The 72,089-nt window shown below is 41.2% G+C and overlaps 2 protein-coding genes across 2 annotated transcripts; one reads left to right on the top strand and one right to left on the bottom strand.

The window, feature by feature from the left end:
• Positions 1-40,107: 40,107 nt before the first annotated feature.
• LOC147850046 (peptidyl-prolyl cis-trans isomerase B-like) lies at positions 40,108-53,430 on the top strand. Its single transcript, XM_087337026.1, has 7 exons — positions 40,108-40,244; positions 41,164-41,388; positions 42,455-42,596; positions 42,857-42,945; positions 52,835-52,889; positions 52,961-53,046; positions 53,179-53,430. The coding sequence occupies exons 1-7, from the start codon at positions 40,221-40,223 to the stop codon at positions 53,323-53,325; spliced, it is 768 nt and encodes a 255-aa protein (XP_087193152.1). The 5' UTR covers positions 40,108-40,220; the 3' UTR covers positions 53,326-53,430.
• Positions 53,431-54,633: 1,203 nt separating this feature from the next.
• LOC147850047 (phytohormone-binding protein-like) lies at positions 54,634-55,542 on the bottom strand. The gene is made up of 2 exons (XM_087336874.1): positions 55,277-55,542; positions 54,634-55,197 (listed from the first exon to the last, which is right to left on the bottom strand). Exons 1-2 carry the CDS (start codon positions 55,458-55,460, stop codon positions 54,872-54,874), a joined length of 510 nt encoding a protein of 169 aa, XP_087193000.1. The 5' UTR covers positions 55,461-55,542; the 3' UTR covers positions 54,634-54,871.
• Positions 55,543-72,089: the final 16,547 nt, after the last annotated feature.

Genomic DNA, 72,089 nt, shown 5'->3' on the forward strand with positions numbered 1-72,089 from the left:
AGGCCCCGACGGTCTCGTTCGAGCAACACACGCACGCGAAACTTTGCGACCACGGTGAAGAGGCCAAAATCGAAGCTACGAGGGCACTCGAACAAGCCTTTATTCCACGAAAGGAGGTCGAGTTAGAAATCTTTACCATTGAATTTTTCCTTGCTATTAGGCAATAAAAAAGAGGCTATAATGTTTTGGATTGGTTTTTAAGTGTGATTGTGTTTCCACTCAAGTGGAAACCACAAATAAAAGGCATATAAGCAAAAGATAGGGGCTGCTAGTGTAATTTCAACGCTACTTTTTTGTTTACTTATTCTTTATATGTGAAGGGAAAGGGTGTTGGCGTCTTACTAATTACTTAAGCAAAACATAAAGAATTATATACCAAAGAAAGGAAACAAGGGTGCCAAACCACTCAAGCATCCCCTAGCCAACGGTGTGAGACGGACTTGTACCTCCTCGATACCCATACCATTGAGGGTTGATGCGAGTCGTACCTTGGGTTCTACAAGGAATACATGTGCTTACCTAAGAAGAGCCATAGTGACACTATCGTAGTCTCAACATAAGCGAGGTATCCCTTCATAAGAAGGTCGCGAGCCTCCTGATGTATGTAGAAACCCTAGGCCTTAGTGTGTTCACGCTTGACTACTTTTTTTGAAGTGGACAAGTGATAACACACTTATAGTTATCCCACGTTGTAGAATTAACTATTACAATTAATACCCTCGTTCCTTTAAGAATTAACCCACACGTACTCATCATAAGATTAGGGAAAACTATTGAAACCTATCTCATGATGAGTTATGGTTATGCATGTAACGGAGGGATAGCCTAAAAGACCGAAAAAGAAACAAAACCAAAAGTTGAAAATTAGAAAACAGAGAATGAAAATTTGAATGAAAAAATAGAGATTAGAAAAGAGAGAATGAGTGAGAGAGATCCAACATGAGAGAAAAAGAGAGATACGAAGTGAAGGAGGAAGCTTGAGGCAACATTGATCTCGACTTTCACGGAAGCCCTACTTCTATCATTTATGGAAGAGTTCTCTTCTTCAATTCTTTTTCAATGACATAAAATACAATAGCCCCTTGGTATACAAAAGATTATGGTTTCACGAGGTCTCATGATCATAGTCCTCCCTCTACCACCAATTTCAATTTCCAAGGCACGATTAGCTCTTTCTAAACTTTACAATCCACAATCTTGTAATGACAATGGGCTAACCAATAGATACTAAATGAATAATAGCACCTACGCTAAACATATTAGCTATTATTTATTTATTTAGATATTAGAGTTACAATTACGTAGTTACATTACCTAATAGTTAATTGGTTATTCATTTGTTAGTTAGCTATTCACATATCGATTATCTATTTCCAAACTCATTGCAAAGTTCCTCGAACCATTTGTGGTCAAACGCCTCAAGGACCGATTTTTACATGTTATAGTAATAATTACCACGTACAAATGAGTTTTCTTAAGGATTCAGTTAACCTACTCCCGTATCATCAGATCTCCTCACTCCAAGATGTGACATGCATTAAATGTGAATGTCCAAATTTATAGTCAAACGATTCATATATAAATGCAATGTACAAGAGCATGTTTAGAAATCCATGAACAGTTTTTTAGATATAATCTTGTGTCCTCAAGGATTCGAGGCTAACTTGCACCCACCACTACAAGTGTGTCATGGTTAAATGTAGCAATTAGCAACAGTTTGGTTCGGTTTGAGAGTGTCAAAATTGAATCGTTTAAAAATTTTGAAACTTGAACCGAACCGAACTACGAAACCGTTAAACCAAACTCCTAAAAAAATTCAAACCGTTAAAATCGCAGTTTCGCGGTTTGGTTTCAATTTTCAACTTAGGTCAAAATTCAAATTTTAAATTTTTAAAAATTTAAAGATTTTCCTAAAATGTGAGAATAAGGCCTGAAAATGAAATGATTGTTTAACAATTTGTATTCTTTTTTAAAAATTTAAAAATAATAAAAATAAAAACCTTTTAACCGTTTAAACCGTTGTCGTGAAGTACGAAAGCTTCACATTAAAAGTCTACAATAAGATAAATACGTAACTAAAATAACATTTGATCATGTTTTATATATAAAGATAATATTAACAACACATATGATAATATTATATATATGTAAAGAAAAATAATATATATATATAGATAAATATATTATATTACACGAATAAAAGAGAACTTGAACCAATAACCCCACCCTATGACTCTCAAATCTTACCATTTACTCTATACTAGTAATATACATAAAATAAAGCATACTTTATATATACTTTATATTACATAAAGGATTTGCTTCATGATATAAAAATAAAGTTGTATGTTGAGACTTGAACCGACAACCTCATACAACAAAGTCAACACACCTACCATTAGGCTAGGCCCTTTCTCTTCAAGATTATGTTTTCATGTTTATTGTTATTGCATATATTGTTTCATACATAAAAGCTCAAAATGAGCGAGATGTTTATCATGCATCACATGCATGACTTGTACCCTCCAATGCATCATATGCATGGGGGTACCTATTTAAATGGTGAAAGAGAAGATCAAAAGGGGGGATGGATGAGATATCAATCAAATATATATTACATAAGAGATACCATAAAATAGAGAAAGAAAGGAAGAAGTTCAAGATAAAGGTGGAGCTCTAGCCTGGCGGTCGTGGTGTTCAACTCTCAACAAGAGGGAGGCGGTTCGAGCCTTATTTTCATCAAAATATTGAAGTGAAGATTGTAGTGGTCTACGATCAAGAAAGAGAAGAGCGATTACCTTGCAAGACAAAGTTCAGAGGTTCAACGACGTGTACAACCACTTTTGTAACTCTTTCATCAAATAATTATAAATCTCTTTTATTGCTTCAAATATCATTCTATATCCTATCTTGTCATATCTTGTTGATCACTATTTATCTATCTCTACTCTTTCGTCTCTTCCGTCCATAATCCCAGTGATTCCTTCCTCACTTTCACGATATCTTTTGTCTACGCAACGCTACGCTTCTAGGCAAGCCACGTCACGACACCGTGGTGTCTAACTATCCAAATCTGAACCACGAAACCATTAAATTGAATTGCTAAAAAAATTTCAAACCGTTAAAATCGCGGTTTTGTGCAAATTTCAAAATTAAAAAATTCAAAAATTTAAAGATTTTCTTAAAATGTGAGAAAAAGGCCTGAAAATGAAATGATTGTTTAAAAACAATTTGTAATTTTTTTAATTAAAATTATTTATCTATTTATTTATAGAAACCGTTTAACCGTCTAAATTGCAGTTTCTAACTGTCTAAACCGAACCGAACCGTTTAAAAAAACCTGAACCTGAACTAAACTAAACCGCTTAAACCGTTTTGAATGTTGGGACCTATTCTTGCTTTTCCCTTTTTCACTTTTTTTTTTTTGCTTGGTCTCTCTCTCTCTCACTCCTAGAGAGGCAAACCAAGCATACTTTCAAGAGCCACAGACTAAAGGGTGGCTCTTTGACTCATTAGTGACCCCCTCCCTCATGTATGCATCAACAGTTTGGGCTCCAGGATTACCATCTTTCATGTGGACACAATTAGAGAGACCATTGGTGATGATGTTATCACACCAACTCCGAAGCAAATCGACGGTACCACATGGCATTATTAAGGCTGAGTTCACATTACCCCCAATGTTAGTACATGCACTTTTCCAACTTGTAGTCTTTCTTTATAGGATACATAGCCAACCACATGATGGAATATCTCATCAAGCCTTTAAGGTCTCTCGATCATTGTATGAGTCCGGCTATACTAACTCATGGTATGGCATGATGGTGAGTTGGCTTCTTGCGAATGGTCTAGACATTAATAACCTACCTCCTCTTAGGTACAACCACACGATTGATAACACTTTAATCTCTCATGAGGACCGCAATAAAGTAATACGCCAAGACATATGGCAAATTTACACTCGGTATAAATGGATCACCCCACGAGAGCCACTCCCATCTAAAATGTTGTATTATAAGGAATACTTCATGCACTTCTCTGAGTTAGGTTTTATCACGCAACCAAAATATCTAGATGTATTCTTACCACATGCACTAAGGGGTGCCATTGGACAACTTAGAATATCATCTCACCAACTTGAGATTGAGAATGGCCGTACTAATGGAGTCCCTAGGGAGGAAAGGATATGTAGGTTATGTCACATAGAGATAGAGGATGAGTATCACTTTACATGCAAGTGCCCAACCTACGCTGAGATAAGGGCAAAATACCAAGACATACTTGGTTCCTCTTCCACCCTCCCCAAACTATTAGATACTCTAGATATAAAGAAATTAGGCAAATACATTCTAGAGCTAAAACAACACAGAGAGAATAAGTTACAAAATGTTGACAATAATGTTGCTAATGTTCACCAACATGTAACAAATGAAGTTTTTCAGGAACAGGGGGAGACAACAAATGTCGACACACTTGCATCACTCAACCTTTCCCTTGATGAGGCAAAAAACCAAAGAAGGACCATATGTCCTCAAGTGTCGGGTTTCAAAGCAACTTGACGTGGTGTGGAAGCAATAATGAAAATAAGGGAACCTGAGATACACCGCCTAGAAGCCATGGCTAGGGCACTCTCTACATTGGAACCACGGGTGACACCCACATCAAAACCCTTTGACCCCCCACTTCTTTTCGAGGGGCTTGGGTGGAAATAAAATTAGGATTAGTGTAAAGTCACTTCCTTTATCGAGTATACCACGTTATTGTACGCTACTATAACTCTTTTAGCTTAAGTTCTATGTTTACTTTATTTTATTTTAGTTATGATGACCGGATAAATACTCATTTTGTTGTAAACCAATTGTCTCATGGGCCAAATTTGACCTTAGAAGATGTTAATATATCTTTCTTTCTTTCTTTCTCTCTAAAGACAAAACAAAACAAAGCCACTGTCTTAAACCCTAACAAAACAAAAAAACAGAAAGAAAGAAATTAAAACGCTCCTTTTACACGACGCTTGGCCACAACCGAGCTTAGAATCATACACAGAAAACGGGAAATAATGAACGACACGAAGAAGAGACGAGTACGCAGGATGTTTACGTGCAAACCCCAAACTAAGGGGAAAAACCACGGCAGCCCACAGGCTGCATACTATCACTATGTTAAAATGTACAACAGTGAGTTCACGGAGGCGACGACCTCGTGCTCACGATCCTCGCCACAGGCGGCGGTTACAACAGAGGCAACGACCTCTTTCTCTCTGTTACTCTGTACACAATTACACGCTCTCTCTCTCCTTGCACCAACAAGAATGACAACCACTCTATCTAAAAGTTTTCCCTAAGTCATATTTATACTAATATGATTTTTTGGCTATTTACAAATATAGCCACGATGGACTCTCAGAAACATATTTACAAATATGTCTCTTCATCCGGTTCTCACTGGGTCTGCACCATCCGGCTCTCCGTAGCCGGGTACTCCTCATCCGGTTCTCACCGGGTCTGCACCATCCGGTTCTCCGTAGCCGGGTACTCCTCATCCGGTTCTCACCGGGTCTGCATCATCCAACTCTCCGTAGCCGGGTACTCCTCATCCGATTCTCACCGGGTCTGCACCATCTGGCTCTCCGTAGTCGGGTACTCCTCATCCGGTTTCGGCCTCGGCTTATCGGCCTAGGCCGAGTTTGTTCATCAGCATTGTCCTTCTCCCTTCCCATCCGGAGGGACTTGTCTCCCAACAAACTCCCCCTTCACTCCGGCATCGGGTGTCTTACTAGTCCGATCCTCTTCCGGCATGCATCCAGCTTGTCGAGTATCAGCACTTTGGTTAGCATATCTGACCCGTTCTCGGCCGTGTGGATCTTCGTGAGTGCGAACTCCTGGTCATCTACTCTTTCCCGGATCCAATGATATCTTCACTGGATATGCTTCGTCTGGGAATGGTAGGCCGCATTCTTAGCAAAATGGATGGCACTTTGACTGTCACAATAGAGTCGGTATTCATCTTGTCAGATACCGAGCTCTCCGATGAAGTCCTTCATCCATAATATTTCCTTGCCGGCTTCCACAGCCGCCATGTACTCCGCCTCTGTGGTTGACAAAGCAACCGTCTTCTACAGCCTCGACTGCCACGAGACAGCTCCTCCCCCTACATTTGTCATTACATATCCGGATGTAGACCGGTTGGTATCCACATCAGCCGACATGTCCGAATCGGTGAAACCGTCAAGTTGAGGTTTTCCAGAGCCAAATCGGAGACACATATTCGAAGTGCCCTTCAAATACCGGAGTATCCATTTGACCGGCTCATAAACCGGCTCACCACTCCGACTGCGTATCCTATATCCGGTCGGGTACACACCATTGCGTACATCAAGCTCCGAACAGCAGAGGCATATGGAATCTTCATCATATCTGCCTTCTCTGCTTTCGTCTTAGGGCTTTGCTTACCGGATAGCCTGCAGTTTGCCGGAAGTGTCGATCCAACCGGTTTCGCATCTGACATGTTGAACCGTTGAAGCACCTTTGTCGCGTACTTCTCCTGTGACAGCCATAATTGCTTCATTGACCGGTTCCAAATAATATGCATCCCCATCATCTGTCTTGCCGGACCCAAGTCTTTCATTGAGAAGGTCCGGTTGAGAGCCTTCTTCAGCATCCGTATTTTGGCTTGGTCCCCTCCGACGATCAACGTGTCGTCCACGTACAGAAGGAATATCAGGAAGTCGCCTCCTTCAAACTTCTTCACAAACACGCAGTGATCGGCCTGCGTCTTGTGGTACCCTTGATCGGCCATGAAGGAATCAAACTTACGGTACCATTGTCGGGGAGCCTGCTTTAGTCCGTATAGGCTCTTCTTCAACCGGCATACCAGGTGCTCCTTCCCTTTCTCCACAAATCCCTATGGTTGTTGCATGCAGATCTCCTCTTCGAGGTCGCCGTGAAGGAATGTTGTCTTCACGTCCAGCTGTTCTACCTCGAGGTCCATGCTCGCCGCCATACTCAGCACCATCCGGATGGAGGTCATCTTTACTACCGGGGCAAATATCTCGTTGAAGTCCACGCCCTTCTTCTGCTAGAACCCCTTCACCACGATCCTGGCTTTGTATCTCGGGGGGTTGCCGGCATCTCCCGGTTTCAACTTGTACACCCACTTGTTTCGGAGTGCCCGCTTTCCTTTCGGCAACTCCACCAATTCATACGTATGGTTCTCATGCAGGGAATCCATCTCATCCTGCATGGCACTTAACCATTTGCGTCTGTGGGTGTCTTCCTTCGCTTCTTCGAAGCTTTCCGGCTCCCCCTCACCGGTCAGCAGGACATGCTCTGCATTTGGAAATCTCGGGGGGGGGGCATCTCTCTCTAAGAGGATAACACCTTCAGATGCCAGTAGGATACTTCCTTACCGGTCCATACTCTCTGTGGCGTGTCTCCGTCCAAGGGTACTGAGGGTGATCTATTTATCACGTAGGTCGCCGTCGACAGTGCCTCAGCCCAAAACTTCTTGGGTATTTTTGCATGCGCTAGCATACTCCGGACCCTCTCCATTATGGTCTGGTTCATCCTCTCGGCCAGTCCGTTTAGTTCCGGCGTCTTCGGCACGATAAATTCGAGCCGGATTCCCTTCGAGCGGCAGTACTCCTCGAACTACCCCCGGTATTCTCCTCCGTTATCTGCTCGAACCGCTTTCAGCTTCCGGCCGGTTTCTCTTTCCACTCTCGCATGGAGCTCTTTGAAGACGGATAGCACCTGATCCTTCGTCTTCAACGGTGTGGCCCACAGCTTCCGGCTGTGGTCATCTATGAATGTCACGAAGTACTACGCTCTGGCATGTAAGTTCGTGTCTACTTGACACACATCCGTATGCATCAACTCCAGTGGTGCATTACGTCTCATCGGTGGCCTTGGTCGGAAGGAGGTCCAGTTTTGCTTACCGGCTAGACAATCAGTGCACTTCTCCAAGTGCATGTTCTTCACTGGAATGAGTTTGTCGTCTGCAAGCCTCTTCATCCCCTTCTCGCTCATATGACACAGCCTCTGGTGCCACAGCTCACCGGCAATGTCGGATGCCACGTTCACTTCTTCCGGACATAACCGGGCATTCATCAGGTATAGTGTGTTGACCTTCCGGGCCCGAGCCACAATCAGGCTCCCTTTGCTGAACTTCATGACACCGTTCCGGATGCTACCCGTGTAGCCTTCATCATCTAGCCGACCGGCTGATATCAAGTTCAGACGAACCTCCGGAACGTGTCGAACATCCTTCAGCAACAACTTGCATCCGGTTGGTGTTGTCAGCCACACGTCTCCTATGCCGACAATTCGGCATGTACCTTCATTCCCCATCCAGACACAGTCGTGATCATCGATTGAGTAGGATGAGAAGCATTTCCGGTCCGGGGTAAGGTGGAAGGACGCTCCGGAGTCTACCACCCAAGTCATCTCGTCGCCGGCAAGGTTTATCTCACTCTCCTCGGTGATGAGCATCAACTCTTCTTCACTTGCCACGATTGCCGTCGTTCCCTTCCAATCCGGCCCCCTCCGGTCTTTACCGTTCCAGTCCGGGGTCCGCTTCGAATCTGTACCGTCGGTTTCCTTGTCTTTTCGGAAATGCCGACAGTTCTTTTGGAAGTGTCCCGGCTTGCCGCAATAGAAGCAAGTAGGCCTCCCCCTTGACTTTGATCGTGTCCCCGACTTCTCCCGGTTCTAGGGACTACGGTTTCTATGTCTTCCGCGTTGTGATTCAGTAAGGAGCGCTTTGGAGTCGGAGCTAGTATCTTTGTCTTTCCGACGCGCCTCCTCATCTAGCAAGCTCGACTTTACTCTTGCTAGGGATAACCGCTTTCCTTCCGGCCCGACGTTGCCCAAAGTGACAACCAAAGTCTCCCAGCTATCCGGGAGGGAATCAAGCAGGAGTAGCGCAAGTACCTGATCGGCGAGAGGTACTTCCAATGAAGTTGCCTGGTGGATCAACCCCTGGAAGGCATTCATGTGCTCCGCCATGCTGGAGCCATCTTGGTACCGGAGTCTTACTAGCTTCCGGAACACCGAAACCTGATTAACAGCATTTTTGTTTTGAAACATAATGCCGATCTTCTCCCAGAGGTCATGAGCCTTGCTCTCTTCATTGAAGTTGTTGTATAGGCTAATGTCGATGAAGCACCGTATGTAAGCCGTTGTCTTCATGTGCATCACCTCCCATATCGTGGCGTCGATTTTGTCCGGTCTCTTGTCCCCAAACTGAACCGGCAACCAAAGATCTTTAACCACGAGCATGTCCCTCACCTTCGACTTCCATACCGAATAGTTGGAGCCGGTGAGCTTGAACATGCCGCCAAACGATTCGTCCATTTTCTGTGTTGTTTCGCTCTAATACCACTTGACAGGAACTAAAACGCTCCTTTTACACGACGCTCGGCCACACCCGAGCTTAGAATCATACACAGAAAACTGGAAATAATGAACGACACGAAGAAGAGACGAGTACGCAGAATGTTTACGTGGAAAACCCAAACTAAGGGTAAAAACCACGGCAACCCACAAGCTGCATACTATCACTATGTTAAAATGTACAACAGTGAGTTCACGGAGGCAACGACCTTGTGCTCACGATCCTCGCCATAGGCGGCAATTACAACAGAGGCAACAACCTCTTTCTCTCTGTTAGTCTGTACACAATTACATGCTCTCTCTCTCCTTGCACCAACAAGAATGACAACCACTCTATCTAAAAGTTTTCCCTAAGTCATATTTATACTAATATGATTTTTTGGCTATTTACAAATATAGCCACGATGGACTCTCAGAAACATATTTACAAATATGTCTCTTCATCCGGTTCTCACTGGGTTTGCACCATCCGGCTCTCCGTAGCCGGGTACTCCTCATCCGGTTCTCACCGGGTCTGCACCATCCGGCTCTCAGTAGCCGGGTACTCCTCATCCGGTTCTCACCGGGTCTGCACCATCCGGCTCTCTGTAGCCGGGTACTCCTCATCTGGTTCTCACGGGGTCCGCACCATCCGACTCTCCGTAGCCGGGTACTCCTCATCTGGTTTCGGCCTCGGCCTATCGGCCTAGGCCGAGTTTTTTCATCAGCACTGTCCTTCTCCCTTCCCTTCCGGAGGGACTTGTCTCCCAACAGCAACTTGCCGATCCGTGTGAACATACCGAAGTTCAACCTTATCGCTCAAGACACACTCACGCAGGAACTGATAGTGCACTTCTATGTGCTTTGTGCGAGCATGGAACATAGTGTTCTTGGTGAGCTGCATGCTGCTGATGTTATCACAATATATCGGGATCGGGGTTGGTACCTCGATCCGCAAGTCTCGCAGTAGTCGCCGAAGCCAAATGGCTTCGCAGGTTGCAAAGGTCACGCACCGGTACTCAGCCTCAGTGCTTGATAGAGCCACTGTTGGCTGCTTTTTGCTGCTGCATGCAACAGCTACGTTCCCAAGGGAAAACATAAAACCGGAGGTTGATCGGCGATCTGATGCATCTCCGGCCCAGTCGGCATCTGTGTAACCGACCAGCTCTTCGGGTATACCGTGCCAGTATAACAGGCCCCGGTCCTTCGTGCCACTTACATATCGCGGTATCCGCTGCGCACACTGAAGGTGCTCCACGGTCGGCTTCTGCATGAATTGACTTATCATTCCGACCGGATAACTGATGTCGGGTCGCGTGATAGTCAAGTAAATAAGGTTTTCGACAATTTGTCGGAACCGTTTCTCGTTGCAGGCCGGTCCGGAGTTGGGACGAAGCTTCTGGTTCCGGTCCAAGGGTGTGGAGACAGGTCGGCATTCTGTCATGCTGAACTTGTACAACATATTCAAAACGTAATGTCGTTGTGAGAGCAATATGCCGTCTGGGGTTCGGATCACCTCGATCCCTAGAAAATAATGAAGGTCCCCCAGATCCTTCCTCTCAAATGCGTCCGACAATTGGGACTTGACGCGGTTGATTTCTGGAACTCCTGGTCCGGTGATGACTAGATCATCAACATGCAGTAGTATACATACCGGACCGGCTGAGCCTTGCCGGATGAACAATGAAGAGTCCGATTTGGAGGCCACAAACCCCATCTTACCCAACCGGTGCGTGATCTTCGCATTCCAAGCTCGAGGGGCTTGCTTCAAGCCGTACAACGACTTCTTCAGCCGGCATACCGCCGACTTGTTCATCTCCGATTCAAAGCCAGGGGGCTGAGTCATAAAGACTTCTTCTTCAAGATCACCCTAAAGAAACGCATTCTTCACATCCATCTGGTGAAGATGCCACCCCCTTGCTGCAGCAACCGCCAGCACCACACGAACCGTCGTCATCTTCGCTACCGGAGCGAAGGTCTCGTCGTAGTCGATTCCGTGGGTCTGCGCGTATCCCTTCGCCACTAACCGACCTTTATACCGGTTAACAAAACCGTTGGCGTTGTACTTTACCTTGTATATCCACTTGCATCCGATCAGTTTACAGTAAGGAGGAGGGTCAACCAGGTCCCATGTTTTGTTCACATCAAGTGCCCGCATTTCTTCTTCCATAGCGGCACGCTAATTTGCGTCCTTGGCCGCTTCTGCGTAGCTCTCCGGCTCACGCACTTCCGCCACCTTAGTCATGTACGCATAGTGATGCGCCATGTACTCATTGTACCCGTACCACTTGACGGGATCCTTCTAGCGGGTGGACCGACGTAACTCACTGTTACCCGGTTTGAGGCCCTTCTTGGTCGGTTCAATCTTCGTTGCCGAGGATCCGCCTTTCTCCTTGCCGGAGTTGGATGCACATCGATCCGACTCATCGTTGCCGGTTTCGAATTCCGGCATCTTCTTCTTCCCCTTCTCTTTGCGCGTGAACCGTCTCCTCGGTTCCTTGCGCGGGGAGTGCACAGCAGAGTCTCCACTACTCGTCGGTTCCCCATCGGACTGGTCAGATTGACTCAGTCTCTCGTTCGGCCCGCTCAACCGGAACGATTCCGAACTCTCATCCAGAGTCCATGCTTCATCATCCTCTACCTGGACCGGATCAGGCTCACTAGCCTCATCCTCCAGCATCGGGTCAGATTCGGAAGTCGGAGTCGGTAAGGAGTACCACGATGCCGATTCATCAAACTCGACATCTCGACTAACTCGGACCTGCCTTTTCCAGGGGTTATAACCCTTTTGCTCTTGAGCATAGCCGACTAGGATGCATTTTTCTGATTTTGCATCCAGCTTCCTCCGCTTCTCTTCCGGTACATGCACATATGCAATGCTACCGAATATCTTAAGGTGTCTCAAATTTGGCTTGCGTCCGAAATACAGCTCGTGAGCTAACACCTTGTCACTGATCCGGTTCTGGATGTAGACAGTTGTTCGGACTGCCTCCGCCTAGTAGAATTTGGGCACGCTCTTCTCCTCCAGCATTGCCCTTTCCGCATCAATAAGCGACCGGTTCTTCCTTTTGACAACACATGTATCTGCAGATGAACTCTCGCCGAATTCCCTTTTGTTGTAGATAACTGTTGAATTGGCCGGAAAAATACTCTTTTCCGCCATCTGACCGCAAGCATTTGATCTTCCTTTCCGATTCCCATTCCACCATGCTTTGGAGACTCCGGAAACACTCGAAGACTTCACTCTTCCGCTCAATGAGGTAGATCCATGTGTGTCGCGTATAGTCGTCGATGAAGGAGACGAAATATCGACTCCCGCCAAGACTAACATTCTATGCCGGTCCCCACACATCCGAATGGGTAAGGTCGAGCTTGTTACAGCTCTGGTTATGTTCGGTGGGGAATGGAAGCCGGTGTTGCTTCCCGAGTTGGCAGGCTTCACATACTTGGGCCTTCCGGCCGCTAAATTTTAGCAAACCGAAAACAACTTGTTTCGTTTGCAGGTCTTGAAGCCTCCGGTAATTGACGTGGCCTACTCGCTTGTGCCACAGGTCGATGTCCGATTCGACCTTCTGTCCTTTTGCAAACAGAGCGGGATAAACATCCTCCCGTCTCTACGCCCTTGCGCAATAATCTGGCCCTCTTCCTCAATGAAGCACCTGAGGTGCATAAACCGCACCTGCATCCCTTGGTCGACGATTTGTCTGACCGACACCAGGTTCTTCTTGATCGTCGGAACGTGTAACACGTTCATCAGCTTCCCCTTCTGTCCGACGTGGCTCAAAGGGACTTCTCCGACGTGCACAATTGGGTGAGGAGTGTCGTCTCCGGTTTCGACTACTCCTGGTTGATCCGGTTTCTCCAAAAAGGAGAACCACTCTTTGTGGTTCGTCATGTGGTTCGACGCACCGGAATCAACATACCACACTTCCTCCGATTTGGAAGTGGTCTTCTTCATCGAGTTCACCTCGTCATTCATCACCAAGGCTAGCCCGTTACCGTTCTTGGATCCTCCCGATCCCTTCGTGTAGTGCGAGCTTTGCCGGATCCGGATTTGTCCGAATCGGCGCGTTTTCTCCAGCACTCGCTTTCTCTGTGGCCATTTTGGCCACAGTACCAGCATTCCGTTGCAGATTTGTCTTGCCGGCCTCCGGCACCGCCTTGACTCCCCATGCCTGTGGAAGTCCCGAAACTGTTGTCGGCACGTTCTCTATGCCTTCGTTCTTGCTCTTGTCGGCCGCCTCCATTGCGTGCCGACCCGCCTCGTCCACCACGCCCACAGGACCGATCCGCTTCCGTGTACAACATCCGGTTGTCAATGGGTGCGCTAGTTGACGCACCGACGTGGTTCTCCTCTACAAGGAGCATCAACTGTAAGTCGAAAAATGACGGCGTATTCTCCCTTGTACATACCGCCGTTCGGAACGCTCTGAACTTAGACGCTAGGCCCCCAAGATAGACCTGTACCATCTCGTCTTCCTCTACGGCAACGTTGATAGAGGCAAGCGAGTCACAGATCTCTTTGATCCGGGTCGTGTAATCCGCCACCGACATGTCCTTCTGTCGAACATTGCTCAACTCCTGTCGGAGTTGCAGCTTCCGAGCTGTAGTGCTCGTGGCGAAAACCTTCTTCAGGTTCCCCCAAGCCTCCTTCAACGTCTTGGCGTCTCGGATGTGGCTCAGCAGCTAGTCTCCGACACTAGACGCGAAGTAGTACATCACTCTGCTTGCCGATTGTTCCCACACTAGGAAGTCCTTATGTGCCGCATCAGGTGTTGTTTCGTTGGCTCCTTCGACGAAACTCTAGTAGCCATGCCCAAGCAGGTACTGGTGCATCTTATACGACCAAGATGCAGAGTTGGATCTGTCGAGTTTCTCCACAGGGAGCGAGCTAGCCATCCCTCTATCCATCACTTCTCTGTCTGTTGTTTTACTACCTGTTAGGGTTTGCTTTCAAGCATTTGTTGGTTGTAGAGGAGGTTCTCAACCCTCGCGCTCTGATACCATGTAAACAATTACTTGCGGAAGCGTTAGAAAACAGAGAAAGCGGGGAATACACAGAGTACACGGGAGAGACAGAGAGAGCAGAACCTCAAAGCTATGTTCAAAAATATATAAAAACACTCTGTACATACAACTATGCTCAATAGCATTATTTATACAAGTCCTCATGGGACTGACAGAAGTACCGCGTACTTCATTTGCTCACATGAGCATCTGACACTTACTACGAGACTATAATTGCCTAGTAGTCTACACTAATACTAGGCTTCCGGTTACTGATTGGATCCAGCAAACTGGCTCCCCAGCTCACTGGCTTTGTTGCTTGCCGGCTCAGTTGCTCATAGTTTACCGATCCGTCTCACTTGCCGGCTCAGGCTTATTCAGCCGATCCGGCTCCAGTTCAACTAGCTGCTCAACATGACTAAGGACATCAAATTTGTTCGCTAGATTTGGGCTAATAGTACTATTAGGACTATCAAATATCCTTGCTGAAATAGACTCAGGTTTAGTACAATCAGAACTAGCAACTATTTGGTTTACCTGCCTTCTTGGCCTATGGGCACAGTTTACCACGATATGCCCTGGTCCACCGCAATAAAGACATAGTCGATTTGCTCGGCGTTGTTGCTTTTCTTCTTCCGATAGCGGTCCACGACGACGTGTGGTGTCAATTTCCATCGAAGTTGGAGTACTTACTGGAGGCGCATTATATGATTCCCTCGGAAAAGGTTTCGCTACCACTGAGGCGTAGGTAGGCTCTGATCTTGCCCTCGGAATCTGGAATTGTCGTTCCGAACGTCGTTCGAAGAGGCGGTTGTCGCATCTCCCCGCGCAATTGATTGCTTCTGTTAATGACTTTGGCTCTTCGGGGAAGGTCAAGAGTAAATTCGTGACATCGGTGCGTAAACCATAACGAAATTGCTCCATCAATGCGTGATCATCCCAAGGGATATCGGCAACGAGTAGGCGGAAATCTGCAGCGTATGCGGGGGTTGGACGGTCATCTTGGCGTAATCACCGGATTTTGTTGATTGCAGTCCTTATGCTGTCAGTATCTCCAAAATAGGCCTTAAACTCACTTATAAAATCTTCAAATTTGTTTAGTAATGGAGATTCTTTTTCCAACAATGGAGCAAACCATGCTAACGTTGAGCCACTAAGGAGAGTGCCTAATAATCCCACTCGTGATGCATCGGTGGGATATCGAGAAGGATGCATTTGTATCACTAAACGTACCTGATTCAAAAACCCTCTAAACTGTGATTGGGTCCCATCAAATTTTGCAGGAAGACCGATCTTGGATTCTTTGTGAATCCCTTGAGTGCTTGATCCATAGTCGCTTCGAGTTGTTGTACATGTAACGTCAACTCCCCATGTTGTTGTTGTTTTTCCAACGCTATTTGTTGAAGATCCCCCAACAAACGATGATTTTCTTGTTCTAGTGCTACAAATTTCTCTTTTAAGCACTAGAGCTCCGAGAAAACAGATTGGTATTCCTAAGTGCTAACAGTTTCCATTTTACTAGGGAGGATAAGAGGATTAATAAGAAGATAAAAGGAAGAGGAGGAAGGAAGAACGAGCAAAATTGGTTCAAACTGTCAAGAAAGAAGTATTAAAAGAAGTATTCGTACTAAGAGAAGGAATTAGTACTAAAAGAAGTATTCGTACTAAGAGAGGTGAAGAACTCTCGAGAGAAGTAAAGAGTGAGTGAGAGGGAGGGAGAGAGAGGGAGAGAGTGATGATAAGAAAAGATATTAAGACAAAGAAGGAATTAGTACTAAAAGAAGTATTCGTACTAAAAGAGGGAGAGAGTGATGATAAGAAAATATATTAAGATAGAGAAGGAATTAGTACTAAAAGAAGTATTCGTACTAAGAGAGGGAGAGAGTGATGATAAGAAAAGATATTAAGACAGAGAAGGAATTAGTACTAAAAGAAGTGTCTGTACTAAGAGAGGTGAAGAACTCTCAAGAGAAGGAAAGAGTGAGTGAGAGGGAGGGAGAGAGAGGGACAGAGTGATGATAAGAAAAGATATATATTATGTGAAGAGAATGTACAGTAGTAGCTAGGAGGCTTAAGACTGGCGTTAAATCGATTTGGTTCGAAATAATGCCTTGTGCCTCCTTTTATAGTGTTCTGAGGAATACTCTTAAAGTTTCTAGAATGTTCCAGAGAAATCTAGAATATACATCAATTTTCTATAATAAAACATAAATGAAAATAATATTTTATGTATCACAATGTATGGTCTAATGGTCAAGAGCTCAACCCATGTAGCATAAGGTCATGGGTTTGAGTCTTGTCATATCATGACACCAACGTATAAAAATGAATGTTATGCTAGACGAACACGAATTTTACGTACTATACTTTCAATTGTTAATTTTAAACCTCTAAGCTCTAACTTATTAAAAATTATATGCATTAATAATTATATGTAGAGTCTCCTTTTGATTTATGATTATCAAATATATGACCAAATTTATAATATGTATGATGACCAAATTTATAATAAGTGTGATAACTAAATTTATGATAAGTATGATGACCAAATTTATGATGATTTTCTCACAGAAATTTATAATATGTATGATAATAAATATCTCTAAAAACTGGTTTGGTTTGGTTTTGATTTATGATAAACCGGTTTGGTGTAGTTCTAAATTTTCAGTAAACAGTTCAGTTTAAATGGCTTCTTTGGATTTTATTATAACTAAATGGTTTGGTTTGGTTTCAAGGCCAAGAAACCGAACCGAATCGGGCCCATTGCTAGTGAAGATGCAATTTTGTGATAGTAGAAGTTGATGGCAAGCCTTTCCTAAACCAAGAATTGGGAACTCATATACAAGCATGCAACACAGAACCATGGCACTAGTGACACTAAAAATTACATCTAGTTATACAACAGAGCATGGAGCCAAATTTGTGTAGAACATACAAACTATGATATTACAAAGCATTCAAGCCAATTTCCATTTTTATGTTTATTGTTGTCAATATCATTTCCCATCTCATGCTTGAATGCTCCATAGAGCGCTGTAGTAATGTGAGGAGAGCACATGCAGAAATGGGTTAAACTAAATTTTCATCTCCTTAATCCTTATCAAACTTCCTTTTATTAAGCCACTCCAAGTAATAGAGTAGAGAATTATCTCACATGTGTCTTAATTTCCCTTTCATTACTTGAAACTAAGTTTCCTTTCCGTTATTCATTTAAAGTTGTTTCTTACTCACAATCAAACATGGATCACAACTGATTTTTTTGGCTCTAAAATCCCAGCTTGGAACACAAAATTACACAATTTTAGAGCAAATTCGCCGAACAACTAGTTGTGGGTAAATATGGAAAGAAACTCATTGCATCAACATAAAGATTTCATCTCAAGGAAGACATTGAGATTTTCGGAGCTAGATTTTGACCTCTGAGCGAAAAGTTGTGAGATCATATGTTAATTTTGAACAACGGGAATTGAACATGCTACATTGACCAAAGATCACATCCATTGACCAGAGGACATCCCGAAGGGGGGAGGTTATAAACATAAATCTCCGAAATTTCAACCCCCTTCAAGGAGGCATGAATACTTTTAAATTTTCAAAAACTGGAATCCCATTGAAGGAAAACTCCACCCAGGACTAGTGTTGGGCAAAGTTTTTAATCCCTACCACAAATTTTCCTACTTCTGATTAACCTAATTGGATTATAACCATTTTAATTGGCCATTTTTGTATTAATGTTTATGTCATTTAGAACTTCTTGATTATTATTTTTTAAATCATCACATACCAAATCGTATAGCATGAACATTTGGTAGAAATTTTACAATTGGTAAAATATTGAGAACATTGGCAACTAAGTAAACCATTGAGAAAAAAATTACTATACAATATTGAAACATCAAATGCTATATTGAAACCATAGTACGTAATATTCGTGTTTCTTAGCCCAAACATTTGTTTTCATACGTATGCAAACGAATGTGTATGTTATTAAAACATTTTTGTGTTTTTTTTTACACTTTTTGCCTTAACTTACCTTAACTTTCTTACCCTAAAATAAAAACCTTATAATAAATAATGAGCGCAAAAGTATATGGTATTTACCATAATTCGAGGGTGTTTTTCTTACGTGAATGATAAGAATGTTCACGAATGCGCATGCACGAATGGTATGTATGCTTCATACTATGATTGAAACATCACATATCATATTGAAACATCACATACCATATTGAAACAAAAATACTAGATTGACCACTAGATATGATAAACATTAAATGCCATATTGAAACACAAATACCATGTTAAGAAATGGCATGTCATATTGAAACATCACATACCTGTCACCCATTTTTGTTCCAGGTCCAGTTCCCAATGAGGATTGGACATGGTCTCTCACGCCCGTTCGTGTTCCAGTTCCAGTTCCCGATGAGGACCGCACATGGTCACTCACGTCCATTGGTGTTCCAGTTCCAGTTCCCGGTGAGGACCGCACATGGTCACTCACGTCCGTTGGTGTTCATGTTTCCAATGAGGACAACATATGGTTTCTCACTCCCACCACTTCTCGTTCACCCCTACACCGTACTTTTGAAAAGGCGGCAAAGGGGAAGATAATGTCACATACATCACAACAGTTATGTCAAGATTTGAACTCTTGACCTCTTGTATTATTGTCAAGTGTTATATTGTAACCAACACATCCAAGTACATAATCGTGTTACACATTCTAAGAGTTTTTAGAAAGTTCTAGAACTAGAAGGTTCTAGAGGGTTCTAGAATATTCTCCAAAATATTCTCAAGAATATTCTAATGCATGTACTTCAACTCACAATATAAATACTTGTAACCTCCACACTAGTTATTCTTGTTCCATTCCATCTTGTCTCATTCTTCATCTCTGTCTTCATGCTCTCATGTTCTTCATTTAATATCGGTTGTAGCCTTATCACTCATAGTCTCATCATCTGTGTTTCGTCTTAGTCCGCGCTTGGTGTGTTTGTGATAGTACGTGTGAAATTGAGTAGCGACTCTTGATGTTCAAGAACTTTGCCAATGAATGTTGCAATTGAGAGTGCACATTGTAGTTGTGAAAGAAATTCGTGCAAGGATTGGGTTTGGGGGATTTTATGGCCGAATCTCAATATCATGGTGAACCATCCATGGAAAATTATGCCAAAGGGGAAAATAAAGAAGATTTTGAGAAGAATAAATTGTCATCTCAACAGTTGATATGGTCGTGGATAAAGCAACATCTCATGGGTTAGAGTGAGATTCTAAAGTTCATGGTAATGTCAGATGAGTACGTACTAATAAAGATATAGATGTTGAAGATGAAGAGTGGCATCGAGTGAAGTATAAGATAGAAGGGAAGGGTGTTGCCATCCAAAGAGACACAAAAAGTACTAATGGTGAGGCAATATCAATAGATAAATCGAGAATGGATGAGGGCTTTAAGAAAAATCCTTGGTAGAAACAATATAAAATTAGAGATTGTCTAACCAGTTACAATTTGATTCTTCAGAAAGGGTGGTGCAACCTCAATTCCAAGGACTTCGTACTTGTGCGGCTAGACAACAAAATTCTATAATTGGTGGAGGGGATGTAGTACACACAAATCCTTATGCAACTCTTGAACAAATAGTTAGCACATTTATGAATACACTTTCTCATAAAGAGCAAATTCTTACTAAAGCTGTTTAATGAAAGTGAGGGACACCTTCTCATAAGAAATATATCTTATGGAAAATTTTATTTGATAAAGAATGGGATGTTTTATGTGTAGTTAAACATAGGTGTCAGATTTAGCATGATCTCTATTACATATGCGTGGATATTCCAGATATTATATAGGTCAGTCATCACATCAATATTCAAGTGTAGTCATGATTGTTCATGAATTGTTTTGTCCACATATAGTCTATAATGATCTTGGATATGGACATTTTTTGGTGATGGAAGTTAGGTATTTTAAGGTTTTGGTATGGTTGGTAGGAATTTATGCACCCAACAATGCTAATCAACACAGTGAGTTGTGGTCTTCTATGTATCCAAGGTTATCAATGGGTCGTGTTGGTTTGTTAATGGTAAATTTAATATGTGTCTTGATGCATCACAATGTACTTCATAATTCTCATTGATGGATTCTCTTGATCAATTTGAGACAAATTGACATCAACGGTTTTGAAGTCAAATGTATGTAAATGGTTGCATCAAGATGAGGTTGAGTTTACATTTTAGTCTATGAAATATAAGGAAACATGGAGTAGGTTGGATAGAATGTATGTTACATGCATGATAAGCCCTTTTTGCCAAAGATGCTTAATATGTCAATTGTGCAAGAGGTTGTGACTTCGGATCATTTTCCCATATGTTTGAGTTTAATAAACCTAGGTAGATATGTACGAAACATTGCTTGATCGAGTTCCTTTGAGGTTTAATTCATCTTTATTATTTCATTCCATATTTGATGACTATATGTAACACATTTTTGGCATGTTTTCAAAATAGATTAATTCAAAAGGATGACATGCATGGGATACAACATTACAAAACATTAATGATATTCACCGTATGTATGGTATTCACCATATATATGGTATGACTAATGCTAGAGAGAGAGTCAAGAAGGCACACAAAAAAGTAACTGTCTATTATAAACCTTGGCTTAAACTACTTATAAAGTTTAAATATTCATTTTCATGTGAAACGCCCACAAAAATTATACACTTCAAATGACATGCCAAAATTTTATTTTCCATGTCATATATATTATATGTATATATGTCACATATTATTATATAAATATATATACGTACTATGTACTACCTCGTCACTATTTGGGGGAGAAACATTAAATAGGTGAAGCCCGTGAATCTAGAGCTTGGATGGCCCTAAACTAGTCTCGGACATCGTAGATGATCGGAGCCGTCCAATATTTTAGATGCAGGGAAAAACAAAAAGAAGATAGATAAAGTAAAAAATAGAAAAAAAGGAGAGGGAGAGAGAATGTAACTTTTGGAGGGAAATTTTGAATCTTTTCTCTCTCTCTCTTTCCTCTCTACGTCCTCTCTTCTGCACGTTTTCTCTCTCCGTTTTATCTCTGCATGCTCTCTCGCTCTCTCTGTCTCTTGTGGGTAAAAAACTAGGTAAGATCTTTTATTTATTTATCGCCATGTTTATCTTGTGCCACTTTTATATGTTTGTATCCCAGACATGTTGTTTTTGTTCCATTTTTAGGGTGAGGTTTCTCTTAAGCATCTTGTTCACTTAGTCTAATGTTCTTATCAACATTGTGCAAGGTTAGCTCTTAACTCTTGTGGAGTATTTTGTTCTCCTATATCGTGCTCTTCTTCCGGAATATGGGAGTCATTTCTCATCATTGACAACTAATCTATATCTGACATTTAAGGTGACATATGTATTGGAAAAGGTATAATTTCTTGTGGGTGGAACAACAACAAAGGATGTGACTTTCTAAAGTGCTCACAAGTGGGTAAAAAACCAGGTATTTGGTATTTTTATCTTTGCCTTTTGGTATAGCCATAGCCATAGCTATATATTTGTTTTTAGATACAAAGATCAAACACTTGGAATAAAAGATTTGAAGCTTAGTGTCAAGATTCGAACTCTTGACATAACCATGTGGTAATCGAGTGTTATGTGTTAACCACATATCTAGCATATAATCATGTAAATACTTCCTCATTTTAGGTTTTAGCTAGCATCATGTGCATAATTCCTCCCTTGTATTATTTACACTTGGCACATGTATGCGTACCTACTGCCTACATGCTCTATTGTATCACATGAGTGCAACATGTACGCATGCCAGTTAGTATAAATAGTTGAGTTCACCTTGAAGGAATTCAAGGTGAACAACGCCAGTCATGGACATATCAATCTAGTATTCTCGTTTCGCCCAATCTTGTCTCCTTAATCATCATCTCTATCTTTATGCTCTTGTGTCATTCCATCATCGCTCCGTCGTAACCTCATCATCCGTGCTCCGTCTTAGTCCGCGCTTGGTGTGTCCGTGACACTTAGATTACATATCTAAGTAGATCTATAGAATGAGTTATCTCTTTATCACCTAGATGACATGTTTGGTGGATTTACAATCCCTTTTAGGAACTTGTTGAAACTGACACATGTGATCCCATACATGAATGTTGGGTTGATGATTTTTTCCTCTTGTCTATAATTGTAGGATTAAATTAACCACGGTGTTTCCAATAGGAAATTGACCCTTCATCATATCTGTCGAGTCCACCTCTACATCTCAAGTAAGTTCTCCGCCCAACTTTAAATTTCTAAGTTGAAGTGTGGACTATCATTCTAAGTTGAAGGTATGACTATCATCTCATGTTTTGCAAGGTATGACTATCATTCTAAGTTGAAGTGTGGTTTTTTACCCACTTTCGAGCTCTTCAGAAAGTCGCATCCTTTGTTGTTGTTCCACCCACGAGAAATTATACCTTTTCCAATACATATGTCACTTTAAATGTTAGATATAGACCAGTTGTCAATGATGAGAAAAGACTCCCATATTCCGGAAGAAGAGCACGATATAGGAGAACAAAATACTCCACAAGAGTTAAGAGTTTACCCTGCACAAGGTTAATAAGAACATTAGACTAAGTGAACAAGATGCTTAAGAGAAACCTCACCCTAAAAATGGAACAAAAACAACATGTCTGGGATACAAACATATAAGTGGCACAAGATAAACATGGCGATAAATAAATAAAAGATCTTACCTGGTTTTTTACCCATGAGAGACACAAAGAGAGAGAGAGAGAGAGAGAGAGAGAGAGAGAGAGAGAGAGAGAGAGAAGATTCAAAATTTCCCTCTAGAAGTTACATTCTCTCTCCCTCTCTCTCTCTCCTTTTTTTCTATTTTTTACTTTATCTATCTTCTTTTTGTTTTTCTCTACATCTAAAATATTGGACGGATCCGATCGTCTACGATTTCCGAGAAGAGTTGAGGGCCGTCCAAGCCCTAGATTCACGGGCTTCACCTATTTAATGTTTCTCCCCCAAATAGTGACGAGGTGTACATAGTACTATGTACTATTAATTGTGTGTAATGATATATGTTTTTATATTATTATTTTTTTTCCCAAAAAATATATGTTTTTCAGAACAAGTTTAAAATAATATCATCATCATGTAATAATAATATATATTCTCAAATCTTTATTTTGTACTAATAATATTAGTTTAAATTTTAAACAATAATCTTTATTAAATACTTTAAGAGTGTAAACTCTAGGTTTCATTTTAATGTTTACGTTTTAAGTTAAAACTATTTTTTTTATTAACCTTTGTTTTCATACTTCTTAGTAAAAACATTAACAAGATATTTATTTTATGTATTTCATTATCATCTTTGTGAGGTAGTTATGCTAAATTGTGTACCTTTTATAGTAATGACATGTATAACAATGTAGCATTACATAGACTCTAGACCTTTTCCTTTTTAAAATTTGTATGTCAAATGACATGTAGTTTTTGCAATTTTATGTCATATGACATACATCTTTAAAAAATGCCCGTAAAAACACTTTGATACTAACCCGTCAAATCTAGGCCCTAACTCCATACCTTCCTTTTTTATGTATAGCCTTAAATTCCAATCAATGTGCCTTTTTAGTATAGCCTTCTTTCTATATCCTTCCAAACACAACGTGCCAATGATTGTATGTACCATCAAACTATGTGATCAAGTATTCACGAATCATAAGAAGAAGACAAAACCCTATATGGACACGTGTATATTCTACATATCTATCTATATGTATATAATATAGAATCTTCCCACTTTATATAATTGGAGACACATCCCACACCTATATACTAACTAATGCCATAATTGTAATGTGTGATATCATATATTCATGTGTGTGTGTGTGTGTGTGTGTGTTGGTTGTCGCATGTCAGCAACTCATATTTAGCGTGATAGATTGACATATTCGCATTTGTGGGGTTTCCCATTTGAATGCAAACGAATATGCATACAAATGCATGGTCAAGTATTCGTTGAACCCAACAACAAAAAAACTTCATTATTTAGTTTCTTAGGATAAAAAAAAAGGGACTTGACAATAAAAAGGGACATTAAAAGAGGAACTTTTTTATAATAAACGTAAAAGTATTTGTTTTATTTTTAATAAATAAATAAAATAAAATAAAGGGTCATTAACTCCTCACTTTTTATTCTCTCAAAATTTATGGATATTTTATTTTTATCTTGTCATTAAAAATTGGACTTTACACTAATCATATTTCTATAATAAATATAAAAATATTCGATTTTTTTAAAATGAATTATTTAAACTAAAGGTTCATAAACACTCCCCTTTTTTATTTGACACTGTAAAGGAGAGTTAACACTAATCATATTTTTATAATTTATTAATGAATGACGGTTCTCTTTTTAGTGAATTAAATTTATTTTAAATAAATAAATATTTGGTATATTAATGTTGCAAAACGAATGGTTTTATAATATTCTTGGGGCCATTTCGTATTCTCAAATATTAAGAATATCACACATTAAGAATATAGAGAATATTGTGCATGTGTCAATCTATGTGTGGCGTACATCCACATGTGAAAACGAGACATCATGCATATTGAAACTCATACATGATGCAAACTTCAAATAATGATTATAGATGTGATGCCATATTCTTGGCTATGGAGTCCTCTTTTCATTATAGATATCCCATGTGAAAAGACCAATATCTCATGCTTGTGCCACTACCCACCATATTGATGGAGAAGCTACTAATGTCAAATAAATAAATAGATAAAAGTATGCTCAACGTAAACCATTCACACCCATTAGCAATGTGAATTAATATGTTACTTGAAAATAAATCTGAGAGAGGTGGTGCACATTTTGAACCTTCACAATGATGGAGAAGCATGAAATCACATGATCAAGTATAAAAAACCGAGATTATAATTGGGCAAAACAATAAGATCATCTATGTAGTGAAGATGAAATGTTGTGATAGAAGTTGATGGAGAGCCTTTCCTAAACCAAAAATTGGGAACTCATGAACAAGCATGCAACACAAACTATGGCACTAGTGACACTAAAAATTACGTCTAGTTGTATAGTAGAGCATATACTGTCATGAAGATTTCACCTTAGGGAAGATAGTGACATATTCGGAGCTTGGTTTTGACCTCCAAGCGAAAAGTTGTGAGATCATATGTTAATTTCGGACAGCAAGAATTGAACATGCTACATTGACCAAAGTACACATCCATCCACCAGAGGACATTCAAAAGGGGGAGGTTATAAACATAAATCTCGGAAATTTCAACCCCTCTCAAGAAGAGAGGGAAACTTTAAAAATTTCAAAAACTACAATCCCCCTGAAAGGGGGAGGGCTACTTCGAAACTCTACCCATGAGTCATGACCAGTGTTGAGTAAAGTTTTTAATCCGTATCACAAATTTTCCTACTTTTGATTAACCTAACTATATTTTAAAAAATTTAATTGGCCATTTTTCTATCAATGTTCATGTCATTTGGAACTTCTTGAATTTTTTTAAAAAAATCATCACATACCAAATTCTATAGCATGAACATTCAATACAAATTTTACAATAGATATAATATTGAGAACATTGGTAACTAAGTAAACCATTGACAAAATTTTACTATACAATATTGAAACATCACATACTGATACCATATTGAAACAAAAATACTAGATTGACCAATAGATATAATGAACATCAAATGCCATATTGAGACACAAATACCATGTTAAAATATGGCATGTCATATTGAAACATCACATACCAAAATCGTAGAACATTTATATCTAATTATCTTAGCAAGAGAGAACCAAGTCATTCATTGCATGGGGAGATTCCAAAACATATTAGATAAAATTTCCAAAATTTCGATCTACATCTTTTATGAAGTTCACAATGTCATCATCATCATCAGAAGTTATTGTGGAAATATGACAACATGCTTTGCTTCACCACAACAAAATTTAGGTACTGAAGTCATGTTCTTCTAGATTAGGTCCTTCGATAGATATTTATATCAATGTATCTACCACATTGCTTTTTAGTCTATTTCTAAACCTATTCTTTGCTAGATTTAAGCCACTAAATCCTCTCTCACATGGTAATATAGAAGAGTATCGAATTAACCCTATCAATGAAAGATTTAAAACCGTGGATAACTTTTCTTTTCACACATAAATACAATTTATCATATACCCAAACATCTAAAAAATCTCTTCCTAGCCATTCTCTGGTAGCTTTCTTTCCTTTGTTGTGTTCGTCAAAATTTTCATTCTTCGCCATCTTTGTCGAAATTTTCGTTGTCTTCTCTTCCCAATTTCAGAATTTGAAGCCAAAAAAATCTTTGTTTTCCTTGTTTGTCCACGGAATTTTTTAACATGGATTTGCAAGAGATATTTAAAAGTATATATATTAAAAATTATAAATGATAGTAAATTCTTGAGAATGAGTGTTGGTGTAGGGTCATGGAGATAGAGAGAACGAAAGCATTTTGCTTTGATGGATATGGTTTTGTTGGTGTTGGTGTAGGGTTATGGAGATAAAGAGAACAAGAGCTACTTGCTTTGATGGATATAGTTGTTTAGGGTTTATATGATTATGGATATGTATAGATCTCAAGACTAGAGCCGTTACTGATTACTCTATTTCCAATTATTTTTAAAAGACTCCAGAGTCCATACCCTTTTTTTGTATAGCCTTTAATTCCAATCAATGTGTGAATTTCTTGTATAACACGTGCCAATGAATGTATGTACCATCAAACCATGTGATCTAGTATTCATCGAGTATATAATATAGAATCTTCCCACTTTATATAATTGGAATCTCATTCCACACCTATATATTAATTAATGCCATAGTTGTATATTGTAATGTTTGATTTCATATTTCATGTGGGTGTGAGTGCATTGGTTGTCGTATGCGAGCAACTCGTATTTAGCATACACCCACATGTGAAAAACGAGACATCATGCCTATTGAAACTCATATATGATTAATGATCATAGATGTGATACCATATTCGTGGGCCATGGCTATGGAGTCCTCTTTTCATTATAGATATCCCATGTGAAAAGACCAATATCTCATGTTGTGCCACCAAATTGATGGAGAAGCTACTAATGTCAAATAAATAAATAGATAAAAGTATGCACAACGTAAACCATTCACAACCAATTGTGTTGTTGATTAATATGTCACTTGGAAATAAATCCCGTTGGTGCATATTATGAACCTTCACAATGATGGAGAAGCATGAAAAACTTGGAACATTAAATCACATGATCAAGTAGAAAAGACTGAGAATATAATTGGCCAAACAATAAGATCATCTTGATAGTGAAGATGCAATGTTGTGATAAAAGTCGATTGGCGAGCCTTTCCGAAACTAAGAATTTGGAACACATGTACAACAAACATGTAACACAGAACCATGCCACTGGTGACATTAAAAATTATGTTTAGGTGTACAACAGAGCATGGAGCCAAATTTGCGTAGAACATACAAACAACGATACAACAAAATATTCAAGCCAATTCCCATTTTTATTTTTTAGGTTGTCAATATCATTTAAAAATCCCCGTCATGCATAAATGCTACACTGAGCATTGTCATAATGTGAAGAGCTTACACGTAGAAATGGGTTAAACGAAAATTTCATCTCCTTAATCCTTACCAACAATCCTTTTAAACCACTCCAAGTAATAGAGTAGAAAATTATCTCACATGTATCTGAATTGCCCTTTCATTACTTGAAACTAATGTTCCTTTCCGTCATTCATTAACAATTGTTTTCAATTATTGACTATCTGACTCGCAATCAAACATGGATCACTACCCATTTTTTTGCTCTAAAATCTGAGCTTGGAGCGCAATTTAAAACAAATTTGGAGCAATTTCATCAAACAACTGAATCTGGATTACTATGCTAGGAAATTCATTGCATGGACATGAAGATTTCACCTCAAGAAAGACAGCAAGATTTTCGGAGCTTGATTCTGACCTCCAAGCAGAAAGTTGCAAGATCATATGTTAATTTTAGATAGTGGGAGTTGAACATGCTACATCGACCGAACATCCATCAACTTGAGGACATCCGAAGGGGGGAGGTTATAAACATAAATCTCGGGAATTTCAATGCCCCTCAAGGAGGGAGGAGATAAATTTAAATTTTCAAAAACTTGAATCCCGTGAAGGAGGGAGGGCTACGTCTAAACTCTACCCATGACCACTGTTGAGTAAAGTTTTTAATCGCTACCACAAATTTTCCTAGTTCTAATTAACCTAACCAGATTTTAAAAGTTTTAATTGGCCATTTTTCTACTAGTGTTCATGTCATCCGAAACTTCTTGAATTTTTTTAAATATCATCACATACCAAATCGTAAAGCATAAACATTAGTAAAAAAAAGTCACAATCGGTAACTAAGTATGAAAATATTGAGAACATTGGTAACTAAGTAAACCATTGAGAAAAAATTACTATACAATATTGAAACATCACATTCCATATTGAAACAAAAATACTTGATGGAACATTACATATCATAACATCAAATGCCATATTGAAACATCACATACCAAAATCGTAGAACATTTATATCTAATTCTCTTAGCAAGAAAGAGTAACAAGTCATTCATGGCATGGGGAAATTCCAAACATATTCGAGCAAATTTACAAAATTTTGATCTATATCTTCTATGAAGTTCTCAATGTCATCATCACCCTAAGAAGTTCTTGTCAAAATATGACGATATGCCTTGCTTCGCCGCAACAAAATTTAGGCACCGAAGTCATGTTCTTCTAGATCAAGTCCTTCAATAGATATTCCTATCAATGCATCTACCACGTTTATTTTTACGAAATCCATGCTTTATTAGATGTAGGCAACTAAATCCTCTTTCACATGTTACCATAGAAGAGCATGTAATCGAACGGAACCTAAACGGTTTCTCCCTTTCCATGTGGGTGTGCAGACACGAGTTGCTCACATGAGACAACATACAAAACGAGATGAAATATGATATAAGAAATTATAGACATGGCATGTATTGTTTATATGATATAAGAAATTATAGACATGGCATGTATTGTTTAATTTCTATAAGTGTGTAAGGCCTTTCAAAATATTATTAAACAAGGGAAAATTATACATGTGTTGTATATAAAAGTGGCAAGATTATATAGATATATATCTATACATACTGGCATACATGTGCTTGTTTAGGGATTCGTCTTTTAATTATTCATGAAATACTTTGTAACGTGGTTTCATATGATACTTTCTAATGGAGAATCGTGTTTCAAAAATCATTAAGCACTTTAAAGTTGTTAACTTCTCAAATTTGTATGTTTACGATTGTGGGAAATGGGCCAAATACATAAGACATGAGGTATGCAAATACACAACGTGCAAGTGGAAATATGTACATATTATGGAGGCATTTCCAAGCACGAGACTTGAAAGCTACAAAGACGTGTGGAACTTTTTGGACATGAGTACCTTATTTGGTATGATTATAAAAGGACTCTTGAAGTGTGATCTATGCATAACTCAATATATATCTCAAAACCACCAACACAACCATATCATCAAACCTCTCACCATATACATATCAATAATATAGCCATTTGACATCAACCTTACGGTATATACTCAATGGTGATCCTCAATGGGAATAATAGTCTTGCGAATCTCGAGTCCGTGAGGCCGGGCTCCGTGATGTCACTACAAGGGTTAAATATAGGCTTTGTGAAACTGGCCTCCAAGTGGGCCCAAGATTCCCATTTCACATTATCATCGCGCTCGATGCATACCTCCTCTCGAATCAACTCTCGGCCATGCCCACACCGAGCTACAAGCCTAAATTTGTTGCCATTGCGGTGCTCAATGGGGGCAGCCTCTGAATTGCACCCAGACCATGCCCATGTGAGTGTGGAGCACGATACTTGGACACAAGTTTCCAGTTTCACATCGCCGTGTATCAAGTTCTTGCAAACCGAATGTGACTCACGGATCCCAACTTGTGGTTCCGGTTTCATCTTGCCACCAATCCGATGCTCGTTCCCCACCAAATTGCACCCGCAATGCGAGACTATAAGGATGGTGTGCGAGCCATGGATCCTTAACTTGGCTCGCCCCGGTTCCGAGCAGCTCATCCTCGATTGTCTCATCCCCCGCTATGTGTGCCGCCTTTTCCCGGAAGCAACCGACCTCCGAGATCTTGAAACCATCACCAATTTCATTGCTTGGTTGTTCTTGTCGGACGACATAGAAGACACTGGCCCTTTGTTACTCGGTACCGAAGGTCGTGGTTTCATGGGGTCTCATGATCATGGTCCTCCATCTACCACCAATGTTTGGGCACAATCGGTTCTTTCTAAACTCCGCGACCCACAATCTCCTATCAATGTCGTCCTTTTCGACAATTCGAGTGACTGCCGTGCCCAGAGCTTAATCATGTTAGATGCATTGGGGGAACTATGGGGGAAGATGTCATCTCGGCTCGTCCCACAAGCGCGGTCGCGCTTCATATCGGTCATGCAAGATCATCTTCATGCCGTCTGCCTTCAGCCCACAAGCAAACGAGCATTTTGGCGGCACGAGGAGGGAGGCGATATGAACAAGAACGTAGAGGAATATAGGGCTATTCGCCGGCATTCCTCGGGCTTCCTTGTCGGTTTCGAGCTAGTCCTCTACGTGTTAGGCCTAGATGAGGATCCCATCCATCTCCACCCACTCGTAGAGGAGTTCCGGGACCTCGTCTTAGACTACATATGGATGTGCAACGACATCGTGTCGTGCCACATGGAGGCTTCCCTCGGTTACAATTTCAACCTTCCGTGGGTCGTGTATGAGAGTGGTGCATTCGGGTCCTTCCAGGACTCGGTGGAAGTTGTGGTGGGTATGATGAATAGTGTGGATGCTCGGTGTGCACAAGTAGTTGATGCCATCCAACGGAATGAGGAGTTGATACGAAAGGAGCCGAAGCTCAATGCTTACTTGGCGACCATGGTGTCGTGGATGTCCGGCACGCTTTGTTGGTCCTTTGAAACCTATCGTTATGGCCTCAAACACGACAATGAGCATCACAAGCATACAATATCTTGTTGATCTAAGAATACATCATCTTGATTTTTTTGCATGTATGTTTTTGGATTGTCGAGAACCTAGTCTCCCCAACATTGTCTACTAATTATTATTCCATTAGCTTTTTACCATCCTATTTGACAACCTAGGGTTTTGACTCTTGAGAATCTAAATTTGCATAAATGTGCGTGTGTATGGACCTAGTGAGATTGAGGTTTTTGGAGTGAGCGGTGCCGTGGTGTGGCGTGTCCTGTGTGAGAAAAAGTTAGGTTCCACGCGCATCTCACGAAGTGATGTATAAATGAAAATAATAATAACAAAAAATAAAACTTAAAGTAGCCTAGTGGTCCTAGCCATTTTTGAATAATCATGAAACAATTTCTATGTAAAAAACCACCAAAATCGTGGTATCTAACCTAATTGTTGTACAAACCATCAATTTTGCAACATAACTCTTCTATATTTTTGTCTACATTTTTCCCTAACCTCGTGTGTATTCTCCTTAAGGATTTGCTAATCGTGGTGGTGAATCCCCAACTTCCTCACCCCTTGTGTCTCCCCGGTCCAAGGCCCCGACGGTCTCGTTCGAGCAACACACGCACGCGAAACTTTGCGACCACGGTGAAGAGGCCAAAATCGAAGCTACGAGGGCACTCGAACAAGCCTTTATTCCACGAAAGGAGGTCGAGTTAGAAATCTTTACCATTGAATTTTTCCTTGCTATTAGGCAATAAAAAAGAGGCTATAATGTTTTGGATTGGTTTTTAAGTGTGATTGTGTTTCCACTCAAGTGGAAACCACAAATAAAAGGCATATAAGCAAAAGATAGGGGCTGCTAGTGTAATTTCAGCGCTACTTTTTGTTTACTTATTCTTTATATGTGAAGGCCAAGGGTGTTGGAGTCTAACTAATTACTAAAGCAAAACATAAAGGATTATATACCAAAGAAAGGAAACAAGGGTGCCAAACCACTCAAGCATCCCCTAGCCAACGGCGTGAGACGGAACGGAAATTTCATCTCCTTAATCCTTATCAACATTCCTTTTAAACCACTCCAAGTAACGGAGTAGAGAATTATCTCACATGTACCTGAATTGCCCTTTCATTACTTGAAACTAATGTTCCTTTCCGTCATTCATTAACAATTGTTTTCAATTATTGACTATCTGACTCGCAATCAAACATGGATCACTACCCATTTTTTTGCTCTAAAATCTGAGCTTGGAGCGCAATTTAAAACAAATTTGGAGCAATTTCATCAAACAACTGAATCTGGATTACTATGCTAGGAAATTCATTGCATGGACATGAAGATTTCACCTCAAGAAAGACAGCAAGATTTTCGGAGCTTGATTCTGACCTCCAAGCAGAAAGTTGCAAGATCATATGTTAATTTTAGATAGTGGGAGTTGAACATGCTACATCGACCGAACATCCATCAACTTGAGGACATCCGAAGGGGGGAGGTTATAAACATAAATCTCGGGAATTTCAATGCCCCTCAAGGAGGGAGGAGATAAATTTAAATTTTCAAAAACTTGAATCCCGTGAAGGAGGGAGGGCTACGTCTAAACTCTACCCATGACCACTGTTGAGTAAAGTTTTTAATCGCTACCACAAATTTTCCTAGTTCTAATTAACCTAACCAGATTTTAAAAGTTTTAATTGGCCATTTTTCTACTAGTGTTCATGTCATCCGAAACTTCTTGAATTTTTTTAAATATCATCACATACCAAATCGTAAAGCATAAACATTAGTAAAAAAAAGTCACAATCGGTAACTAAGTATGAAAATATTGAGAACATTGGTAACTAAGTAAACCATTGAGAAAAAATTACTATACAATATTGAAACATCACATTCCATATTGAAACAAAAATACTTGATGGAACATTACATATCATAACATCAAATGCCATATTGAAACATCACATACCAAAATCGTAGAACATTTATATCTAATTCTCTTAGCAAGAAAGAGTAACAAGTCATTCATGGCATGGGGAAATTCCAAACATATTCGAGCAAATTTACAAAATTTTGATCTATATCTTCTATGAAGTTCTCAATGTCATCATCACCCTAAGAAGTTCTTGTCAAAATATGACGATATGCCTTGCTTCGCCGCAACAAAATTTAGGCACCGAAGTCATGTTCTTCTAGATCAAGTCCTTCAATAGATATTCCTATCAATGCATCTACCACGTTTATTTTTACGAAATCCATGCTTTATTAGATGTAGGCAACTAAATCCTCTTTCACATGTTACCATAGAAGAGCATGTAATCGAACGGAACCTAAACGGTTTCTCCCTTTCCATGTGGGTGTGCAGACACGAGTTGCTCACATGAGACAACATACAAAACGAGATGAAATATGATATAAGAAATTATAGACATGGCATGTATTGTTTATATGATATAAGAAATTATAGACATGGCATGTATTGTTTAATTTCTATAAGTGTGTAAGGCCTTTCAAAATATTATTAAACAAGGGAAAATTATACATGTGTTGTATATAAAAGTGGCAAGATTATATAGATATATATCTATACATACTGGCATACATGTGCTTGTTTAGGGATTCGTCTTTTAATTATTCATGAAATACTTTGTAACGTGGTTTCATATGATACTTTCTAATGGAGAATCGTGTTTCAAAAATCATTAAGCACTTTAAAGTTGTTAACTTCTCAAATTTGTATGTTTACGATTGTGGGAAATGGGCCAAATACATAAGACATGAGGTATGCAAATACACAACGTGCAAGTGGAAATATGTACATATTATGGAGGCATTTCCAAGCACGAGACTTGAAAGCTACAAAGACGTGTGGAACTTTTTGGACATGAGTACCTTATTTGGTATGATTATAAAAGGACTCTTGAAGTGTGATCTATGCATAACTCAATATATATCTCAAAACCACCAACACAACCATATCATCAAACCTCTCACCATATACATATCAATAATATAGCCATTTGACATCAACCTTACGGTATATACTCAATGGTGATCCTCAATGGGAATAATAGTCTTGCGAATCTCGAGTCCGTGAGGCCGGGCTCCGTGATGTCACTACAAGGGTTAAATATAGGCTTTGTGAAACTGGCCTCCAAGTGGGCCCAAGATTCCCATTTCACATTATCATCGCGCTCGATGCATACCTCCTCTCGAATCAACTCTCGGCCATGCCCACACCGAGCTACAAGCCTAAATTTGTTGCCATTGCGGTGCTCAATGGGGGCAGCCTCTGAATTGCACCCAGACCATGCCCATGTGAGTGTGGAGCACGATACTTGGACACAAGTTTCCAGTTTCACATCGCCGTGTATCAAGTTCTTGCAAACCGAATGTGACTCACGGATCCCAACTTGTGGTTCCGGTTTCATCTTGCCACCAATCCGATGCTCGTTCCCCACCAAATTGCACCCGCAATGCGAGACTATAAGGATGGTGTGCGAGCCATGGATCCTTAACTTGGCTCGCCCCGGTTCCGAGCAGCTCATCCTCGATTGTCTCATCCCCCGCTATGTGTGCCGCCTTTTCCCGGAAGCAACCGACCTCCGAGATCTTGAAACCATCACCAATTTCATTGCTTGGTTGTTCTTGTCGGACGACATAGAAGACACTGGCCCTTTGTTACTCGGTACCGAAGGTCGTGGTTTCATGGGGTCTCATGATCATGGTCCTCCATCTACCACCAATGTTTGGGCACAATCGGTTCTTTCTAAACTCCGCGACCCACAATCTCCTATCAATGTCGTCCTTTTCGACAATTCGAGTGACTGCCGTGCCCAGAGCTTAATCATGTTAGATGCATTGGGGGAACTATGGGGGAAGATGTCATCTCGGCTCGTCCCACAAGCGCGGTCGCGCTTCATATCGGTCATGCAAGATCATCTTCATGCCGTCTGCCTTCAGCCCACAAGCAAACGAGCATTTTGGCGGCACGAGGAGGGAGGCGATATGAACAAGAACGTAGAGGAATATAGGGCTATTCGCCGGCATTCCTCGGGCTTCCTTGTCGGTTTCGAGCTAGTCCTCTACGTGTTAGGCCTAGATGAGGATCCCATCCATCTCCACCCACTCGTAGAGGAGTTCCGGGACCTCGTCTTAGACTACATATGGATGTGCAACGACATCGTGTCGTGCCACATGGAGGCTTCCCTCGGTTACAATTTCAACCTTCCGTGGGTCGTGTATGAGAGTGGTGCATTCGGGTCCTTCCAGGACTCGGTGGAAGTTGTGGTGGGTATGATGAATAGTGTGGATGCTCGGTGTGCACAAGTAGTTGATGCCATCCAACGGAATGAGGAGTTGATACGAAAGGAGCCGAAGCTCAATGCTTACTTGGCGACCATGGTGTCGTGGATGTCCGGCACGCTTTGTTGGTCCTTTGAAACCTATCGTTATGGCCTCAAACACGACAATGAGCATCACAAGCATACAATATCTTGTTGATCTAAGAATACATCATCTTGATTTTTTTGCATGTATGTTTTTGGATTGTCGAGAACCTAGTCTCCCCAACATTGTCTACTAATTATTATTCCATTAGCTTTTTACCATCCTATTTGACAACCTAGGGTTTTGACTCTTGAGAATCTAAATTTGCATAAATGTGCGTGTGTATGGACCTAGTGAGATTGAGGTTTTTGGAGTGAGCGGTGCCGTGGTGTGGCGTGTCCTGTGTGAGAAAAAGTTAGGTTCCACGCGCATCTCACGAAGTGATGTATAAATGAAAATAATAATAAATGAAAATAATAATAACAAAAAATAAAACTTAAAGTAGCCTAGTGGTCCTAGCCATTTTTGAATTATCATGAAACAATTTCTATGTAAAAAACCACCAAAATCGTGGTATCTAACCTAATTGTTGTACAAACCATCAATTTTGCAACATAACTCTTCTATATTTTTGTCTACATTTTTCCCTAACCTCGTGTGTATTCTCCTTAAGGATTTGCTAATCGTGGTGGTGAATCCCCAACTTCCTCACCCCTTGTGTCTCCCCGGTCCAAGGCCCCGACGGTCTCGTTCGAGCAACACACGCACGCGAAACTTTGCGACCACGGTGAAGAGGCCAAAATCGAAGCTACGAGGGCACTCGAACAAGCCTTTATTCCACGAAAGGAGGTCGAGTTAGAAATCTTTACCATTGAATTTTTCCTTGCTATTAGGCAATAAAAAAGAGGCTATAATGTTTTGGATTGGTTTTTAAGTGTGATTGTGTTTCCACTCAAGTGGAAACCACAAATAAAAGGCATATAAGCAAAAGATAGGGGCTGCTAGTGTAATTTCAGCGCTACTTTTTGTTTACTTATTCTTTATATGTGAAGGCCAAGGGTGTTGGAGTCTAACTAATTACTAAAGCAAAACATAAAGGATTATATACCAAAGAAAGGAAACAAGGGTGCCAAACCACTCAAGCATCCCCTAGCCAACGGCGTGAGACGGACTTGTACCTCCTCGATACCCATACCATTGAGGGTTGATGCGAGTCGTACCTTGGGTTCTACAAGGAATAGATGTGCTTACCTAAGAAGAGCCATAGTGACACTATTGTAGTCTCAACATAAGCGAGGTATCCTTTCATAAGAAGGTCGCGAGCCTCCTTATGTATGTAGAAACCCTAGGCCTTAGTGTGTTCACGCTTGACTACTTTTTTTGAAGTGGACAAGTGATAACACACTTAGAGTTATCCCACGTTGTAGAATTAACTATTACAATTAATACCCTCGTTCCTTTAAGAATTAACCCACACGTACTCATCATAAGATTAGGGAAAACTATTGAAACCTATCTCATTATGAGTTATGGTTATGCATGTAACAGAGGGATAGCCTAAAAGAACGAAAAAGAAACAAAACCGAAAGTTGAAAATTAGAAAACAGAGAGTGAAAATTTGAATGAAAAAATAGAGATTAGAAAAGAGAGAATGAGTGAGAGAGATCCAACATGAGAGAAAAAGAGAGATACGAAGTGAAGGAGGAAGCTTGAGGCAACATTGATCTCGACTTTCACGGAAGCCCTACTTCTATCATTTATGGAAGAGTTCTCTTCTTCAATTCTTTTTCAATGACATAAAATACAATAGCCCCTTGGTATACAAAAGATTATGGTTTCACGAGGTCTCATGATCATAGTCCTCCCTCTACCACCAATTTCAATTTCCAAGGCACGATTAGCTCTTTCTAAACTTTACACCCCACAATCTTGTAATGACAATGGGCTAACCAATAGATACTAAATGAATAATAGCACCTACGCTAAACATATTAGCTATTATTTATTTATTTAGATGTTAGAGTTACAATTACGTAGTTACATTACCTAATAGTTAATTGGTTATTCATTTGTTAGTTAGCTATTCACATATTGATTATCTATTTCTAAACTCATTGCAAAGTTCCTCGAACCATTTGTGGTCAAACGCCTCGAGGACCGATTTTTACATGTTATAATAATAATTACCACGTACAAATGAGTTTTCTTAAGGATTCAGTTAACCTACTCCCGTATCATCAGATCTCCTCACTCCAAGATGTGACATGCATTAAATGTGAATGTCCAAATTTATAGTCAAACGATTCATATATAAATGCAATGTACAAGAGCATGTTTAGAAATCCATGAACAGTTTTTTAGATATAATCTTGTGTCCTCAAGGATTCGAGGCTAACTTGCACCCACCACTACAAGTGTGTCATGGTTAAATGTAGCAATTAGCAACGGTTCGGTTCGGTTTGAGAGTGTCAAAATTGAATCGTTTAAAAATTTTGAAACTTGAACCGAACCGAACTACGAAACCGTTAAACCAAACTCCTAAAAAAATTCAAACCGTTAAAATCGCAGTTTCGCGGTTTGGTTTCAATTTTCAACTTAGGTCAAAATTCAAATTTTAAATTTTTAAAAATTTAAAGATTTTCCTAAAATGTGAGAATAAGGCCTGAAAATGAAATGATTGTTTAACAATTTGTATTCTTTTTTAAAAATTTAAAAATAATAAAAATAAAAACCTTTTAACCGTTTAAACCGTGGTGTCTAACTATCCAAATCTGAACCACGAAACCATTAAATTGAATTGCTAAAAAAATTTCAAACCGTTAAAATCGCGGTTTTGTGCAAATTTCAAAATTCAAAAATTCAAAAATTTAAAGATTTTCTTAAAATGTGAGAAAAAGGCCTGAAAATGAAATGATTGTTTAAAAACAATTTGTAATTTTTTTAATTAAAATTATTTATCTATTTATTTATAGAAACCGTTTAACCGTCTAAATTGCAGTTTCTAACTGTCTAAACCGAACCGAACCGTTTAAAAAAACCTGAACCTGAACTAAACTAAACCGCTTAAACCGTTTTGAATGTTGGGACCTATTCTTGCTTTTCCCTTTTTCACTTTTTTTTTTTTTGCTTGGTCTCTCTCTCTCTCTCACTCCTAGAGAGACAAACCAAGCATACTTTCAAGAGCCAAAGACTAAAGGGTGGCTCTTTGACTCATTAGTGACCCCCTCCCTCATGTATGCATCAACAGTTTGGGCTCTAGGATTACCATCTTTCATGTGGACACAATTAGAGAGACCATTGGTGATGATGTTATCACACCAACTCCGAAGCAAATCGACGGTACCACATGGCATTATTAAGGCTGAGTTCACATTACCCCCAATGTTAGTACATGCACTTTTCCAACTTGTAGTCTTTCTTTATAGGATACATAGCCAACCACATGATGGAATATCTCATCAAGCCTTTAAGGTCTCTCGATCATTGTATGAGTCCGGCTATACTAACTCATGGTATGGCATGATGGTGAGTTGGCTTCTTGCGAATGGTCTAGACATTAATAACCTACCTCCTCTTAGGTACAACCACACGATTGATAACACTTTAATCTCTCATGAGGACCGCAATAAAGTAATACGCCAAGACATATGGCAAATTTACACTCGGTATAAATGGATCACCCCACGAGAGCCACTCCCATGTTGTACTATAAAGAACACTTCATGCACTTCTTTGAGTTAGGTTTTATCACGCAGCCAAAATATCTAGATGTATTCTTACCACATGCACTAAGGGGGGCCATTGGACAACTTAGAATATCATCTCACTAACTTGAGATTAAGAATGGCCGTACTAATGGAGTCCCTAGGGAGGAAAGGATATGTAGGTTATGTCAAAGCAACTCGACGTGGTGTGGAAGCAATAATGAAAATAAGGGAACTTGAGATACACCGCCTAGAAGCCATGGCTAGGGCACTCTCTACATTGGAACCACGGGTGACACCCACATCAAAACCCTTTGACCCCCCACTTCTTTTCGAGAGGCTTGGGTGGAAATAAAATTAGGATTAGTGTAAAGTCACTTCCTTTATCGAGTATACCACGTTATTGTACGCTACTATAACTCTTTTAGCTTAAGTTCTATGTTTACTTTATTTTATTTTAGTTATGATGACCGGATAAATACTCATTTTGTTGTAAACCAATTGTCTCATGGGCCAAATTTGACCTTAAAAGATGTTAATATATCTTTCTTTCTTTCTTTCTCTCTAAAGACAAAACAAAATAAAGCCACTGTCTTAAACCCTAACAAAACAAAAAAACAGAAAGAAAGAAATTAAACCTTCCATCCAGTCGACCATTTCTGCAGAGATTCGGTTTGTTCTGTCGAAAGACGCCATGGCACGCCACAGCACCGTCTTGGTAAGTCATGGGAGATAGAGAGAGAGAGAGATTATTTTTATATACATATCAACACATTTTGGTGTTTGTGTGCATATTGCCACACATAATCTTCTCAATGTGATAACAGCTATTATGTTTTTTTCTCGTATGTATGCATGTACATGGAGAGATACAGACAATGCGTATGTTTATATGTATGTTTACATATCCACACATTGGTGTTGTGTGCATATTGCCAAACATTAATTCAATTCAGACCATTTTATCATGTTTTTGCTCCTATGTATGCATTTGTAATATATACAGAATGTCTGTATATTGCCAAACATAAATTCAATTCATACCATTTTATCATGTTTTTGCGTCCATGTATGCATTTGTAATATTATACAGAATATCTGTATATGCATCTTTTGTTTGCTTCGTTCATGAGCGCGTATCCTAAGTGTCATGTTTATGGATGTTTTTATATCTTTTAAACGTTATATGAATATCCTGTTCGTGTATATGTATATGCATCTTTTGTTTGTTGTATGTATGTATATTTTAGTTTATGTCAGTACATATATGCATATATGTTTTCAATATACAGATGATACCTATGTGTATGTATATATCTGTCTGAGTACATATGTACTTATATACGTATGTATGTCTGTAGATATTTCATCTGCACGTATAATATATGTATATACATACATACATATGTCTGCCCAGATGCATGTATTGTGTTTATCTATGTATGCACGTATTCATTCAACTTTTAAAAAACCTCGTTAAGGTATGTATGTATGTATATGTGCACCTTTCTAACTTCCCTCTCATGACTGACTACACATTCATACATATGCATGTGTTCATGCATCTATGAATGTGTCTGATACGAGTCCGTGTATACGTTTCAATGTCTCTAAGTTTTCTTTCGAATTGCTGCCAGGGAAATTTAGCATCAAGGTTATATTCAAATCCAACCACTTCCAAATCCTTATTAAGGGCTCCAAATTTGCTGTCATCATGCACCAATACCATTGGCGTGGACAAGAGGGTTTCCCTGATATTCTCAAATGCTTTTTCAACATCTGGTGTCCTACACCAAAGGGGCCCATGCGTCATCATTCCTCCAAGAAAGTACCAATGGACGAGTGTACGATCCATGGCACAGGTAAATGTGGTGCAAACTCTTGGTGTATACATCAGTAAGTATGCATGTATGTATGTTCTACATCATTAGAAATACAATGTGGTGCAAACTCTCGGTGTATACATCAGTAAGTATGCATGTATGTATGTTCTACATCATTAGAAATACAATGTAATGTTTGGGTTCATGTGTATGTATTCGAAATCATGATCTTTACATGCATATAAAAGGCATTAGATTTTCCCACAATTCATTTGTTTAGGTTCATGTTTGTATTCTAATAAAGTTTTTGCACTATAGTGGTAACATCTTCTTTTTTATCTCAAGGTTGTTGACTTCAAGTCCGGGGCAAAGGGTTTTGTTTATTCTAATTTTTCTTCACATGCTGGTTTGAGATCATGCTCACTTAGAGTTTGTTTCATTGGCCAAGGGGGGTTGAAAACATTACTATTGTCCTAAGGCAATGCTAATGATAGGTAAAAACTATGTGTAGCTATATTATCTATTGTGTATATAGAGATAAACTTACATATGTACATTGTCTGTTAGCTTGGACATGGACACTGTACTTTTTCATAGATTTTTAGATGCAAGCAAATTGGTTTCATAGTAATTAGGACTTTCACTTTCTAGTTTGCTCCAATCTCATATGCCTTTGGGATGTAAATATAGGTTGTTTTCTTATGATAACTCATGTCATGCATGTCATGTCATGCATGTTTTTGTATGTGTTTATCTGGAGAAATAAAGAAATAATATGTATGTGTATAAATCGATATATATAGAGAGATCAAATGTATGTGTTATAATATATACATACATACCATATCTATGTGTGCCTATGTATATATATGCATGTCAGCTTGCATCAAGATTATGATTTGTTGTAGCTTCATAATTTCAAGAAAATGTTTTTTATGGTGATTCCTGAGACGGGCTTGTTTTTGAAAACATATTTGAATCATGATATATTAGAAAACTGAGTTAATATATATATATTATGCTAGTATATGATGGTGTGTTTGGACATGTTTTATTTTCTCTTCAATCTATGTTTTGGTTATTTTTTGTGTGTATTTTCTTGCAGGAACCGGAGACTCAAGCAAAAGTTACGACAAAATGTTACCTTGACATAGAGATTGGAGGGGAGCCAGTAGGAAAGATTGTAGTTGGCTTGTTTGGAGAAGTTGTGCCTAAAACTGCTGAAAACTTTCGAGCACTTTGTTCAGGTATAGAAATGAGCAACCATATTCTCTACATCCTCAAGTATGGTATAAATTTTGTTAATGCTGGTAATAATATGCACAAGAAGCATATGTGTCTATATGGTATGGTGTTAAAACATAAATTTATTTTAAATAGCAAAGGTAACCAAAATGAAAAGAAATCCCAAAGTAGTGATTGACAAGCAAATATAGTAAATTTCACTTGGTGGGTAGTAAAAGGAGTCCTATACTAAAATGAGCATCCAAAACTGTTGCATTCACAGGAGAGAAAGGATTTGGTTACAAGGGCTCAGCATTTCATCGGGTTATAAAAGATTTCATGATTCAAGGAGGTGATTTTCAGCGCGGTGATGTAAGTACTAAACCATTGTGTGCATATATTTTTTATGAACAAGGGTTATTGCTTGCAGCTTAAAGCTAACATGTATATTGTGTATCTAGTGGGGAAGGGAATGAGAGGGAGAACTAAAGAAAGAAAGATATACCAGCCTCTTTTATGAGGCCAAAATGCCGGAGGAGACTAAACATTACATCTTTAAATGTCATCTCTCATCTTGGAGAACAACAAACCGAAGTATATATAACCAAATTAGTAAAACTTCCCAATGCACTTACATTTCGCGTTTAGTTAAACTAAAACTTCGACCCTCAAAAAAATCTCAAATAGGGCCCAATCCAAGATCGAGAAGTCTACAAAGTAAGGAAAGCACCTTTGGTTTTAGGTGATAATGGCATCAATTTGTTGGTTACATGGGTGTTAGGGATGTTGTTCAAATGGATGTGGCTAACGTGCACAATAAATTATGGTTTGTTAATATTTGTAATCTCTTTTGAATGTCATCAAGACCCTTCTTATATAGTCCTTGTAGATGTATTGCATTCTTACAATTTCTCTCAATGTATCTTTTTTCTACCAAGAACAAGCCCAATCATTGTTAGTCTTCATATTTCATTACCTTATAGAGCGGGTGAAAGCCTTGATGTGATGGTTCTTTCATGAAGAGGTTTTGTGATTGTGTTGTCCAACTTCTCCCTGTGTCTCTTGATTCATCGCAAGAAAAGTCCTGAGCATTGTTATTATTCGTACATTATGGGCTGGACCAAAGCTTTGTTTGAAGAGGCAATTGTGCTTCGAAAACCAATAATTGGTTTGAGCCTATGTCTATACGCATGTGTCATACACAAGTCTGGGAAAGATCCTTTTAAAAACATCCAAGTCTCTCCCCTTGTATCTTGGAATGGTTAATTCTTTCCATTGTTCAATCTTGGAGAAATTTCTCCATGTTACTTATACCAAAAGATTGAAGAAGTTAGTTGAAAATAGTGTTGACTAATTGTTTAAGCAAAAGATAAGGAATTATAGACTGAAGGAAGGAAAGAAGGGTGCTAGACCACATGATCAACCAACCCCAAGCGATTGCGTGAGACGGATCCAAACCACCTTGATGTCGCATACCATCGAGGGTTGGTGCGAGTTGAACTTTGGGTTCCACAAGGATCACGTGTGCTTAGCTAACAAGAGCCATAACCACATTGCCATAATCTTAACATAAGTCAAGACTCCTCCAATAAGAATGTAGCTAGCCTAGACCTTGGTGTGTTGACACTTGTGGAGTGGTTAAGTGATAACAAACTTCATAGTTATCTCACATCGTTTGAATTGTAATATTCAATTCATACCTGTTAGAAATATTGAGAATCGATTAGATAGGTATATACAACCACTGAGATGGATATATGAAAACAAAACTTCTATTACATATGAGAGTAGCTCACAATGGTAGTTCACCCATGCGCTCGCACCTTAGAGCTTAGATGGGATCTGGACCACCTCACTACAAAATTAGTGGGGACTAATGATCAATCCAACCACTGTGTAAGAAAGTGGATTATATTCTATGTTTGGTCTGAGTATAACATTAAATGTGCAAGTCAGTTGATAGTAGTGGAGATATTCCTTTTTTGTCAACTGACTTGTCATTTAATATGATCCAACTCCCTAGATACGGGCTAGTGCTAGATAGTACTTATCTTGAAGTCAATGGCACATACTTCAAGACTAAGTACATCGTAACTTGCCCACAAAATATTCTAGTTGACTTGATTAGCCAATCCTATTACCTATTTCGCTCTTTCCTAAATCCATTGTGTCCTATGCATCTACAATTTCCTAGATTTAACATCTTATCAACCCATATGGTTGAGTTGCACACTAGCCGCTCCTCATTTGGGGCGCTATCACAAAATTTGCACGCTAAGAGCACATATGGGGATAGATTTACAACTTGGGGCTGATCATTGAGTTCACTTGGAATTGGGCCAACTCCTAGTCGTCAAAGGTGTTGTTGTAGCTGTTCTGCTCCAAGTGCCTTTGTGAAGATATCTGCAGCATTTTCTGATGTTGGACAGTACTCAAGCTCCACAATCTCATCATTTATTAGCTCCTGCACATAGTGATACTGAATCTCGATGTGTTTAGTATGTGCATGAAATACGAGGTTCTTGGCAATGGCCATGCAACTTTGATTGTCACGCCTCAATACCGTTGCCGTCCTTATTGGAACCGCCACATCCATAAGGATTCTTCTTAGCCAAACTACCTTGCATGCCACTATGCATGCTGCTATGTATTCTGCCTCCGTTGAAGATAGTGCCACTGCTGGTTGTTTTTTGCTACTCCATGAAATAGCTCCAGAGCTATTGAAAAAAATATCCAGAAACTGATTTTCGGGAATCACTATATCTAGCCTAATCGGAGTCGCAATACCCACTAATACCCACTAAGTTCGTCAATTGTTGGCTTGTAGAAGATTCCGTAATTTAAAGTACCCACAATGTACTTTAATACACGTAGTGCAGCTTTCCAATGAGTGTCCTTTGGCTTGTTGCTGAATCGACTCACCACACCGACTGCAAAACAAATATCCAGCGTAGTGTTGCATAGGAAAATTAGACTTCTTACTAGCTGTCTATACTTCCTTATGTCAACCATTGGTGACGGGTCTTCTTGGGATAGCTTGCAGTTTGACTCCATTGGAGTCGACTTCGACTTGCTGTCCATCATCGCAAAGGTCTTCAAGATCTCTGTTGCGTACGTTCTTTGTGACATGAAGATGCCAACCGGGGTTTGCCAAACCTCAATTCCAAAGAAGTAGTGTAGAATCCCCAAGTTTGTTATTTCAAACTCAGTTTTTAAACACTCTTGTGTTTGGCCAATACACTCTTCATGGTCACCAGTAAGTACTAGATCATCCCCATAAATGATGATGATGACTTGTTTCCCGTCCTTCATTTTGACATACATACTTGCATCCGAAGCACATTGCTTAAAGTTGATTGATTGTAAGAAGTTGTCTATCGTCTTGTTCCAAGCGCTTGGTGCTTGCTTTAGACCATACAACGCCTTCTTCAGCTTGCAGACTTTGTTTTTCGAATTCGGCATCTCAAACCCTGGTGGTTGTGTCATGTATACCTCCTCCTTGAGATGCCCATTCAGAAATGCCGATTTGACATCCATTTGATAAATCAGCCATCCTCTTGAAGCAGCCAATGTTATGACCATTCAAATTGTTGTCATGTGAGCTGTCGGGGCAAATGTTTCTTGTACATCAAACCCTTCAATTTGGGAGTATCCTTGCGCTACTAGCTTGGCCTTAAATTTCTCCAAAGAACCATCATCTTTATACTTTACTTTCCACACCCACTTGGTGCCTATCACCTTCCTCTTTGTTGGCCTCTCTACCAACTCCCACGTGTCATTTTTCATGATGTGATCGTATTCTGATATCATCGCCTCTTTCTACTTCGGGTCGGCCATGGCTTCCTCTACTGAGGTCGGCTCACTCACTGAGCCTATGATGTCCACCATCAGAACCATGTTGACAATGTGGTCAGAGGTTCTCCCTTGCTCCTGTATTCTTCGTGATCTTCGTAATCCATCAGTTGAAGTTTTAGGAAACTCAACGTTAGGAGTACGGCCATTGAAGAGTTGTTGAGCTCACTTAGGTATTTTCTTTACATGTGGCATTGGCATAGGCTGAACTAGCGAGCCATTACCATCAGATGGTTCAGTTTCCTTTTCTGGACAGTGGGTCGGGATTGGGTGGAATACTTCTTCGGTTGATGAGATAACTTGAGAATCGATGTTATCAGCTAGCTGTGGTCGTTCCTCATCGAACACCACATTGCGGCTTGTCAATATCTTTCTTGACTCTGGATCGTAGAGTCGATACACTTCTTGCTTTTAACATCCAACTTCTTTCTGCTCACATCTGGAACATGTGCGTGGCACGTACACCCAAAGGTTCTGAAGTGCAGCACTGAAGGTTTCTTGCCTGAATAAGCTTCTTGAGGTGTTTTCCCTTGAAGTGCCTTCAACCCAGAATGGGTCGGGCAGTGCTTGTGCCTTCAACATACACCTAGCCATCTCCACAACTGTTCAGTTTCGACGTTCAACAACACCCATTTTGTTGTGGGGTGTAGGCAGTTGTAAGTTGGCACTTAATTCCATGCTCTTTGCAATACTCACAGAATTCTATTGATAAGAATTCTCCACCTCGATCAGAGCGTAACTCCTTCACTAACTTTCCGAACTCCGCTCGACAAACTTATGCGATCTTTTGAAGATTTTAAAAGCTTCAGCCTTTTCCCGAAGGAAGTAAACCCACATCTTTCTACTGAAGTTGTCGACTACTAGCATATAATAGAGAGATCCACCCATTGCAAGAGTCACCATTTTTCCAGAGAGGTCAATGTGTATTAACTGTAGAGGAGTATTTGTCTGATTTTGACTCTCTTTTGGAATGGCTGATCTTTGATGCTTGCCCATCATACAAGCATCACAAACATGACTTAAGTCAAATAGGGTTGGCAACCCAACTACCATATTCGACTTCTTCATCTCCTTCAACACAGCAACATTGAGATGCCCAAATCTCTCATGCCATTGCCTTGTGTTAGTACTTGTGCTGTGGTCAGTAGAAATTGTAAACGCGCTCAGCTCATAGAGATTGTTGCGCCTTACCCCTATTTCTATAACCTTGCCAGTAGAATCTGTTATTTTTGCACCCGACTTCTTGAATCGAACATCAAGATCCTTGTCGGTCAGTGCAGAAATGGACAATAGATTCTTCTTGAGATCTGGCATGTACAACACTTGAGAGAGATGCTTTGTCCCGCTGGTCGTTGCTTTGAGGGAGACGGTTCCGGTTCCTTTGGCTGGACATCGAGCATTGTTCCCGACCACAACATTGATGGGCTCTTCTAGAGATGTCCAAAAGCTGTACCAGTCACGATTACTGGACATATGTCGGGATTCTCCACTATCGAGAATCCAAGAATCGTCGACAACTTGAGTGTCAACTGAAGAACACACTGCTTCAGTTGCGACCCATAACTCAAGCTCATCTACGACATTGTTGGCGGAATCGGGTACTTCCCTCTTAATCTTAAAAAAAGTTAATCAATATAACCTGATTAATACGAATTAATGTATGAATGACTGTATTGAAAATTTTAAGTTATCTAATGGAAAATAAAAGTCCTTAATAAGTTTTGCCCATTGTGCCATACAACCCATGAGGTTCCAATGGTTACATAAATATTTCAAGGAATATCACTTGGTAGTTACTTGAAAATGATTTTTGCATAAGCAATATATACCTATATCTATGGGCACTCTTAATTTGAAACAACTCCGTGTTGGAGGGTGGCAGCTCCAGCCCTGCACTCTCTTTCATATTTATTATCTTTGTACTACATTCTCTCTTTTCTCAGATTCTTCTCTCTCTAGAATCTGCAACTCTTTAAATGCCTTTTCTCTCTTCTACCTTTTCCAAGATATTCCTAGTTTTTTGTACTTGTTTGGTAGTACAAGAGTCACTTAACTACCAAACAGCCATTTCACCCACATTCCCCAATTTTGTATAAATAGGCTATACCAGCCTCTTTTGTATAAGTTTTTCATTTTCTTTTTTGCTACTTAAAACAAGCTCTATTCCTTGGCTGTGTCTCTACTCTTTGCAACCATTTTTTCTGCTGCTGTCTAACAGCCTTCTCACAGCTTGGCTGTGCCTATTTTGTTTTAAGTCTTCCGCTGCTGCTATTAACAGCTTTTCTCACATGGTATCAGAGCAGTGAGGTCTCCATATCCTCAGCCTGATTTTTTTTTGCCAAAGAGCACACAGACCTATCTTCTTTTATCCCTCCCTCCCAACCCTACAGAGGAGGCTCTTCTGTTTTCTTTTCCCCTTATCTGAGCCTCACCTAGCATCTAGGGAGAAGTAGAAAGACCCTGAGTATCTACTTACAACTGCTGTAAATTGTCCAGCTGTAGCTCAAGAGGAGGATATCCATGGCCTCACATGCCACCATTGTTTCATCAACCATTCCCCAACTCCCCAAAGAATCCATCTTGGATGGGAACAATTACTTGGATTGGGAGCTACAAATAAAGACCTTGCTACAATACCATCGTTTATGGAATGTAGTCAATGGTAGTGACAAGAAACCACCAGTAACTTCATCCTCTTCAACCAAATCAGTTGCTGGCTCATCTAACGCTGAGATTGAAGCTTGGCTAGATAAGGATTCTCGTGCTCATGCTTTCCTCATGTTTAATATTAAACCGAGCATCGCTCGTCAATTTCAAGATAAAGATGACGAGACAGCCAATGAACTATGGACAGCCATCAAAAGGAGGTATCATCGAGCTAATCATGCTCAAATGATAGCTATTGAAAGCCAACTAGCAAATCTCAAGATTCATGACACTCCCAACATCATGGATCAAATAACGGAATTTGTCACTCTCCAAAAGGAACTAGTTTCTTTGGGAAGCAAGTCCACTGAAGTTGAGTTTGTGCATCGTCTAATGATAAAGTTGCCTGAGTCATTCTCAGCCTTTTGTGACACCATTTCTCTTCTTCCCAACACACCTGACATGAATACATTTCTTGGTATGCTACAAGATAGGGCAACAAGGAAGAAAAGTGCTCAAACTTCCAATGAGACGCTTCTACATGCGACAAGTAAAGGCAAGTGGAAGCAAAATGGTAACTCCTACAACAAACCCAATCCAAGACCGCCAAACAACCCAGCTTACAAGGAGCTCACTTGTCATTATTGTGGCTACAAAGGTCACATTCAGCCAGATTGTCGGAAAAAGAAAAGGGACAATGCTAAGAACTCTTCTTCTACCAGAAATCAACCTACACCGAAATCCAACTCGGCCCACTCAGCCAAAGAAACAGTTTTCCTTGGCATTGAGGAACATACTTCACATTTGGCTGGACCAACTACTTCAACCATCGATGAGTGGTTAGTAGATAGTGGTGCCACTTCACACATGACCTATGACAAATCCATTTTGCATGATGTGAAGCCTAGCTCTTCCCAAATCTCTATAGGAGATGCCTCAAGCATTGAGGCTTCATGTGTGGGTAATGTGGTTCTTGACAATTCTTCAAGTGAAGAACCTGTCGTTCTTCAAGATGTGCTACATGTGCCTCGCATCTCTACCAACCTACTTTCGGTTTACAAAATCACCAAGCAAGGTTATGGAGTCTACTTTGATAGCTCAGTTTTGGAAGTGATTGACACCAACAGCCTACAAATTGTAGCTAGTGGCACACAAGAAGGGGGTTTATATCGCCTAAAAAGCTCCCATAGCCCCTTGGAAAACTCCAAATCTCATCTTCTTCATCTTCTTCAAGGCTCTCATGCCTTGGTGGCACAAGAAGATCCCACGTTGTGGCATGCTAGGTTTGGTCATCTCAACTATGATTCTCTTCAAAAGCTCTCCTCCTCCCAACTAGTTGAGGGTCTTCCTATTTTCAAATCTCCCAATACCCCATGTATTGCTTGTCTTCATGGCAAGCAACATCGAGAGCCTTTCCCTCATGAAGCCACTCATCGAGCAACATCTATCTTGGAGTTAGTGCACATGGATCTTTGTGGTCCCATGAAAACCACTACTCTTGGTGGTGCACGCTACTTCATGCTTATAATTGATGACTTCTCCCGCAAGGTTTGGGTTTATTTTCTTGTAGAAAAATCCCAAGCCTTCGCAAAATTTCAAGAATGGGTAGCTCTCGTGGAGAACGAGACATCGAAGAAAGTTCGAAAGATCAGGTCGGATAATGGTGGAGAGTTTATCTCCAAAGCTTTCCACCATTTCTGCTCTCAACGAGGCATTGCTCGCCAATTTTGTACACCCAATACTCCTCAACAAAATGGAGTCGTGGAAAGGAAGAACCGGACAGTCCAAGAGATGGCTCGTACGATGCTATCTCAATCTGATCTTCCTCTCTCGTTTTGGGGTGAAGCTGTCAACACAGCAGTCTACATCATCAACTGCTGCCCAACAAAAGCAGTTGCTAGAATGACGCCTGAAGAAGCATTTACAAGTGTAAAGCCCTCAGTATCTCATTTTAAAGTCTTTGGTTGTGATGCTTATGTTCACATTTCAGATCATCAAAGGACGAAATTTGAGTCCAAAACCAAGAAATGCAAATTTCTTGGTTACAACACACAATCTAAAGCATACAGGTTATGGGATTTAGAGTCAAAGTCCCTAGTCATATCTAGGGATGTTCATTTTGTGGAGTCTCAGCCGGATGACTCTAGGATTTTACCTGAGTTCATGGTTGAAATCCAAACTCCTCCGGAATCTCCTATTTTAGACGAAGATGTCTCATCTTCAAGCCCCCCATCTCCTGCTACTCAATCTCTAACTTCGCCAACAATTCAAACCTCTCCCTCAACTCCACTTGTTTCCACTCCCTCTACAAACCAGCTTCCACCACTTCCCAAGTGGCTTCAAGCCACCATTCGTGATTCTCATCTCTCCGATGCTGAACTTCATGAGTATACATCTGGTTCTCGAACACGTAAGTCACAACGGCCTCTTCACTCATGCAACTTTGCCTTATTGTGCACTGTTGTGCAATCAAAAGAACCCACAACAGCAAAAGAGGCCCTTGTTCTTGATCGACTCAATGTTGGACTGCCGTTCTGGAGCTGAGAGGAGGTGTTGGAGGGTGGCAGCTCCAGCCCTGCACTCTCTTTCATATTTATTATCTTTGTACTACATTCTCTCTTTTCTCAGATTCTTCTCTCTCTAGAATCTGCAACTCTTTAAATGCCTTTTCTCTCTTCTACCTTTTCCAAGATATTCCTAGTTTTTTGTACCTGTTTGGTAGTACAAGAGTCACTTAACTACCAAACAGCCATTTCACCCACATTCCCCAATTTTGTATAAATAGGCTATACCAGCCTCTTTTGTATAAGTTTTTCATTTTCTTTTTTGCTACTTAAAACAAGCTCTATTCCTTGGCTGTGTCTCTACTCTTTGCAACCATTTTTTCTGCTGCTGTCTAACAGCCTTCTCACAGCTTGGCTGTGCCTATTTTGTTTTAAGTCTTCCGCTGCTGCTATTAACAGCTTTTCTCACACTCCGTTCATGAACTATGTACTGCTATTGAGCAGAAGAAATTTTCCTACCCTAAAATAAATCAAGTAACAAAGATGAAGGCAATTGTCACACATGTTCTTGAAATATGTTTAAGGATTCATCAAAATAATAATACTAATTCCCCATTATTAGCCTTTTTGACTTGCACATTTGAACTTGTAGGAGGTTACTAAATGGCATTGCCAATTGTGAGTTATTGCAAATAGATTTCTGCAGTAATTTGACATAACCAATGTGAACAAAATTTTGAATATGATAAAGGATACTGTGGTGTGCATTTCACAATACACCAGAATTTCACTTTCTCTATCTAAGACAGATGGATATTCAGGTAACATGATAAAACTCCATAAATATGAGGGATGGAGAAATTAGAGAAATTATTGAGATTCCATAGAAGTTTCAAGGTTGTTTAGTCTTTCAAGGTAACATATTTCAAGGAGAAATTTGTCATAATCGTGGACATCCTCTTAAAAATGAAGTTTATATCCAGGCATTAATTACTCCTTGCAATCTTTCTTATAGTTAATTTGCAAATGTGTGTGCAAATTCAAAGATTTTCCATTGTTTATCCTTACTTTTTAGATCCATGTAGAATGATAAATGCATTTTTGTACTTGTCTTTTGTATATATTCATAGAGGCTCATAGGAACAATATAAAAAAGTCATAATGAAGCTACATAATAAAATTTCATCAAAATTTACTGGAAACTTGCCATATGGGGGAGCTGACATACATTGACAAGACAAAGTAGTTTATATTTGCAGGGAACTGGCGGATATAGTATTTATGGTGCAAAATTTGAGGATGAAAACTTCAAATGTATGTTCTGAACCTCTTTTCAAATGTTCTTTACTGTACATATACAACAGCTAAATATTTTTTGTTTTCAGTGACTCACACTGGGCCAGGTATATTGAGCATGGCGAATGCGGGTAAAAATACTAATGGAAGCCAATTTTTCATTTGCACAGTCAAGGTAATACACCGTTTTTCAAACTCAAAGTAAATATATCACCAATTGATTGTTGTACACTATTATTCTTTTCAAGGATGGGTCAAATGTTTTTTGATTGATCATATACTTATTCGCTTTTCTTGTTGGTGCTAGACTTCCTGGCTCGATAATCGACATGTTGTGTTTGGACAAGTAGTGGAAGGCATGGATATTGTGCGCAAAATAGAGTCACAAGAGACTGACCAAGGAGACAAACCGAAGAAAAAAGTAGTCATAGCTAATGCTGGTGTGCTGCCATAGCAATAACGTTCTCTTCTCTCCATGACTTTTTTTGTTACGATAAAGAAATGAGTTCGTATATCATTTGAAGCTACTTTTTGGTGCGTAAGGAAAACCATTTCATGAGATGACATTTTATTTTGATGGTGAAAGGTTCACCAAAAAGTTGGAAAAAATACTAGATAGATGTTCATGGCTGAGAAAATATTGTTTTGGCTGGCTATTTGTTGTCGTCCAATCCATAAATTACAACTCCATCTGATAAATACGATTTTGAATCTGTTTTGTCTCTTGATATATTTAGAGGGGAACTCTGAAAGATCCCTTGAGTTGTCATTTATCCTGAAATGTCTTTGGTCAATCCTCAAATAAGAGAAATAAAATGAATAAACCATGTCTTTGGTCCTTGAAAAAGATGGGATGAATTGCAAAATTAATTCTATTCAAATAGCACATGAAATTACTAGAGACAGGCTTGACAGAGGAGACGGTATCTACATGTCTCTTAAAAAATAAGGTAAAACTATTTAGACATGTACATATATGGTATATGCAACAAAACAAATTTATTACAAGAATCTCTCACCAAAGGCAAATTTCACATCACCAAGAAACAAGAGAAAATTAGTTAAAAGCATAAAGTTAGTGTCCCCACAAGAAGGCCAAAGAACAAAATTGAACTTATTTACAATGCTCCATTCAAACCATCCTCACTCAACAATCCAAGCATGGAGAAGGCTAGTTAGGCTCAACACTAGTTGTTTGAAATCTGATAGACAAGCTTCACCTTAAGGAAGAAAAACTCCATGTGTAGAATGACATTGGAATGATGTATCAAAATGTTTCACTCTATCATCAAATACTCTATGTCATGGTAAACTATGAACATACACAAGTGGGCATTCAGACCCACTTTGGAGAAAATTTCCAATCTATGATATTACGAAACAAGTAAAAATTGACATGAAATGTTGATAGATTGAAATCATTGTAATGCACAGAATGGTGATGCAATTAAAAAGCATCATCAGATTGAATAGAGGAAGTGGAGATTGGCACATAAGAGGGAATAGAGGAACACAACCCTTTGTTAAATGTTGTCCTTATGGCAAAATTGAATAAGTGTTTATGGTAAGGTTTGTTTGCTCTAAAAGAGGCTCACATATGTATGTGCCTAAGGTATGAGCCCCTTTATGGCTTGCTCATATGACATTATCAATTACAAGATCATAGCATCACGAGATAGCGGGGAGGGGGGAGAGGAGAGACAAATATTATCAAAGAGGAGCTAAGGGTCTCTTGTATTGTTAATGTCTTGGATACACTATGTACAACCACTTAAACAATAATATTATTTCTTTGAAACCCATCATATTTAGCTAGTATATAATTGCACCAATAAGGAAAATGTAAAGATGGTAATGACATATAAATTTTTATAGAGAAGTCATGGAATGATTTATTAGAGATTTATGCTCCATTGTAACAATTGGGTGCATTTTGAAGTAGGCAACTCATTTATTATTGACATAATTAGGAAAAGGAGGGCTTATGATTCATGACATTATCAATATTCTGGGTGGGAAAGAAGAAAGGCCTCAATCGTGAGGAAACTCTTGGGAACAACATCTTTGAGGGCAATGGGGACATAAGGTTTGTGTTTCTCGGAGAGGGCCTCATATTCAAAGGTGAAATAGATAACACTTGAGTTAGGTCCAGTCTCTTGAATGTGGAAAGTTCCCTTGTAGTGTTTGACAAGGATACCTATGAAGCCGCCTTCAATTATATCGAGCTTGACAAAAAGGGCTTGTGGGTCGACTTCAAGGATCTTTTCCTTGGTGAACAAAACTAGGTGGTCTAGGTGCTTCTCCTTAGAGGTCTTCTCAGCATAGCCTAAGGGAGAGGCAAACAAGGGAAGGTGTTAAGACTGTCTATGACAAAGCAATAAATTAACAATCAATCAACCACATACTCTTGTGGTAGTGGATCATGTAGATAGAACCAACTTTGTGTTTGGGCCCTAGGTACTCCACTCGTTCGACAGCTTCGGGAACAGCTTTGGGAAGAATTGAATGTGCATCTTCAAATGCAGCCTTCCACATCCGCTTCGCAGACACTTTCAACGCCAACTTATCACTATACACCTCCACAACCATCTTATGTGTAATTGAATGAAGGTTTACTTGCTCGCTATTAGTTTGTTTACCTCACTCTTGGTGATTAGAATGTGTCTATATGCTTCTCCTCCTTTCATGGACCCAAGTTTTTATAGTCATAATTCCCTCTCACATAGTCAAATCATTTTGGAACTTTTCTACAATTTAATTACTTCTTTAGAAGTGTTTAGAAGAGTATTTTGAATAGCTAGCCTCATTGAAGTTAAAAGTCCTTAAAGTGGAGAAGATTTGAACCTTCTAAGAATAATTAAAGATGGAATGGACATGAATGGGGAATATAGTAAGCACAAAAACGGAGTTCTCTAACATTAAATCTAGGAAAGATAAAAACATCACCCAAAAACAATTAAAGATTGTGCGCAAAATTTAAAATAAAACAAACAACATTTGGTTTCGAACACGTCATTACACATTCTTCAATTCAACAATTTTATGTTAAAAAAATTGAAGATAGTTAAGCCACACATAAATTGCTTATTTACATAAAGAAAAAATTGGACTCAAAATTCGGCATTGTAATGCATGCCATTAATATACTCATGCCTTGGGGGATAGCAAAAAACAATTAAGTAGTTATTATCAAAAGGAATTCCAAAACACTGAGGATAACTCAATTTTCGTTTGCTACTAAAGTTTGAGTCATTTCTATGAAAAACAACTCCAAAAGTTCCCCATTGGAAACCTCTTCCAAAACTCATCCAAAGGCACAATCTAAGAAATATAGGAGCATATAATGATTGTAGCACATGTTTCCAAACATATTTTTGTAAGTAGTGCTATATGAGAAGACATTTACAAATAATGAAATCAACATGAAGAATGATTGTGAGATATTGTTCGTTGAATAGCATGCACATTGCAATATCTAAATTTTTAAAGTGAAGCAACTGAACTGAGAAGCATTTGCCTAGTGGTTACTACCGTATTTAACTAATATTCCAGTTGATTTTATGCCATATGCCTAGTGGCTACTGCTGTGGAATGATTACGTGCCATTTGTATATTCAAGCTAGTGAGCCGTGTTTGACAAGAAGATTGCACATGTACATTTGCATTTTGCTGCTAGATCAAAGAAAATATGAACCAACATCCCTCATTTACAAGTAATATCAACAATAGCCTATGTATCAATGCATAGACATGGTTAAGAATTTAATAAATTTAACATTTGAAGTGTATACTAAATAAAGTTACCGACGCAAACTTTGCGGTTTCAATTAATGACAATAGTATATGCATTAATCTCATTGCTAGTTGTATTCATAATGTATTTGCATGATAATTGTTTGTGTTAATGACTAATGAGCATTATGAACAAAAATATCATGTGTATGAATGAAGTAATTTGCTCACTAATAACTATCACCATGTTATTGGTGTGGTTAATATTGTAAAAATCAAGTGATAATTAACAAAAATCATAATAACGTTAAGGTGATGCTTGAAAATACATTAACAAGGTGTAACCATCAAAATTTTGTTAAGTCCCACATTAGTGCCATTGCATTATAAATGGCATGATTCCATGCTATGTGCAATGTCCATCAAATACAAACATTTTATGTGTTGGAGGACACACATTTAGCTCCTTGTCCCTTTGATGGTTGGTAGAAGTCAAATTCATGTTGGTAAACAATACATTAGTTTGAGCATTTTCCATGAAGATTGGTGGAATTACATTTTATGGAAAAAAAGATTGGTGGAATTACATTGCACAATGTCTTCATATAGAGACCATTGTTTCTAAAGTCCATTACAAGACAACTTACTAAGAAAATGGTCTTCCAAGTAGACAATCATAAGCTATTTGGTGAACCGATCACGTGGCTACAAATGTGTGGTGGTACTCAACTCCATATATCGAGAAAGGATTATTTAAGACCATGCCCTCTTGCTGTTGAGTCAAACCATTGGGTCATTTGATACTGCCCCTTCATTGTCAACATTCCAATGATACCAAACCCCTACTCTAGTGTTGACGATTACATGGGTAGTGACACCATTTACTAACAATGGGAGTGTGAAGCTAGGGTTGTTAGCTTCAAATATTTGGTGATGAGAATTTCTACCTAGCCAAAGTCAGGGATATCTATATGTGTGTTGTGGTCATAGTTGGTTCACTTTGACCTACATGTAGTTTGCCTTGCACTCTTTGAAGCACATCATGACAAAATCTAGGGTCAAGTTCTAGGAACGCTTGAATGGTGAGCTCCCTCACTATCACGAACCTTTCCTCAAATTGAAGAACATCTTTAGTTGTATGATTTGTTGAAGCAAAACCACATTAGTTGCAACCAGTTCCTATATGTTATTTCACTATCGTTTGTATTTAATTATGCCTTTGTTTTGTTATGCACATATTGCTTCTTGTTTATGTTTGGGCATGTGATGCATGGCCATGGGAGGCATGAGATTTTCCGTCTAGGATTTGTAACCATATTTTTAGGTCTTGGTAAAATCATCATTGAATCTTTAAAACTTATGACCAACATATGTACATGACTGAAAGTTTAGCATTAGCTAGCAATGAGGAAATTTTCTAGGGTGGGTTTATACAACCCATTAGAATTAGAATTTTTTATCATCCATAATAACGATGTCAAGCATGAATGATGAGGAGTGGGATTTGAACCCACACCCTTCTAAACTAGAACCTTAATCTAACGCCTTAGACCAACTCAACCACCTCATCAACTAAACCATAAATAAAGCTATTTATCCAAGTTTTTCATCTATCATCTTATCACCATCTTGAAACTTTTCCTCCAATGTATGTAATCTTGAACCATCTCTTTTGCATCTTGTTTTAATTGGGTTATACTTTGACCCTCTTCATGCAAAACTGGTAATAAATGCCTCCTTTTCATAAAGTGATTCATTACAAAATTCATGTGGGATTGTATGAAACTAATGTCCAACTTGGTCTTATACGATGACACAAAAATGGCAACTCTCACCAACTAATAGTTGCTCATAGGCTCTTGTAATATGTTTGAACCTTTCTATGTCATAAGTTTCGTCCCCTCTGATAAAGTAGGGCATGGGATTGTTTACTTAGGTTAACTTTCTGCTGGCATTTATGTTATTCATGGAGAGTGAGGTCTCTTTTCTTGTTCAACTAAGGTAAAAAAGTTTGGATAGATAGGAGAGTGGCAACGCTAGATTCGGTATGCTAGTTTTTGATGCCATCATCTTTGTGTTTTTAGTGTTTTGGGCTTGGGAGATCACTGATGGGGACTTATTGGTTTGAGATCCCACTGTTGGTTCTTCATGATTAGTATTGCTAGCAAAGTTGAACTTACGCCTTGTAACAATGTCGATGAAAGTGGTTGTGTGTATTTGGTGTCCACAAGCTTTGTTTATTTCCACATTCCATATTTCTAAATGTATCAACAGGCTATTACGAGATACTGTATCTATTGAGAGACAAGCTCAACATTGGGAGCGTAAACGGGTGCGTAACCCAATGCGTAGACTGGGTGCGTAAAACCGTACGCAAAATATGGCCATTGCGGTATGTAAACCGAGAGGCCGTTAGAATGTTATTCCTCGTAAGGAATAATTTTGGGGGTAAGTGTGGGATGCTCATTTATGATAAGTCAGGTACTGTAAGTACTTGTGTCAGCCCAATAGTTAGGGCTTGTATAAAAGGTGCTCAATGAGCACCAAGTATGTACAAAGAACATACAGAGAATTATTTTTGGAATATAGTTACGTTTTTCTGTCTCTCCCTCTCCTTCTCTGTGATTTCTGTGTTTTATCAAATTATCGTAATTCTAAACCGTGTATTCAGTGTCTCCCTCTCCTTCTCTGTGATTTCTATGTTTTATCGAACTATCGTAATTCTGAACCGTGTATTCAGTGTCTTACGCATACGCTTCCGCACACGTATTCTTTTACATGGTATTAGAGCGCGAGAGTTGAGACTCCTCTGCAGCCGACATATAAACTTGCGATAAAAGACAGAGTTAAGTTATTGTTTTTCGGAAAGGATAAGACAACAATATGGACAGAGGAATGGGAAGCTCGCTACCAACTAAGAAGCTCAACATGAGCAACTACGCATCTTGGTTGTACAAGATGCACCAGTATCTGCTTGGTCATGGTTACTCGAGTTATGTTGAAGGAGCTAATGATGCAACACTTGAATCGACACACATATTTTTTGGCTTGGGAAGAAGCGGCAAGTAGAGTTCTTTACTACGTCGTGTCTTGTGTGAGCGACCAGCTCTTGAGCTACATTCGGGATGCTAAGATGCCAAAGGATGCGTGGGAGAATCTCAAGAGGATTTTCGCCGCTAGAACAACGGCCAGGAAGCTGTAGCTTAGATAGGAGTTTAGCAATGTCTGATAGAAAGATCTGTTTGTGGCCGATTACATGGCCTAAATCAAGGAGATCAGTGACTCTCTCGCCTCCGTCAATGTGAACGTTGAGGAGGACAAAATGGTGCAGGTTTGCCTTGGTGGGTTAGCGTCAAAGTTTGGAGCGTTCCAGACGGCGGTTTGCACGAGGGAGATTACACCTTCATTCTTCGAGCTTCAGTCGATGTCGCTTGTGGAGGAAAATCACGTGGGTGCGTCAACGAGTACGAATACCGACAACAAGATGTTGTACACGGAGGAAGATTGGCCCCGTAGTTGTGGCGGATGAGGTGGATCTACGCAATGGAGGCGGCCGAAAAGAGCAGACCATGCGGTATAATCGAAATTCCGGAGGCAATTCCGAACCCTTCAAAAGCAGGGGGAGTCACAGTAGCACCGGAAGCCGGCAAGAGAAGGCTGTGACGGAATGTTGGTACTGTGGCAAGAAAGGCCACAGGGAGAGCGAGTGCTGGAAGAAGAGAGTCGATTCGAACAAAGCCGAATCGAGTGGAAGAGATGCAGGAAGGCGTAAAAAATTGCACTACGCCGAAGGCTTTGAACGAGTCGTAAATGGATTGGGCCTAGCCTTCGTAATGAAGCACAAGGCCAATTCGATGGCCGTTAACACCTTGAAATCGAGTGAGGCGTGGTATGTTGATTCCGGAGTGTCAAATCATATGATGAGTCATGAGGAATGGTTCTCGTACTTGGAGAAACCGGAAAAACAAGGAGTGGTCGAAACGGGAGACGACACTCCGCATTCCATCGAACATGTCAGATAAGTTTCTCTCAGCCATGTTGGGTAGAAAGGGAAACTTATGAACGTGTTGCACGTCTCGACAATAACCAAGAACCTAGTGTCAGTTGGTCAGATCGTCGACCAGGGGATGCAAGTTCAATTCACGCACCTTGGGTGCTACATCGAAGAGGAAGGCCAAGTTATCGCACAAGAGCACCGTGAAGGGAGAATGTTCATCCTCGACACCAATCAAGCCAAAACCGTGTTGTTCGCTAGAGGACAGAAGGTTGAGTCAGACATCGATCTGTGGCACAAGTAGTTCGGCCACGTTTACTTCCCACGGCTTCGTGAATAGCAGACGAAGAACATTGTTTTCGGCTTGCCGAAATTTCGGGGCCATAATGGCCAAGTCTGCGAAGCCTGCCAACTCGGGAAGCAACACCGACTTCCATTCCCCAATGAGCGTAATTGTAGTCGAAATCCGTTGGATTTGATCCATTCGGATGTGTGGGGACCAACACAGAATGTGAGTCTCGGTGGAAGCCGTTACTTTGTAACCTTCATCGATGACTTCACTCAACATACATGGGCGTGCTTGAACGCGAAAAAGAACGAAGTCTTCGCGTGGTTCCTGAAGGTGAAAAACCTTGCGAAAAAGGAAACATGGCGTAAGATCAAGTGCCTATGGTTCGATGGGGGGAAGGAGTACTTCTCCGACCAATTCACGAGTTATCTACAGAAGGAGGGAATTCAACGCTAATTCTCGTGTAGATATACGCCGGAGCAGAATGACGTAGTCGAGTGGAAGAATCAGACGATCGAAGAAGCTGCCAGGGCAATGCTTGAAGAGAAGCATATGCCAAAGTTTTACTAGACTAAAGCCGTAAGGATGGCTGTTTATTTGCAGAATTGGACTTCTGCTAATGGAGGAGTGTCGCCACACGAGTTGTATTTTGGAAAGAAGCCGAACTTGGCACACTTGAGGATTTTCGGTAGCATTGCGTATGTGCATGTGCCGAAGGAGAAGAGGAGGAAGCTGGAAGCCAAAGCCGAGAAGTGTATCTTGGTCGGCTATTCAGGCGAGTAGAAGGGTTATAAGTGTTATAACCCCTGAACAAAGGAAGTTCGTGTAAGCCGAGATGTCGTATTCGACGAGTCTCCTTCGTGGTACTTGCCTTCACCTCCAATACCTCATGATTCCATTCCGAATTATGAAGAAGAGGTTAGCGAGGCCGAGATGCCTCTGCATGATGAGAATATCAGAGCTTTGACAGAGAGTCCGATCTCATTTCGGCTAAGTGGGCTGAATGAGGGGTTGGGCCGAGGTGGCCAACCAATTGAAGAGCCGGTGAGTAGTGGAGACTTGGTCGTGTTGTCCCTGCGTAAAGAACCGAGGAGACGGTTTATGCGTAAAGAAAAAGGGAAGAAGAAAATGTTGGAATATGATTTCGGCAGTGCCGAGTCAGATTTTGAACCAATTGAAAAGGAATCTCCATGGAAGAAGTCGAAATCAGCTGAAAAGGCCGTGAAATCGGGTAATCACGAATTACGCCGATCTACCCGCCTGAAGAAACCCGTAAAGAGGTACGGGTATAATGAGTACATGGCACATTATACGTACATGATGCGAGTGGTGGAAGTGCGTGAGCTAGAGCACTACGCAGAAGCGGCGGAAGACGCAAACTAGCGTGCCGTGATGGAGGAAGAGATGCGCGCATTATCAGACAACGAGACTTGGGACTTGGTTGACACACCTAAAGGTGTTAAGACGATCAGATGCAGATGGGTGTTTTATCTGAAATACAACACCGACGGCTTGGTCAACCAACATAAGGCCCGTTTGGTTGCGAAAGGCTACGCGCAGAAGCACGACGTCGATTACGACGAGACCTTTGCGCATGTCATGAAGATGACTACCGTGCGAGTCCTGCTAGCCGTAGATGCGGCGAAGGGGTGGCATCTACATCAGATGGATGTAAAGAATGCGTTCATGCAAGGTGATCTTGAGGAACAAGTGTACATGGTACGGTTCCCTGGATTTCTATCCGAACAGAACACTTCGGAAGTCTTCCGATTGAAAAAGGCGTTATACGGCCTTAAGCAAGCCCCGCGAGCTTGGAACTCGAAGATTACGCAACGATTGCGTTGTCGTGAAGAATTTCATCCAGAGGTGGAAACCGGGAAATATTGGCTACATCAGCGGGGTGCACCATGTGCACTCACCCTCATGTAATTGTGTGAATAATAGGAGTCAAGTCGGGACGAAGAATCCCATGTAAATCGGGATTTATCCCACATTGTAACACATCCCTCTCCTTGTTCTATAAAAGGAAGGGATGGTCCCTTGTAGAGGGGTTGCCCATTTTGTGTTAGAGGGTATACCGTTTGATTTAGGGTTAGTTCTTCTACTTCTTCTTCCTCTTCTTCGCGGTGTGGGTGGACTGTGGAGGGCTGTTTCTGCTCGGTCTCCTATGCAAGACCCCGCTCTGCGTGACGAGCCCGAGAGCTCCCCGGACGGCGGCTTGGCTGCAGACTGCGGCTTGGTTGTAACCTACCCTAGCTTGGTCCGGCTCGAAGCCGGGGTTGTATTCTTTCCCTTGTAAAACACACCTTTGCGTCTGTCTATGTATATTCGTGTCTCTGTTGGTGTCGGGTGCTTCCCCTTTCCTGCGTTCTTGCACATAAGGGCGTGAGTCGGGTCGGCGCGCGCGCGCGCGCGTGTGTGAGTCGGTGTCAAGCGCGCACTCCCTCTTTGTCTCCCTCTCTTTCTCTCTCTCGTTCGGTTGCTTCCGGTGTGCTCCTGGGGTGCCCCGAAAAGGGTGAAGCACGACTTCCTGCGCTCCGTCACTCCCTAGTCCAGGACCCCCGTGGTCTCGCCTTTCTACACGCACGCGCATAACTACGCGACAACGTAGAATGGGGTTTACAACGTCCAAATCAGACTTCTCGTTGTTCGTTCGCCAAGGTCGACATGGACCGGTTTTTCTTTTACTTTATGTCGATGATTTAGTCATCGCCGGTGCTGACCTGGAAGAAATCAACCGCGTAAAGTCTCAGCTTTTGGCATCGTTCAAAATGAAGGATCTTGGCGACCTTCATTACTTCCTCGAGATCGAAGTGATCCGTTCCCTCGAAGGCATATTGATCAGTCAACGTCATTACGCGTTGAATATGCTCTTCAAGTTCGGGATGGCAGATTGTAAGCCCATCTCGACCCCTCTGGATAGAAACATAAAGCTTCGCCGAGATTCGGGAAAGGCGTGCGACCCAACACGGTTTCGACAGATTGTCGGAAGCCTCATCTACTTGACGATCACTCGGCTGGACCTCAACTACCCGGTCGGAATGATCAGTCAATGTATGTCGTAGTCCATGACCGAACACCTTTAGTGCGCACAAAGGATATTACGATATGTTAGCGGCACGAAAGACATGGCGTTGTTGTATCATGCAAACGTAGCCGAGTAGTTAATCGGCTACACAGATGTCGATTGGGCTAGAAATACCCACGATCGTAGATCCACATTTGGATACGCATTCTCATTGGGAAGTGCGACGATCACGTGGAGCAGTAAGAAGTAGCCGATAGTAGCACTATCGAGCACAAAGGCCGAATATCGCGGGGCAACAATCGCGATGTGTGAAGTCATTTGGCTGAAACGGCTATTACAGGATTTGCACGTAGAGGTGTTTGATCCAACGACGATCTACTGCGACAACCTCAACAACATCCACCTTGCGAAACCTTGTATTCCATGCTCGGACCAAGCACATTGAGGTGCACTACCATTTTGTCCGCGAGTGTGTCCTTTCTGGTGAAGTCGAATTGGCGTATGTTCCCACGGGTCGGCAGATTGCCGACATCTTCACCAAGCCCCTTGGTCTTGGCAAGTTACGACATTTCTCGGTTGAGCTGGGTTTGCAGCACCTCGACACGCTGAACTTGAGAGGGAGACAAGAATAGGAACAGGAGCGTGAAAGGAGCGGTAGTAACCACGATGCCGAATCGGATGAAGAATTCGATTTTAGGCCGGTTGAAGAAGCAGAAGAAGAAAACAGGGGCCGTAATCGCAAGGAAGAGCCGAAGACAACCGAACAAAGGGAAAACAAAGCCAAGAAAGCTGTAAAGGCCAAGACTAACACATGGTCGGACGTAGTTAAGGGCCTGAAGATAAAAGACAAATTGGAGACAACCAATTTGGGTGAAAGAGGGAATGAATCGGAAATGTTCGATTCGGATATGCCGAATCAATTGAGGACCAAGCGGAGAAAAAGGCAGCGAAAGAAGTGCCCACACTGTGACAACAAGGTAGTTGAGAAAGGCTGCATGAGCAGACAAGCCGACCAGAATCGAACGGGTCGAGGAGCGCGAGCGAGGCGTGAAGCTTGGAGAGGCCGGAGCGAAGATTCGGAAAAGCATATGGAACCTCAAGTTTAGCTTGAGGGGGAGTGTTGAGAGACAAGCTCAACATTGGGAGTGTAAATGGGTGCGTAACCCAGTGCGTAGACTGGGTGTGTAAAACCGTACGCAAAATATGGTCGTAGCGGTATGTAAACCGAGAGGCCGTTAGAATGTTATTCCTTGTAAGGAATAATTTTGGGGGTAAGTGTAGGATGCTCATTTATGATAAGTCAGGTACTGTAAGTACTTGTGTCAGCCTAATAGTCAGGGCTTGTATAAAAGGTGCTCATTGAGCACCAAGTATGTATAGAGAACACACAGAGAATTATTTTTGGAATATAGTTATGTTTTTTTGTCTCTCCCTCTCCCTCTCTGTGATTTTTGTGTTTTATCAAATTATCGTAATTCTGAACCGTGTACTCAGTGTCTTACGCATATGCTTTTGCACACGTATTCTTTTACAGTATCTCATTAGCTTCCCCATAACCATAGGATCTTATTAAACATTCCCTACCAGTTGGAGTAGTGGTTCTAATCCCCAACAATGATGCCAAACGTGTTGAACACGTTGTCGTGGAAATCCGCACGTGCGTGTTGGATAGGACGGAACCACGAGGGTCTTGGACTAGAGAGTAAGAGAAAAGAAATAAGCTTGGGAGTTTAACCGAGAAGGGAAAGATTAAGGTTAGAGAGGTTAAGACTGGAGAGATTAAGATTAGAGATAAGAGACGACAAGATTCATCGAATGATTATATTACGAAAACACCACATGAATTACAACCATGGCTGCATAGGCCGAATGTAAACCCTCTAGATGAAACCCTAACCGGATAGGGGAAAAGAAGAAGAAGACGAATGAAACCCCTAAAACGAGATCCTAAAACCCAAAATTCCGAAACCCTAATGGCAACCCAAAGAAACCCAAAAAATGGAAGCCCCTCAAAAATGGCCCCTCACTGCCTTTTATAATAGTAAGGGGTGAGGCACATTACATAAAGAAGAGGTCAACCCCCCCTTCTTTCAATGGGGGAATATTTGGCCTTGATCTTAGGAGCCTTAAGTCCCTCTCCTCACACACACACTATGCCCACTACTCACTACACCCGTACTTCATGTACTCTCCCTTTAGTCTACATGTGCATGTGCACATAAGTGCACATCACATTTACACTTTATGAATCTTCGTAGTGCACTTTTAACACCTTACATTTACCCTTCTTTTTTTACATTTGTTTCTTTTACAAATCTTCCAAGTGCATGTGCAATGTTGCACATCTCCATTTTATCCATCCCACTTGGTTTTCTCACCATGGCCGAAAATCCTCACGATGTCCACCCCCACCAAACCACACATCCACCAATATGTGCCAAGAAAGGGAAAGAGGTGAGATTTTTGGCAATGATGATTAACCAAGTTCCGCCGCTTCCTTGTTGGCCTAACCCGACTTCATCTTCCATTTCGAGCATGCCCATCCTTCCCATACGAACCATCGTAACCTCTTGATCCACCATGTTCGCCACATGTCCCCGAACCATCGTCTCCATCCAATCCACCATATATGATGCTCGCACCTTCCTCCTCGGCCGGTCGTAGTAGACCTCCCAAATGATGTCGCCGATCCGATCGCTCTTCCTTTGTCCACCATGTGTGTCCTCCTATTGGACTCCTGACCACTCTGATTGCATGTCGGATACCATCCCTCACACACCTCGTATGTTCCTCCTTCGGCCCGATTGTCTCCTCGTCCCAAGCACCTAGGCGTGCTGTCTCCCTCCGTTCCCCGCTTGCCTTCCGTAGGCTCTACCCACGCATCGATGTTAACCTCCGAATACATGCTCCTTCTTAGGTCCTCATGTGATCACATTACACTGTCATGAAGATCCATCACTACGTGCGGATCGTGAGGCGGAGCCGCCGGGGTCCTGGACCGGAAGGATTCGAAGTTTGCACAACCTTTAGCGAGAAAGGATTTAAGATAGATTGAGAGAGAGAGAGATAGATTGAGATTAAGATTCCAATTTTAAAACAAATTGAGAAAGATTGAAATGGAGAGAGAGATTAAGATTGAACTCTTGACTTTAGATTTGAACAACAAGATATATCACCAATTGGATAACTAATTTTCTTCTTATTAAATTCTTCATTCATACATTGCTCCCCTTTGATATTTTTCAACCACTCTTTTATAGACGCCCCCATGCATATGATGCATGTGAGGGTATAAGACATGCATACAATGCACGGAATGCATGTGATGCATGTTTGCCATTGGGCGCTCATGCATTACATGTGATACATGATAGCCATGGCACTCAATCAAGCTCTAATATGAGAATTTACATGTAAAAGTATAATGATAGAAAAAACATTTCTAAGAAAATGACTTAGCTTAGTGGTAAGTCTAGTGCCTCCTATCTTGGAGGTGCAAGGTTTAAGCCTTGCTTGCATCCCTTTGTATACAAACTTTTACTAAGTTTTTTAGTCTAGATATTTTGTTCATTTCACACCGAAATCATCGTGATCAACCTATCCGATAAACCTGGTTCGCATCCGACCTGGTGATCCGGTCTACCCGGTCCGGTTCCAGTGCTGGTGCCTGTCTCGGTTTCGGCTCCGTCGCCATCTGGTCACCCAAAACCATTACGAGTAGTTAAGCCACAGTTTATCCCAAGAACATTTTGTGCTCCACTCATAGACAGAAAGTAATAAGTTCTGGCTCTGCTTATATACTGTGGGATGTTGATTTGTCCTATCTATGTGGGATTTCTTACAGTTTTGTTTTTCTCTTCTTATTCTCAAACTTCACAATCACATAACTTGACATTTAGTTGTCCGTTTCAAATATAATAAAGTACATTCGGGATGCCATGTTTGCTCTTCCCGGTGCGTAGCCCTTCGTTCTCCACGGAACTCCTCTGTTTCCCTATACACGATTCTCCGCTCATGCCAATCTCGCTCGGCTCATTTCGTTGATTCGGGACCTCGCCACACCGTCTTTCTTCCCGTACTTGCATCTCAAAGGCTTGACCCGACCGCAATCGTCGGTAACTCGTTCCGGCTGCTTTGGGTGCATGCTTGTTTCTTGGCCCTCAAGCGGCCGTAGTGCATGCTTCATTTCTCGCCCTTCACTCGTCGTAGTTCCGACCTCCGCGTCGGACTCTCCCCCCTTCGTTGTTGTCATTCCGCACTGGATACATGCTTCGGCATCGTCATTCATTTCGATCTCCAACTCCTCGCCGCCACTCACCGTCTCTTCGGTCTTATGTTGGCACTCGAGCGCAACTGCTATAGCCTCCGACACCGGTGTCTGGGGGTCTTGCCTTTGTCTGGTCCAATCTTCCTCCTTCGCCTTGTCGTCGTCTTGGTCTCCCGCCTTGCTGCTGCCACCGTCCGTCTCTCTGGTCTCATGTGAGCCCTCGTAGCCGACCGCCAAAGTCTCATGAACCGGTGTGAGCAAGGTCGTGGCACCACCGCTCGTCATGTTCGTAGCCACCTCCATTCGAACGTCGTTGTTCGTGGCTACCCCGTCCCCGATCAGGTAAGCCTCGATTACGCTTGCTTCCTCCCCGCTCGATGTTTCGAGCAACCATGTCCTGAAACTTCCACCCACTCTCGAAGTGGCGCTCCCCGTTTCGTTGTCTCCAGCCTTCTCCATGGCCGTCTCTTTTCCGTAGGATGAGAGGGTCGCTCGCTCCGCACCCTCTCCCATGTCGCCATTGTACGCTCTTTTGGCCTCCACATAGGCAGTTGTCGTGAAGTTTCCGGCATATAGTGAGAAACCAAGAGATATTGGAGGGATCGGCGAGGTGCAACGTGTGCACCCATCCTTGTAAAAATGTGTGAATAGTAGGATTCAAGTCGGGACAGAGAATCCCATGTAAGTTGGGATTTATCCCACATTGTAATGCATTCCTCTCCTTGTTCTATAAAAGGAAGGGATGGTCCCTTGTAGAGAGGTTGCCCATTTTGAGTTAGGAGGGTATACCACTTAGGTCTAGGGTTTGGTAGAGTTCTTCCTCTTCATCTTATTCTTGTCCCCTTAGGGTTTGTACTTGGGTCTTCACCCTATTTCGTTTAGGGTTTCATCTTGTCTTCTTCTTCTTCTTTTGCCCCCTTCGTGTCAGTTGAGGGTTTTAGCCCGGTGAAGAGCTTGGAAGTTATGTGGGGGTTTACTTCTACTCGGCCTCCTGTGCAAGACCCCGCTCGGCGTGACGAGCTCGAGAGCTCCCCGACGACGGCTTGGCGGCAAACTGTTGTTGTGACCTAGCCTACCTCAGTCCGGTTCGGAGCCGGAGTTGTAACTCACTCTTGTAATCATATATATCTAAAGGGTTGTGCATATTTGTGTCCTTGTTTGTGTCGGGTGCGTTTCTTTCTTTGTTTCCTGGTACATAAGAGTCGGTGTTGCGCGCACGCTCTCCCTCTCCTTTGTCTCTCTCTCTCTCTCCCTCTCGTGTTCGGTTGCAACCGGGTCGTGCCCGGTGTCGGTTTGCTTGGCCTCCCTCTTCTCCCTCATCCGAGACCCCTGTGGTCCTGCCCCTTCTACACGCCCGCGCGTAATAACGCGACATCTTTGGTGAACCGGACGTGAAAGGGCGGCAAGGGAGAATGGAGATGGAAGAAGACGACTTCACGCAACTTTTTGTCGAAGCGGTGAGGGAGTTTGGACGAGCAACAACAAGACGAGAGTCGGCGCAGGAAGCGGTTGAGCAAGTGGTCGAAAGAGTCGGTCGTTTCAACGGGGACAAGTTCCCATTCTACTTGGAAGCCTACAACACGGAAATGGAGGAGCGAGACGTAGATGAGGCGTTGAGGCTTGAGTTCTTCTGTCGGGTCGTTGTCGTCCGTATTGATGCAGAAGTGAAGGAGCTCCGAGAAGCTCATAGTTTGTGGGAGGCCTTTGAAGAGGCGCTCATGCAGGCATATGGAGGACGACGGAAGAGCCAGGGACGACGCGACTTCGACCAATGGGTTTCATCGGCGAAGACCCACCAGGGTGCAATGAAGGCATTCCGAGAGTTCGAGCAGCGGCTTGCTTGGCTCCCGGAGCGGGAACAAGGTTTGGTGGGGGCGGACAAAGTCCTGTTGTTCGTCAGGTCGATCGACCGAGCGGAATGGGAGGCCATCGGGATTAAGCTTGAAGAAAATGACGGAGCGAATGGCCTTACAGAGGACTGGTTGAAGGTCGGAAGGGTATGCCAACGGCTAGATGACGAGCGGGCTGAGAAGGCTAAGAGGAAAGCACGCGATGACTTGCCATCACAACGGGAAGAGGCCCAACGACAAAGAGAGTCGGCGAGGCTCGGCTTCGGGGCCAGGATTGCGGAGGCGTACACAGTTCTAGAGGCAACACTCGAGGAAGAGGAAAGATCGAGGCCGCAAGCCGAGGCCGAGGAGACGAACTTGCCCCACAAGGAGGCAGAAGATCGGTACAATGGTACGACGGGAGAGGGTGTGGAACATAACGCCCTCTCGACTTGCGAAGAAAGAACGGCCAAGGACAAGGCCGAGATACCGATCGCAGGATCGGAGCATCGGGACCGACGGTTTCGGGCACGTCAGCCCAGAAATCCGGACATTGGAGAAGCAAGCCCAGGCAGGGCTTGCGCGATCGGAAAAGGGGTGACCACCGACCACGAGGAGTCAGTGGCTACGGACAAGGGTGTAAATATGACGGGCGATTCTACGCATCTTCCCACACTTGCTCCCGAGACGATGGCAGTCGGGCCCGAGTGCCCACGTGAGTCCCAAGAGGGGGAAGGCGGCGGCGTGAGACCAAGAATCACCAGCGAGATGATACGGGGAAGGACCCGATTTCGGAGAACTCGGCATTCGGGCCCTTACGCCCACGTGAGACCGAGGAGATGGATGACGATATCGAGGAGTCTTGGCACGATGCCAACGAAGAAGGATGGGAAATGGCTCGCGAGAAGGTCGACGAAAAGACCAAGTGTTGAGTGGCAAGCTCAACTGGAGCCGGATCGGCTGAATAAGCCTAAGCTAGTAAGCGAGACGGATCAGTATGACGGTGAGCAACCGAGCTGGCAAGCAACAGAGCCGGTGAGCTGGGGAGCCGGTTAGCCGGATCCAATCAGTAACCAGCAGCCTAGTGTTAAGTTTAGACTACTAGGCATGTATAGTCTCGTAGTAAGTGTCAGATGCTCGTGTGAGCATTGAAGTACACGATACTTTTGTTAGTCCCATGAGGACTTGTATAAATAACGTTGGTAAGCGCATTGTAGATATAGAGAACATTTCATATAATTTTGAATTAACGCTCTGCTTTCTCTGTCTATCTCTCCCGCGTACGGAGCCGGATGACGAAGACCCGGTTTCGGAGCCGGATGATGAAGACCCCGGCTACGGAGCCGGATGACGAATGTACCCGGAGAGAGATCCGGATGCGGGGACATATTTGTGAATATGTTTGCCAAGGGCCCTCTAGGCTATATTTGTAAATAGCCCGAAAGTCATATGTGTATAAATATGACTTAGGGCAAACAGTTTTGTAGTTGTTGCTCATTTTTCTGTTTTCCACTTAGAGGGAGCGAAGTGAGAGCAGCCGAGAGAGAGAGAGAGAGAAAGGAAGAGGTCGACGCCTCTGTGTAATACCGCCGCTTGTGGCGAGGACAGCGAGCTCAAGGTCGTCGCCTTGCAGCTCGCCATTGTACATTCCCTGTGCATAGTGATAGTTGGAGTCTGAGGACTCCCGTGGTTTTTCCCATTTAGGGTTTTCCACGTAAAACATCCTGTGTACTCTTCTCTCTATTGTCTTCGTGCGTTTTGTATTTCCTGTTTTCTGTGAGTTGATCCTATTCCTCGGTTGCGGCCGAGCACTGTGTTTAACAAACTGGTATCAGAGCAAGGTTAACACAGAAAATGGAAGGCGGCGGTAGTGGGCCTCCGGGCATGATGGTGTTGAACTCACAGAACTACGCCGACTGGAAGATAAAGATGGAAGACCTTCTCATCGTCCGAGACCTGTACGAACCGATCGACAATGCCGAGATACCCAAGGGGGTAATAGAGTCGGAGTGGAAGCTCCTGAACCGGAAAGCCGTAGCGACGATCCGGCAATATGTCGATGTAAGTGTTCTGCAACAT

The sequence above is a fragment of the Azolla caroliniana genome, unplaced genomic scaffold (genome assembly GCF_043228905.1).
Source record: "Azolla caroliniana isolate FFs.n. ecotype wild unplaced genomic scaffold, voAzoCaro1.0.p SCAF_22, whole genome shotgun sequence".
In the NCBI taxonomy this organism is placed as follows: Eukaryota; Viridiplantae; Streptophyta; class Polypodiopsida; order Salviniales; family Salviniaceae; genus Azolla; species Azolla caroliniana.

What these genes read in the sequence shown, in the direction of transcription:
- LOC147850046 (XM_087337026.1), top strand. Translation starts at nt 40,221, where the DNA reads ATGGCACGCCACAGCACCGTCTTG. An exon ending in GTGATTTTCAGCGCGGTGAT is followed by an intron (nt 42,946 to 52,834) that starts GTAAGTACTAAA and finishes TTATATTTGCAG; the next exon opens with GGAACTGGCGGATATAGTAT. An exon ending in TGAGGATGAAAACTTCAAAT is followed by an intron (nt 52,890 to 52,960) that starts GTATGTTCTGAA and finishes TTTTGTTTTCAG; the next exon opens with TGACTCACACTGGGCCAGGT.
- LOC147850047 (XM_087336874.1), bottom strand. Translation starts at nt 55,460, where the DNA reads ATGGTTGTGGAGGTGTATAGTGATAAGTTGGCGTTGAAAGTGTCTGCG. An exon ending in CATGATCCACTACCACAAGA is followed by an intron (nt 55,198 to 55,276) that starts GTATGTGGTTGA and finishes CCTCTCCCTTAG; the next exon opens with GCTATGCTGAGAAGACCTCT.